This window comes from Juglans microcarpa x Juglans regia, chromosome 5D, assembly GCF_004785595.1.
Source record: "Juglans microcarpa x Juglans regia isolate MS1-56 chromosome 5D, Jm3101_v1.0, whole genome shotgun sequence".
Taxonomy (NCBI): Eukaryota; Viridiplantae; Streptophyta; class Magnoliopsida; order Fagales; family Juglandaceae; genus Juglans; species Juglans microcarpa x Juglans regia.
The window spans coordinates 17,298,422-17,370,510 of record NC_054602.1 but is presented as its reverse complement, the minus strand read 5'-3'; the positions used below and the strand labels follow the sequence as shown (position 1 = coordinate 17,370,510).

The 72,089-nt window shown below is 35.7% G+C and overlaps 2 protein-coding genes and 3 long non-coding RNA genes across 6 annotated transcripts; 4 read left to right on the top strand and 1 right to left on the bottom strand.

Annotated features, from left to right (window-relative positions):
• The first annotated feature begins 18,455 nt into the window (after positions 1-18,455).
• Positions 18,456-48,178, top strand: LOC121264666. Of its 2 annotated transcripts, none has more exons than XM_041167950.1 (7): positions 18,456-18,777; positions 21,943-22,148; positions 24,177-24,287; positions 24,363-24,513; positions 45,554-45,825; positions 47,229-47,474; positions 47,516-48,178. In XM_041167950.1, coding segments are annotated over exons 1-7 (1,245 nt in total). In that variant the 5' UTR covers positions 18,456-18,519; the 3' UTR covers positions 47,517-48,178. The 2 variants fall into 2 exon arrangements, with proteins under 2 accessions (XP_041023884.1, XP_041023885.1); XM_041167951.1 differs by having other exon boundaries at positions 18,457-18,777; positions 22,006-22,148; positions 47,229-47,478; positions 47,520-48,178.
• On the bottom strand, positions 28,016-32,037 carry LOC121264669. The gene is made up of 3 exons (XR_005940542.1): positions 32,027-32,037; positions 29,319-29,323; positions 28,016-28,245 (listed from the first exon to the last, which is right to left on the bottom strand). It is a non-coding gene; the product is annotated as an uncharacterized LOC121264669 (long non-coding RNA).
• LOC121264667 lies at positions 37,424-39,702 on the top strand. Its single transcript, XR_005940540.1, has 2 exons — positions 37,424-38,167; positions 38,281-39,702. It is a non-coding gene; the product is annotated as an uncharacterized LOC121264667 (long non-coding RNA).
• On the top strand, positions 39,998-40,449 carry LOC121264668. The gene is made up of 2 exons (XR_005940541.1): positions 39,998-40,257; positions 40,303-40,449. It is a non-coding gene; the product is annotated as an uncharacterized LOC121264668 (long non-coding RNA).
• Positions 48,179-49,253: 1,075 nt separating the features above from the next.
• Positions 49,254-57,801, top strand: LOC121265749 (probable phospholipid-transporting ATPase 4). The gene is made up of 11 exons (XM_041169422.1): positions 49,254-50,880; positions 51,272-52,728; positions 52,840-52,950; positions 53,167-53,443; positions 53,631-53,719; positions 53,877-53,961; positions 54,468-54,677; positions 55,166-55,291; positions 56,608-56,706; positions 56,786-56,977; positions 57,097-57,801. The coding sequence occupies exons 1-11, from the start codon at positions 50,467-50,469 to the stop codon at positions 57,799-57,801; spliced, it is 3,765 nt and encodes a 1,254-aa protein (XP_041025356.1). The 5' UTR covers positions 49,254-50,466.
• Positions 57,802-72,089: the final 14,288 nt, after the last annotated feature.

Sequence of the window (72,089 nt, the reverse complement as noted above, 5' to 3'; positions counted from 1 at the left end):
GATTTGGCTAAACCTTTCTTTGAGGATAAGAATCAAAGATGAAGAAATGCGAGATGACTCGTTACTCCCAGCTAGGATGTCCTTATAATGATCTTATACCCTACCAATCAATAGGTAGGTGAAATGTTGATTGATGTTGAACCAACCCACTTCATCAAGTACTTGAAAGCTTTAAACTTGTACCCTTTTCTTTTTTCCTAAGAACTTTAAATTAAAATTGTACCTACTAGGAGAGTCCTTATAATTATATATTGTAATGGAAATTTGGTATATTTTGTCTGGTATCAATCTGTGAGGTGCAATTTTCACGGTTTTATGCTTAACTTGATTAACTTTCTATTGCAAAATGAAAATCCTTCATTCCAGTTCTATTATATTTCATTGAGCTTTCTATTACAAAAATGAAAGGCTACAAAATTGAATATATATAATTGTAAATGCTGATTTCGGTGAAGTTATGGTTTTGAGTTCTTTTCTGTTCCTAGGCCGGTTTGGCTTTCAAATCGAACACCAACTTTCTATCCTCTGGTTTTAAAAACCCCCATGTCCTTTCACTCGGCATTTTAATTGCTTGAATGTCATTTTAATTGCTTTTGCATTATAGTTTTTTTTTTCTGCTATAAAAACCCACCTACTGAATGTCAATTGGGTGTCTTCATAGTTTGTACTAATTTTCAGCATGAGAAACAGGAAAAAACAGCCAACTACTCAGATATTATCTAGCTCAAATCCCCCATTCGAGATATGTATGTTATACGATTTAATATATCAATAACATTGGTATTGTTGAGTCGATATTTATTTACAAAATATATTAATAACTTTATCTAATAACATGTTAGGCCATATCATGGACTAGTCCAAACATCCCAAATTACATGCCTGGTTACTTTGGACTAGTGCCTACATGGTCACTGAATTTTCTACTATATCCGATTGGCAACCAATATCCAATCAATATACAGGTGGTGATAATTGATCAAGATTTATTCTTAATAAGTTGGCTTCTTTGCACCTATAAAAAAAATAAGTTGGCTTCTTTGTAGGAGTTTAATTGCAGACTTTTTGTATTTATTGCAAAATACTGATTACCCATTTCAACATATTATGGAACCTCCGACTCCTATCAGCAATACAAGTTCTGCCACAAGCAAAATAGTTGGTTTAGAGGATAATAGATCTGATGGTGGGGAAACTGAAGTGCCATGTGGATCTCCTAGAGTTGATGATGGGAACCAAGGTGGGTCTAGTCTTAAAGATACTTTGCAACTTTCAGATAGGCCAATTACAAGATCAAGAGCCAAGAAAATCAATGAGGCAAAGTAAATATTGATGCAATCCACTTGGGACAAGTTTAGCAACAGCCCAACATTCAAGATGGGCTTGAAGGATGAAGATCAAGTTTTGATTCATTTGATAAGCTATAGAAGAGGGCAACAACATGACTTAAAGGCTTTGGGCACTTGAAGGCTTTCAACTTGTTTGATTCATTTAAATGACTTATTTTATTAGTTTAGAATAACTGAATTTATTATGGGAATGACTTAAGGGGGGTCTATTCAAAGGCATGTTGGAAAATTTATTATTTTTGTTGAACTAGGGTTTTAAGAAGTACTATAGCGAACTAGGGTTTTAAAAGTACTGTAGCCGAGTTACTGTAGCGTCGTACTGTAGCCGAGGCACTATTCACTCAGGGTTATTTTTGAAAGTTGGGGCTTTATTTTGGCTAGGGTTTTAATTAGGTTTTTGGTTTAAATACTCTTCGTTGCCTCATTTTAAAAAGTTTTATGAAATTTGATGAATTTATTCATTGTGAGTTGAGTTTATCTCCTCTTGTTCTTGATTGAACTTTTGAACTTATCAAGGGTAAATCACAACCTTTGTGGCGTTCCTCCTTTGTAATCTGGATTCTTGAGATGAGTTTTTCAACGGGTCTAGATTTTAATATAATCTAGGTTCTTGAAACGAGTTCTCATCGGGTTTAGATTCTTCATCTATTGACTTGATTTTGACTTTCTTGGGGAGTTTTCAAATTGATTGTGGATTCAAGGGATTTCATTCACGCGAGTTCATATCATTTGGTATTCAGAGCAAGGTTTCCAATCAGGTCCGATTCTATCTTTTAATTTCTTACATCCTTTAATTTAATTCTAGGACTACATTGTTCTAGGGTTGCAAAAAAAAAATGCAGAAACAAAATGTAGGCTGCCGAAATTCTTATGGTTTTTTGGTTTGGCTGAAATTTGCATCTCTTAGGGTTTCAAAATTCTTAGGTTTCTTACGTCTCTAAGTTTGTCCATTGCTTCGAGTGCCGTTCCATTGATTCTCTTCTATTTCATTGTCAATTCTTGTGTGCTTGAATTCAATTGCTTCATTTTTACAATTGAGTATTGCTGTTTGTGATTAAATTAGAGAAAAGAAAAGAAAAGAAAGAAAAAGAAAGGAAAAGAAAAGAAAATTCAAAAAAAAAAAAAAAAAAAAGAGGAGGAGAAGAAGATAAGAAAATGTAGCATATTCAAAAGTTGCTACATAGTTACAACAAAGAGAAAGAAATACTTTTATTGATTGAATTTTATCATTAAATGGGCTGAATACATCTCTAGTTGATATCTTGTCTTATAATTACTATTTCCCTCGTATAAATTCCTTGAGTCTCGTGTCATTTTATTCCTTCCTTGTTTCTTGTTCTTGTTTCTTGGATCTATATTACTGGATGGAATAATACAAGATTGTATTATCTTGATTTTAGTTCAACTAGTTCTTAAAGAACTTAAGCGGAAAAAACTATTGAGGTAAAATGCAAGAGATTGTGAGACTATTATCGGAAAAAAAGCCAATTAAGAGTGAAACACAAATAGAGTGCCATTATTCGAGTGTAAACACGTAAGGGAGTGTGTGAGGTTTTTCACTAACATTCTTTTGTGTAGTACTTTACAATGTCTCACCGGAGTAGCTCTTCACCAAAGGGGATGGTAGATAACTCATCTTTTGTGTTGCAATCCATGCAACAACAGTTTGAGTGGTTGAACTTGGTGCTGGGTGAAGTGAGAGATATGATAGATTATCAAGATGTGATAATTAGAAATCTATAGAGCAAGAGAGATAGGAGGCGAAGTGAGTCTAGTGTTGAAAATGGGTATGACAAAGAAGAGTATGATGATTCTCTTGTTACTAGGCGTGCACTCAATACACAAATTAAGATGGATGATATATAACAGTAGAGCGAGAACATTTTTCATACTAGATGCCACATCAACAATAAGGTATGTAGTATGATCATTGATATGAGGAGTTGTATTAATTTGATTAGCACTACTTTAGTTGAGAAATTGAATTTACCTACCTTGAAACACCCTAGACCATACAAGTTGCAGTGGTTGAGTGATTGTGGGGAAGTTAGGGTAAATAAGCAAGTGCTAGTTTCCTTTTCAATTGGGAAATACCAGGATATGATCCTTTGTGATGCAGTGCCTATGTATGCTGGCCATATTTTGTTGGAGAAACCGTGGTAGTATGATAGGAAGGTGATCCATGCTGGGTTAAGGAACATGTACAATTTTGAAAATAATAGAAAAACAATCAAACTTACTCCTTTAACTCCAACACAAGTCCATGGAGACTAATTGAAACTCAAAAGTGAGGTTGCTCAAAAAAGAAAGAGTGACAATGAGAGTGATAAAAAAAGAAAGAGTGAGAGTGTGAGTGATCAAAAAAGAAAAAGTGAAAATGAGATTGATCGAAAAAGAAAGAGTGAAAGTGAGAGTGATCAAAATAGAAAAAGTGAAAAAGAGATTGAACTAAAAAGTAAGAGTGAATGTGAGATTGAGAAAAAAAGAAATAGTGAGGCTGAAAAGGAGAGAGAGAAAAAAAATGAGAGAGAAAAAAATGAGGGTGATGCTGAAACCTTAAGAAAAAGAGAGAATGAGTTGAAAAACAATTGTGAGGCCGAGAGTTAAAAAAAAAGAGAGTAAAAGAAAAAAAAAGAGTAGAAAGGAAAAAGAGAGTGAAAGGAAAAAAGAGAATGAGACCGAAACATCAAGAGAGAGTGCAAAAGAAAATAGAGAGGTGGCTGAGATTCAAGAAAAAAGAGTGGAGCCACGAGAGGAAAAAGAAAGAAAGATTGCAGAGAGAAACAGAAAGACAAAAGTGAGTTTTTATGCTAAGGCAAGCTTTTATACTAACGAATTTAATGACTCTTTGCCAAGTGTTGTTGTTTCTTTGTTACGGGGATTTGAGGTCATGATTCCTAGTGGTGTGTTTAGTGGATTGTCACCTATTAGAGAGATAGAGCACTATATTGATTTTGTGCCTAGTGCGATAATTCCTACCCGACCTTTCATTGAAGAACATGAGTCCTTAACGCACTTGAAGGGATAAGGTAACTTGAATAGAGTGCATGCCAAGTGGGTGCAATTTATTGAGACATTTCCTCATGTATTCAAATACACACAAGATATGGAAAATTTTGTGGTTGATGCTTTAGCAAGAAGGTATGTCCTTGTCTTCATTTTAGATGCAAAATTGTTGAGACTTGATTATGATAAGGAATTGCATGCTAATGATGATGACTTTGCTAGTGAGAATGGAACATGTGAGAAAGTATCGTTTGGTAAGTTTTATAAACTAGATTGGTACTTATTTAGAGAGAATAAATTTTGTGTGCCTACTAGTTTTATGTGTAAGTTGCTTGTGTGTGATAGACATGATGGTTTGTTGGGTAACCTTGGTGTAAGGAAGACTTTTGTTGTGTTGATTGAACGTTTGTGAGAATATCATTTATCATTCAAGGACGTGTTGTATGAATGTTTGTGGAACTATCATTTGTTATTCATTGATGTATTGCATGAACGTTTGTGGGAGTATCATTTACTATTCATTGAAGTGTTGCATGAACGTTTGTGAAAGTATCATTTGTCATTGATTAACGTGTTGCATGAACATTTGTGAGAGTATTACTTGCCATTCATTGAGTTTGCATATAATTAGAGTGGTAATTTTGATGTAAGAAAAGCTTTAGGTGTGTTTCATGAACGTTTGTGTAAGTATCATTTGCCATACATTGACTTGTTGCATGAACATTTGTGGGAGTATCATTTGTGTTTCATTGAGTTTGCATATAATTGGAGTGATCATTTCGGTGTGAGGAAAGTTTTAAATATGTTTCATGAACATTTGTGGGAGTATTGTTTGTCATTCATTGAGTTTATATATAATTGGAGTGTCCATGCTACTACTCAATTTTCACCTTTTGAAATTGTTTATAGACTTAATTCATTTACTCCTTTATATTTAACACCTTTACTTGTTGATGACAGTAGTAGTTTGGATGGACTTTTCCAAATTCTTAAACAATTTAATGATAATGCATGTTTAATGGATCTTCCAGGTAAGTATCCTGTTTCTGCTATTTTCAATGTTATTAACCATTTTCCCTTTGATCCAGGTGGAGATTCGAGGTCGAAGCTTTTTTAGGAGAGGGGGAATGATGGGAACCAAGGTGAGTCTAGTCTTAAAGATACTTTGCAATTTTCAGATGGGCCAATTACAAGGTCAAGAACCAAGAAGATCAATGAAGCAAAGTAAAGATTGATGCAATTCACTTGGGATAAGTTTAGCAACAACCCAACATTCAAGATGGGCTTAAAGGATGAAGATCAAGTTTTGATTCATTTGATAAGTTATAGAAGAGGGCAACAACATGACTTAAAGGCTTTGGGCACTTGAAGGCTTTCAACTTGTTTGATTCATTTAAAGGACTTATTTTGTTAGTTTAGAATAATTGAGTTTATTATGGGAATGACTTAAGGGGGTCTATTCAAGGGCATGTTGAGAAATTTATTATTTTTGTTGAACTAGAGTTTTAAGAAGTACTATAGCGAACTAGGGTTTCAAAAGTACTGTAGCCGAGTTACTGTAGCGCCGTACTGTAGCTGCGGCACTATTCACTCAGGGTTATTTTTGAAAGTTGGGGTTTTATTTTGACTAGGATTTTAATTAGGTTTTGGTTTAAATACTATTTGTTGCCTCATTTTAAGAAGTTTTATGAAAGTTAATGAATTTATTCATTGTGAGTTGAGTTTATCTCCTCTTGTTCTTATTGAACTTTTGAACTTATCAAAGGTAAATCACAACCTTTGTAGCGTTCCTCCTTTGTAATCTGAGTTCTTGATACGGGTTCTTCAACGGGTTTAGATTTTAATATAATCTTGGTTCTTGAAACGAGTTCTCATCGAGTCTAGATTCTCCATCCATTGACTTGATTTTGACTTTCTTGGGAAGTTTTCAAATTGATTGTGGGTTTAAGGGATTTCATTCCCGCGGGTTCATATCAGATGAAGAATGTCCTGAGGATAGACTAAATCCTACGAAACCTGATGATGGCAATGCTGAGAAATCTCAGAATGTCCAAGTAGATGATGATGATACGATTGAGGAGCCAAAGTTAGGAATGAAGTTTAATTCCCTTAAAGATTTATTAAGTTATTATAAGGAATATAGTAAGAAATACGGGTTTTGGGTGATGACAAAATGGAATGAGAGGGGAGAAGATGAGTCTGTTAGATATGTCACTTTTGCTTGTGCCCAAGGTGGGAATGTCCAGAATAGGAAGTTGAATGTTGACAACTTACGTCCGACAAGAAAGACGGAATGTAAGGCAAAAATTAATGCCTTAAGTTAAGATGGAGTGCTTTGGTTGACGACAATACATAATATCCATAACCACGGCCTTAATCCAATAAAATCCCGCTTCTTCCGATGTATTAGAGAAGTTAGTGATGCCGTAAAAAGGATCCTAGATACAAATGACTTAGCGCAGGTGATGCTGGAGCGCTACGAGAGTACTTTTTACGGATGCAATACAAAAATCCTAGATTCTTTTATATGATGGATATAGATGAAGACGGGAGGTTAAAAAACGTCTTTTGGGCAGACTCCCGTAGTAGAGCAGCGTACCAATATTTCGGTGATGTGGTCACATTCGACACCAATACCTAATGAATCGATATGGGATGCCCTTTGTACCATTTGTTGGTGTAACCCACCATGGGTAGTCAATTCTGTTGGGAGCAGACTTGATTTCTAGTGAGGATACCGAGACCTTTGTGTGGTTATTCGAGACATGGTTGCAATGAATGGATGATATCGCTCCGAAAGCTATTATCACTGATCAAAATAGAGCGATGAAAAATGCAAGTACAATTGTTTTCCCAAAAATCCGACATAGATTTTGTCTTTGGCATATACTGAAGAAAGTTCCTGATAAGCTTGACTCATATGGTTCCTACAAAACTAGGATGAAAAAGGCATTAATGAAATGTGCATATGACACCCAACGTGTTGATGAGTTTGAGAAATGTTGGGATCAGTTGCTTACCACTTACAACTTGCATGAGAATGCGTGGTTGCAAAGCCTATACGTTGAGCATGAACATTGGGTACCGGCATTTTTGAATGAGTGTTTTTGGGCTTGAATGAGTACAACGCAACGAAGCGAGAGCATGAATGCATTTTTTAACGATTATGTTCATTCCAGGACAAACTTGAAGGAGTTTGTAGACCAATTTGATAAAACATTGAAAAAAAAAAGATTGAGAATGAAAATCTCGCAGACTTCCAGTCATTTAATGTCACAATCCCCTGCATATCTAGATCTTTAATTGAAAAGAGGTTCAAAGAGTTATACATGAATGCTAAATTCAAGGAAGTTCAGCAACAAGTCAACAACATTATTGACTTGAATCCAAAATTATATAAAAGTGATGGTGCAGTAAAGACATATATGGTAGAGGATGGAGTTTGTTTGGAAGAGTTCACTAAACTGGTTACACATTTTATGGACTTCAGTGAGGAAGATGCAGTTGCAAAGTGCTATTGTAGATTATTTGAGATGAGAGGGATATTGTATCGGCGCATTTTGGCCGTATTCAAGTGTAACGATATTAAATTTTTGCCAGAAATGTACATTTTGAATCGATAGAAGAAGGATATTAAAATGCGATACACATTAATCCACAGTAGCTATAATGTAGGGGAATAATGGGCAGATTCTAATAGATATTCAAGTCTTTTAAATATCTCTTATCAAATGATTACTCATGCAATGAGTTTGAGAGCGCATACTGAGGATGCGAGAACTAAGTTATATGCAATGATTGATTTATATCATGCCAATAAAAAACCTCCAATGATGACTCAAATTAGTTCCAATGTTGATAATACGGCAAAGGACACTACGGTCAGTGGTTCTGGGTAAGTACGCAGTCCACGTGTTGTGCAAGGCAAAAGCAGAACTCCATCTCTGAGGAGAGTATCTAGGATGGAGATAGACATGCAAAAAACTAAAACAAAGACAAAGAAAGCACCAGCAAAGGGGAAGTATAAAGAGGTGCAGATATTTTAATATCCGCTTTTTATTTATATTTTATTAACGAAGAAATGATTTAATGTATTTTTGTTTGTTAAATAATTATTAGTGGGATGGAGGAGATACGCAAGTCATGGATAGAAGAGATACACCTGTTGTGGAAGTATGCAGGAATTTATTTGGCCCTTTTAAGATGGATCTCTCCAATGTTGGACACATGCAGTTATATTAATAAGTTTATATTTATTACTAATTTTCATTATTTGGTTATATATTTGCGTTTGATTTCTAACAGGCTGTTCTAGAAAGAGAAAGCGAGCCTATAGACATTACTGGAACGTAGCCCTGAGAAATAGAGATGCAGAGTCAAGAAAGCATAAGTGGTTCATAACTTTTTTTTCGAGTTTAATACTAATATCTATTACCTGAATAATATATTTGTTGTTTATTATTTACAGATACAATTTGGGTTAGTTGGATCATAACCGTTGCAATGATAGGTTCTCAGTTAAACCTTTTTGTGCATTGAATGTATTGTGCAGGTTCTTTTGTTTATTGAATGTATTTGAGGGAGGGACTTTATTGTGAAGTTGGATTGCATAAATTTGTTGTGGATGAGACATATTTTGTGTATTTGTGAGATTTTGTTGTGAAGTTGGAATGGGAACAATTTGTTGTGGATTGAATATATTTTGTGTATTTGAGTGACTTCGTTAAAATGATTGAGTTGGATAAATTTGTTGTAAATTGAATATACTTTGTGTATTTGAGGAACTTTGTTGTGAAGTTGGATTGGAAAAATTTGTGACAGGAATGAATATATTTTGTGATTTGAGGGACTGAATGGTTGTGAATTTGATTGGATAAATATTTGTGACAGGATTGGATTGAAAAAATTTATTGTGGATTGAAAACATTTTTGTGTATTTGAGGGACTTTGTTCCGGATTGGTATTTGTTGTGGATTGAATACATCTTTATGTATTTGAGGGACTTTGTTGTGGATTGAATTGGTTATATTTGTTGTGGATTGAAGAGGTGCATACAACATAAGCATAAGGTATCCAATAATTACCCCCTTTAAAACATGCTTCAAACACAAGTTGCCTCTAGGGCTTGTGTTGTTTATATGTGTTTTTTTACTTCTTGGTATTAAGGATTGGAAGAATAGAGAGAGAGAGAGCAATTGCTGAAGCCAAATTACTTAACAAATGTACAAGTCCAATAGCTAAACATAGAACTACTAACAACATTCACAAATTACTTATATAACACTAGGTAAAATACATATACAAATGTAAAACATCAATAAATCCGAAGTAGAGTGTCTAAACGCCTTATTTTAGCTTCTTGTGCATTAAGTACCAACTCCTTTTGCATAACCTCATTGCTTTTATTGGATAGTACCATCTACACCCTCTTGAAACGATCTTACGTAGCTCTTTTCGAGAAGCTCGAGTATCTTCTCGACCTTTTTCTCTTTCTTTAACAGTTCATTCATTCTTTTTTGAACTTGTAGCTTAGTCACTTCATTACCATCCAACCATTTGAAAAACTTACAGTATGGTAAGTCCTACTCATTTCATGCATATATTAAAAATGTATGAACTGTACATCATATTAAATGATTATATGTAAAAAATGTTTTAGGCAACAAATAATGTAGTTACTTAGGTATTGTACTTTGAACACCCTAAGAAGAGTCGTCTAGGATTTTTTACAGTAGTTGACCATTTCAATGTGGTTTCAAACTCGCAGAAGCACAATGGTTTCCTAAAATACGTTTGGGAAAAGATGAAGAAGATATTGATAAAGATGATGATGACATTCTAAGATGAACCCCCATAAAACAATTGAATAACAGTTGAATAATGATATGATAAAATTGAATAGCAGCAAGTTTTAATTAAGTACTTTAACTGCCCCTGCCCTAACAGGAAAATATCATGCAACATGCAAGGTGTCTACTGAAAAAGTTGAAACATATTTTAAATAAAGTAGTACGTATATTTTCCAAAGATTTAATCTAATAGTAATGATGATAAAGTGATACATTTGAAAGAGTAATTCTTATTGCAAGGCGGGACTGCTTTGCAGGCATAAATGAAACGCTCTCGTTTCATTTATTGATGAAACAGAGCATTTCACAAGATATAGCAGAACCAAGGAAGTCATGAGAAACAAAAAAAACACAGACCAAGCTCAAGAATAATGAGGAATTGTGTGTTTTAAGGGAGAGTTGGTTGCGTCTATGGATATAATTAATGGCGATTTTGCAATTCAAAACTATTTAATACGACACTAATTTATGTGAATCTCCTGAAGTGGTAAAGGTTCTTTTTCAATCTCCTTTCAAAAAGGCCAATAAAACAAAAGATAGAGCTATAAGGAAAATAACAACAAATGGGGACAAGACTGATATCCCCTCAAGTTTGTATCCCTGCAATTCAATAATTTAAGAAATAGCAACAAGTGTGGACAATTATAATATGGTTGATAACTAGAAGAATATCCATTTTATTATATTTGTACAACTTTTCTCTGTCTTTTGGTTAAAAAATGAAAGAAATTTGGAAAAAAAATACATACCCAATTTTAGTCCAATCTACAATTTCAGATGCAAAAGGTACAAATTATATTTTTTAATCGAGTCTACCAAACACAATCAACTCTCAGCAATATTTAAATAAGGAATAGAATTCATGTGTAACTATGTACATCATCAGAAGATTAGATAAAGTAAACAGATAAAGAAATCACTGATGGCTATGGATAAAGAGTTATAAAACAACGATGAGACTATTTTACAATGGAATATCCCAAAAAGTATAGGCATTATACAAATGGCATGACCAGAAGACACTTTTATCTTGTAGCCTATTGTTCATTGGAATATCAGTGAGCTCTCCATGTTTCTTAGAAAGAACAAAACATCCATTAATGGTTGAACTTTTATATTCAATATCTTGTCATGATCACCACCACTTCTACCATTGTAAATCATTTAGCTCAAGCTCAGTTGGGTTGATCAAGCTCTCAAAAACCCCAATTTAATGGCCAAAATGATCATGAATAAGGCCGAAGATAGAAATCTGCGTGAAGAAAATAAAAAAAGAAATGTTGGGTATGGTACTGTTGTTCATTCATCCCAGTGGAGGATTTTAACAACTTTGGTGGGGGCGGTAGTAATGGTGGTGTGAATTAATGGAAGTACTAGGTAAAAATTTGTCGTAGTCTTTAAATATTTGGCAAATGCATTACAAGTTATATGCACGTTATATACATATCTATATATATACATACATACAAATGCAAGGTACAAAGGTGAATAAAAAAGCAAAAAATTCAAATTGCAAAATATATAAATAAATCGAATCAAAATCAAACAAAATCTCCAAATCAAGTAATCAACACTTAAAATCATAAATACAAATTTGATTCATAAAACTAAAAACAACAATCTAAGTCTCACAAATCAATTTTTCTACGGATAGTCAACTATGCACAATTGTGGTGCAACTTGCATGCCACATCAGCCCCTTTTTTTAAAACAAATATTGAAAAGAGAAAACAGGAAAAGACGAAAAAAAAAAAAAGGCAGGCATAGCTTCTCTTCGTCTTCATGGAGCTTCTCTTCATGCTGAGCTTCTCTTCGTGCCTAACTTCTCTTTCTGTGAAACCGAGCTTCTCTTTGTAGGTTGGCAAAAATCGATTTGTTTACTGTGGGTTCTCTTCATGGGTTCTTCCACAGATCAACAAAGAGTTTTTGTATTTGGGTTTATTAAAAAAAAAAATTAGGATTTGCAAATCCCTCTTTTCATTGTGGGTTCTCTTCGTGGGCTCTTCCACATTTCTACATTTGAAATGTTTTTGAAGGATTTGCATTTTTCTTGTGAACAATCTAGTTGTTCACTTCCTTTATCTTGGTTGTCGGCACTGTTGTAAAAAGTTTATTTTGCACTTCTTTATGTGTTTTCTTTATTATGTTCATTAATTTTGGTAGGTTCTTAGGAATGAAAAGAGAAAATATATAATTTTTTTCAATGAGCAAAAAATTGAGTTAGATCTGCAGGAGAATCATCATCAAAATTCAATAATAGAGGCCAAAGCTTTGTATCTCACATGGCAAGTGCTTGAATTAGTAAGCATAGAACCATTTAGATGTTATCAAGAAATGGTAGGATTAACATCTAAATAGTTGGATTAGATCTCATGTGGGCTTTCTTTGGCTTGGCGATAGGATAAGAACTTGCATGAGTGTGGTCAGGAATTGGCCTTTTTCATAAAATTAAATTGAAAATAAGTAGTTAGGTGTATAGGATGGACTTGTGATCAGGGTTCACAACCTTTGCTTTCGAGGATTATTGCTTGGCCCTACCACTAGAATTGTATTCGAGAGCAAGGCGTTGAGGGAGCAAGGTAAATTTGAATTAAATGAAGAAGAATGGAGGAGGACGGAAACACAGGGGGTGGATGGAAACATGAAGGGGCACAATTGGGAGTGAGAAAGAGAAGATTCTAAAAGAAAAAAACAAAGGGGAGAAGAGGATTCAGAGAAGGTGAAAACGAAGGGAGGATGGAGAAGAAGAAACAAAGTCGATATTTGAAAAAGTGAAAATGAATGAAACGAACCGTTTTATTTTTCTACATGGACACGGGTTGCGCGCGCTTCTCCAGTTCGACGGCAACAAGTATTTTTCCTCACCAATTATTTGAAAAACCTATCATCCTTATTTTTTAATTTAAAATATGTAAGAAATACATGATGTGTGATTACTTAGGTTGTGTTTGGGTGTTGAGATGGTTTCAGAAGATTTGAATTGATATATGAATAGTAGTATTTTTTGAATCTCGTTGAGATGTATATAAATGTATGATGTAGACTGAGATCTGTATTTGAATGTACGAAATAGGTTGAGATATATTTAACTTTTTATTGAAAATTGAAAAATTAATGAATCATCCATCAATAATTAGTTTGAGATATGTTAAAATGAGTTTGACACCCTAATATAGCCTTATAATAGCCTACAAGGATGGATAGACCACACACCCTCAATTAGCTTTTTTACGGGTGGTCTGACCACTCTGTGGCCATAGGGGTGGCACAATCAGTTTTGAGAATTGCTTGTAAAAACTTGCGGTCATTGGCGATGGCTCGGGCCACCCCATGATAACCATCAATATGACTTAGGCCTTGTGACTACAAGGGTGGTTGCACCATTGCAAAAACTCTTTATAGCGGTGTAACGACCACCCCATGCCATTGTTTCATGAAAAAATACCAATTGAAGTGGAGGGTTTCTTCAAACAACAAGTAGTTGGGTCAACTATTCAATCAAATGATATTGAGCATGTTTCCCATCTTGTTAGGGACTAAATTGACTGGGTCAAACCCTTTGAAAGTCTATCACTAAAGGAAGAGATAAAACCAAGAGATAAAGCAGGAAAGAGATAAGGCAAAGAAGTTGGCTCAAATTCCTAAAAGGAAAAAGTATCACAAGTAAAGTTGGACTCTATCATTCCAAGGAAATAACCTCTATATAAGAAGCAGCTCCCCCACAAATCTGGGAGGCTCTCTCTATGCACTCTCCGCCAATTCTATAGACACAAGCTCCCACCACAACTTCTCTACACTTAGACTAAATTTCTCTATTGTATTGAGCGATATGTGAGAATATGAGACATTATAAAATCATCACCTGTTATAGTAAATTTTGCCCCCAAACAATCCCTAAACGTAAGCTTTTATGCTGAACCACGAAAATCTATGTGTCTCTCTTTTATTTATTTTTATTTGCTTATTTATTATTTATTTCATGGATGAACGCGAAGAGTAATCTGTTGTGCAATTTTTGGCATCAACACATCTCTTCTTGAAAAACAAGTGGGCTATTTCTTTGCAAAATTATGCTCAATTTCATATGTGGCAATTCTGCCAAGATCTCTTCTTTAGTTGGGGAAGAATCTGCACGAATCGGATTTTTTAAGGGTGGCCTAAGCCACCATGTTGCCAACCACAAGGTAGGTTTGACAACCAATGCGAGTTTTTTTTTTCATGAAATAGCTATTTTCAATACTTTAACTTAGTTAATCTATGAAATTGAGATAAATTGCACTCTAGAATCAAGAAAATTATAAACAAGTTCATAATGAATTGTAATCATGTCCAAACACATACTGTTCTTGGATTTTTGAAACTACAAATTGCATACATTACCAAAAATAAGGTAATGTGAATTTCATCCGCTTCAAGGTTACAAAATTACTTGTTTTCATGATAGCATTGGTTGACATTTATTTTGATTCCATCTAAAATGATGCATAATTTAAAAAAGAAAAAATCACCGACATTCGAAAGTGCGATCCTATAGGTATCAATTAAGAGTAGTGCCACATATAGTCGTAAAATATGCAAACATCCTGTAATTGTTTTAAAAAATACTGGGGTTCACTATTAAAATATTAATTTTTTTTTTCATGTGGATCCTATATTTAATTATTTTTTAAAGTAATTGTGCAACTCTTGCGCACTACACAACTGCAAATATAATTTCTCATTAATTAATTTGTGCATTTCGTTTGTAATGTATACATGAGATTTTATTATTGCCCTGTGCCTAAATACCTATTGCTTGACTATTAAAGAACTATAAGCAGCTTCATGTTTGTTTAACTCATGCAGCTATTCTAGATTGTAAAAGGGTCTTCCTACCAATACCGATAAAAGTTACTGATAGCTGGATTGATAAGAGTAAATTTTTTTTCACATATTTTTTAAACATCTTCAAATATATATATATATATTTTTTTAAAAAATCAATTCACTAATAAACACTTTCTTAACCATTAATTTTTTTCCTTTTAAAAAACTAAGTACCGGTCGATTTGGGTCCAATTTATTGGTCCTCCAACATTTTCGTTGTAAAAGTGTTGGAGGCAAGGGTAAAAGTGTAAAAGCGTTCGAGTAAGTAGCAAGTCAAACTCTGTCCGTTTAACTTTTACTCAAGTACTAGTTGAGTTCAAATTTAACACCAAGTTACAAAATAGTCGTAAAAAAATTGTAAGCTAATATTTTTTAGGGTTTGTAAGTCTTGCATATTCTTTTTTAAAAAAATAATTTTTCATGTCAATATCATATTCATCCACATTTTTCAAAGAAAATGTGTATGACTTATACATTCTAAGATTGTAAATATTAGTTATACAAAATAAATTATTTATCTTATAACTTTATCTACAAATGATATGTTTTTGTACATATCTATTTGGCAATAAAAGAGGCAATAACCTCATGAGTCATGAATAGTGGATTTTATTTGTGTTCAAACTATCCTATTTGCATAATTACATTTTTATCCTCATTTACACAATTATGTTTTTATAATCTAATTCATCATTAAAAATACAATTAAGTCTTCTATTATTCTAATATTAATTAAAATATAATAATAATTGTAAAGAGATTTTCTCCCATTGACCCACATAGTAAGCCCGCGAGGAGTTACTAGAAAATAAGGCAGAAAAGCCCAATCCTGCAAGATCAAGCCCATATGACCTTGTTTTGAAAGGAGTCGGTGGGGCCTTGAAGGGTTTACGGCCCGTGAGCAAAGCATTCCCATGGAGTAACCCCTGCGTGAGAGAGTAGACGGTATGGAAGAGATGAGACTCGCTATCCTGACACTTCCTCGATGGTACCATGCTCTCGAGTACCTGCTCAGGCAGACGAGCAGGAAATAAGGAGAGCCTTTGATAGCAAACGTGGACGAGCTACTAAGGACGTTTGCAGGGTAAAACAAGTAAGGGAACTATGTTGCATTAATGACGTCACTCTCTGGGCTGCACGCTACATTACTGATGTCGTCCCAGAAGTCACGTCGTATTAAAAGATCTTGACTAAAGTAAACAGCTGAAAGAACATAGACCCCACAGGGGCAGACACAAATTGTCTCGACCTGCATCCTAGTATAAAAATCGATTCTCATGCATGAAGAACTCTCACTGAACTCTCTAAGCTTATATGCAAACTCTTAAGGTGAAATACTAATTTTGGTATTGGAGACTCCCTAGCTTATACCAAGGCCCCTATTCCTCTGAGTTTTCTTTGTGTGTGTAGGTGAAAACCTAAAAATCCGACTTACTGGATCCCAATCCAAAAGTATACAAAACACAATGTTAACAACAACAACAATAATAATGATGATGAAGATAATAATGAACTTACAAATAATCTAAATTGAAGATTTTGGTTCATTGAACTTTTGTAGAGCAAATTAACAATGTAGGGCTTTTTTATATTTCTTTTTAGATTTAAAATTAAGCATCTTTTGTATATAATATTATTTGAAAAAAATAACAATTATCTTCATATTATTTTTCATTGTAATTCATAAAAATAAATCATAGTCATTAGATTAATAATATTTTCATTTTACAAAATGCAAATATTACTTTTAGGTTTTTATTTATGTATCAATTTATAATTGGTCTTTAATTTATCATATTTACTATTTTATTTTTTGTGGTAACACATTTCATATTAATCTATTTGTAATGCATTTTTTAAAGAATTAATAATACTTTTTATCATTTAAAAAATTATTTTGATAAGAACATGCTTTTATTTTCTAATCTCAATATTGCCATTCCAAGTTTCAAAAGATTAATAATATTATGTTTAAGTTAAAAAATTGTCTTTAAATCTAAAGAATAATATTTTATTATTATAGGATATCGTTTAAAATAATAATAGTTATCTTTATATTATTTCTCATAATAATTAATCATAATGAATAACACTTTTTAAACTAATATTATTTTCATTTGAAAAGAATATTATACTTTGAAATTTAAAATGAATAGTCTATTTTTACATTTGATCCTTCTAACAACATTTATATCCAGTAGTTTTTCTAAAACAATTAAAGATAATATTATTTTATTTTCTTCATTTACAAGAACAATATTATTATTATTATTATTATTGTTATTATTATTATTATTATTATTATATACATGTCTAATTGGTTTTGTAACAAGTGGAACAATGCATGTATTATTATAATTCTAATATAATGAATTCTAAACATTTGATTTGTTATGTGTTCAATAATTTTAGATTTTTTATTTCTTTAAATTTTCTAAGTATAATTATAATCATTTTAAAATTTGCTGGATAGATTTATGATTATCTTTACATTTATCATACTTGTTGTTCTAATCTATATACATCTTAAAATTCATATTTACCACATAAAAAATACAGTAGCATTTTCGACAAAAAATGCGTTCCTTGCACGTAAGCTCTTACCTAGTCTCTTCATATTATAAAAAATGCTAGAGTCATCGAATGTTGGGTCCGATATTTTTTTGTGATTAAAGAAGTGTTTTTTAGTGATGTTGTGATTTTTTTAAAAAATGTTTAAGAATATAAAAAAATGAATAAAAAAATACAAAAAAATATTTTTGTTCTTATCGGGACTGGTCTTATACTATTGCTCTTATATTATATAGGAATGCTATTCAGTCTCCTACGTCACACAACACACCTATTTTAATTTTTTTTATTTTTATTTCTACTAAATTAATTTTATTCTTATATTCATTATCCATATACCATATACTTGCTAAGAAAAAAATAAAAAAAGATAAAAAAATAAAGTAAATGTATCGTGTAAGAATGATGAATAAAATTATTCATATATTTATATATATTAATGATAATATATTCAAACAATATCTATAAGGAAAATACTATTTCCACATAAAATTGTTACCGAAATCTTCTAACGAATTGTATTTTATTTTTTTAATTTTTTTTAACTTAATGATTAATGAAGTATTTTTAAATGAATTTGTGATTTTTTTATATTTTTTTAAAAGTATTTAAAAAAAATGATTGAAAAAAAGCAAAAAAATAAGAAAAAAAAAACATTTGCCTTTCTGTAGAAGATTTCGATAGCAATGGCAGTTTCCTATCTATAATATTGAATTATGAGATTTCTTCTTATTCAAAAAATAGAATTATTAAAATAATAAATTACGAAATTATTTGAATTATATAATAACGGAATTTAGGGAGTCAACTTTCTTTACTTACCCGTATCGTTACTCTTGCCTCTTCTATGAGCCAGTCCTTCGGAAAAAAAAGTAAAAATGTCTTCCTCGTACCAGTCATCACGGTCATCTGCAACTCATAGAAGAGCGGCTACGCCACCAATTGCAAACAACACGGCCTCTTCCGGATCCATCCAGCAATATGTTGACCCGGCTCCGACCCCACGGCCCATATTCCAGTTTCTCGGGTTCGGCTTCATCCTATTCCTCGTCTTTCTTCAGTTCCTCCCCGCTACTCATTTCCGACACCCCTCTGATCCTCTGAGAAGCTGGACCCCTTTTGATGATTCTACCGCCGTAAGTCACCTTTTTCTGTTTTGAATTTGTAATAACTTACGTTTCTCATCATGAATATGTTTCCATTCCTCTTTCTCATTATTGAGAAATAATAGTTCAGATGTGAGTGTGTAAGTGCTATGTAATTATTTTGAAAAGTGAATAAATATGAAATTTATATTAAAAAAATTAATTTTTAACACTACAGCTCACTTTTTTTTAAGGGGGTTTATGGTGTTTGCCCACTCTACGATTATAGGTATGATTATGAATATTTTTTTCATTTCTTTCGTTCCAAAATTGCATTAGAGCCACGTGAAAAAAAAAATCGTTCTTTTACTCTGTTACAAAAGGAAGAAGAAGACTCTAGAAGAAATGAGAACCTTTTCTGAATTATTTTCCGTAAGTCATACAAAGCCCCAAAACTCTGCTTTTATACTAGTTTCAGATTTTGGGGTAAATCACAAAGGTTCTTTACAAGAAAAAACTACAAGCTAACTATCTGCCACCTCATTTGCTTACGTGTACAAATGTTAAGTAAAATGAAATACATTCTGTAATATACTCAAAGCCAAACAAGGTAAGTAGATTGACAAGCAGCGTAACTTTTTTCTTGGGGGTTGCTTAGCAGCACGACTTGGTTATTTTAGCTTAGCGGGTAGTTGAATGTAATGCTGGTGGTTTTGAAGGTAATTGGAGCAGTTAATGTGGAATGAGGCTTTAGTGGGCAGTCCTATATTGTCCGCTTGTTGATCGTTAATCTTGGTCAAGACTTGTGAAGTGAAAAAAGGGAATATGCCTTGTTTTTATTAGTAGTAAAATAAATAAATATCATTCTATGTGCAAGAAAAGTGAGGAGTCTATGGATCACCGATTATTGCATTGTGATGTGACTATGAGTTTGTGGAATGATATCTTTGCTAGAGCGGGGCTCCATTGGGTGATGCCACGAAGAGTTGTTGAATTTTTGGCCTCCGGGGTAGCTCTCAAATTGTAGTGATGTGGAAGATGATACCAATATGGCTATGGCGATGCATATGAATGGAGAGGAATGGTCGCAGCTTTGAGAATCGTGAATGGATGATGGACGAGCTTAGAACTTTTTTTCTTCAAACTTTATTCCATTGGTCGATTGTAATAGACTTTAATGGCCTAAATGTACATGATTTTCTTGTATCATTAGACACCCATGCATAGGTGTTGCTCTTGTATATGTCCCATGTACTTGGCTTCGCCTTTTTTAATAAAATTCGTATTTACCGATAAATAAAATAAATATAGGCCCTAGGAAATGAAAAGCACACAAGAAACACAAGAACTCCCCCTTTGATTCTGAGAAACATAAAAGAAACAAGACTTGCCTTTTCACCAAGCATGGGATGAAAGAGGTTAGAATTTGGTCATTTTCTTCTTTTCTACTTTTGTCGACATATTAATGTTAGCAAGTATCTCTAGTCGCTCTCTTGGGATGTAAGGTATCTTCTCTACCCCGAAGTATCTTGGCTTACCTTTGGGTGCTCTCTTTAAATCAGAGCAGATTTGGAACGTAGTGATTGAGAAAGTGGAACGCAAACTGGTATCTTGGAAGAGGTTGTATTTGTCTAAAGGTGGTAGGCTCACCTTGATTAAAAGTACTCTTTCCAACTTACCCACCTATTTTTTGTCCTTGCTCCGCTACCAACATAGGTTGCCAACTGTATTGAGAAACTACAACGTGACTTTTCGTGGAGTGGTTTGGGGGACAAGTTCAAGTTCCATTTGGTTAATTGGTCAATGGTTTGTACTCCAATTTCTCGGGGTGGACTGGGATTCATAACTTGATGAGTTCAACCAAGCTCTAATGGGAAAATGGTTGTGGCGGTATCAACATGAAAGCGGGGCTTGTGGAAGGCTGTTATAGATGCACATGTTGGGGAGGTATGGGGTGGGTCTATGGAAATACATTAGGAAGGGTTGTGAGTTCTTCCGTAGACATACACATATTGTAGTGGGTGACGACTCTTGTATCAGAATTTGGTATGATAACTAGTGTGGTAAACGAAGTCTCCAAGACACTTTCCCTACCATATTTGGGCTTGCACAAGTGAAGGATGCAGTGATAGCGGACCACTTGATTTGTTCTAGTGGCTCCCCTCAATGGAATGTTGATTTCATTAGGGCAGCTCAAGACTGAGAGTTGGAGGTGATCACAAAGTTCTATGCAGCACTGTATTCCGTACGTATGATCGAGGGTACCATGGATAGGATGATTTGGAGGCCTTCCATGAAAGCTTAATTCACTATTAGATCACTCCACAAAGTTTTAACGAGTCCAGGCATGCACACATTTCCATGGAAAAGCATTTGACAGACAAAAGCTCCTTCCAAAGCTGCATTTTCCGTTTGGACAACAACATTGGGCAAGATTCTCACCATAGATAACTTAAGGAAACGTTGGATAATGGTGTTGGATTGGTGTTGCATGTATAAGAAAGATGGTGAATCAGTAGACAATCTGTTTCTACACTGCAAGGTGGCGAGGACTTTGTGAGATTATTTGTTTACAGGACTTGGCATATCGTTGGTCATGCCTTTTAGATTAGTGGATTTTCTAGCTAGCTGGAGAGGTCTCTGAGGTAATTTACAAGTCACAGCAATCTGAGAAATGATCCCTATTTGCATTTGTTGGTGTATATGGCAGGAACAAAATGATAGAAGCTTCGAAAACCGCGAGAAGACAATGGAGGAGCTGAAAGTCTTTTTCTTTAAAACATTGTTCTCATGCGTAGGGGCCATTGTTTGTAATGGACTAAATGTCCATGACTTTTTACTATTAGTTGTAAACTCTAGTTAGGTATTTCTCATGTATACTCCTTGTGTATTTGGGCTTTGCCTACTTTTATGAATAAAATACCTTGATTACCGATAAAAAAAAATGTTAGCAAGTGCTCAAAATTCAGTTTCTATGAGAATAGCTGTTGCTGATTGCTAAGATGAATGATCATATTTTTACACCTTGGTGAAGCTTTGCATGATGCATTTGAGTAAACTTCATTACCGATGGTTTGAATGAATCAATATGTCATATTTCTGATCTCTCATGTTTGATGTCAGTTGACATTAAAACATTTATATATTCTTTTTTTTTAAAGTAAGAAATCTTAATTAGAAGGTTAATATATTCTTGGCTATCGCAATATTTTCCTGGGAATTTTGTTTCTATTTTTCCTGTTTAGTCAAGCCGAATACTCTCGTCTTAAATTATTACAGTTTGGGGCTACAAGTGATGGGAATTCCAGTTCTGCTGCAAAGAACAACAGGGAGGATGGAATGGTACATGTTGTGTCATGGATGGACTGTCTCGATCTTCGCTTGCTTGCTGTTCTTGCTAACTCAACTCTATTAAGCTCGAGGTTGGTTTCGCCTGATGAAATCTAGTTGTTACAGCTTTTAGTTCTTATTATATATTGATTCGAAAGATCTGATAATAGGCGTGGGCATGATTTATAGTAAGTGTAAAGACCCAGTCTGAGATTCAAGCTTAGCCTGTCTTCTATAGGTATGAAAAGAGAGGGAAGAAGAATCAAAACTTTTACCCTTTTTATTCTTACCTAGAGAAGATGGGCTGGGCCTTTACATTAAGAATAGTAATTTTCTTCCATTATGACCTAAAACATATGATCTCTTGTGGAGGATGATCCCCTCTTGCATATTGTGGAGTAGTTGGCGCGAAAGAAATGATCGTAATTTTGAAGAATGTGAAAAGTAGGTGCCGGAGCGCTAGTTTGGATAACCAAGTATTTTGAGGTATTCTTAGATATTTCCTTCCCAAATATTACTCAAACATAGAACACTTTTCAATTTCAAATCTTCAACCTTTTCATCTAATCATTACAACTATCCCAAACTTCCAAACAAAACACAAAAAACAATACAACTTTTTCAAATTTCAAAACAAAAAATAATATTAAAAAATAATATTCAAACAATTTTTAACTTTATAATATTTTTATTCAACTTTTTCTCTCTCCCTTCCCAAAACCCAATAAAACATCTTAACTCAAATCATTTCACTACTATTCACAGATATTCTGAGATATTCTAAGTGCCCAAACGAGCCCTAATCATCTTTCCTTAGCATCCTCTTTCATTGGATGGGGTCCAAAACAGTGAAGTTTTTTTTGTTTCTTTTTTTCAATATCTGGTGGCACTTTTCCCATTTCCTAGTTATGTAGATATTTGGTATACTTCCTGTGTATTGGGGTAACACCCTTTTATCGTTTTAATAAAATCTTTACATTAAAAACATGCAGTTCATTTTTTATGCTAGCATAGAAACAATAATTTGTGGTCCTACATTTAATACTTCTCCCCGTCATGACAAAGTTCTCTTGGCAATGGCCATAATTAACAAGAAAAGATTTTGTAAAATGAAAGAAGACCAATTCCTGACTTGTTAATATGAATGAGACAGCTCCTCAAATTATTGGTGAATCTATGAATGATATGTATGAATTGCACAGAAAAAAATTCAAATATAAGTCATTCCAGAGAAACATTCCCATCTTGATCAATAATTCTACAATATCTAAGTCAACTAAACTGAACAACAATATAATGCACAGCTTGATAAATTCATTCTATGAATGTTATGTATGAATTGCATTGAAAAAAATCAAATAAAAGTCATTCCGGATGAACATTCCCATCTTGATTAATAATTCTACAATATCTAAGTCAACTAAACTGAACAACAGTATAATGCGCAGCTTGATAAATCAATTCTGATTGCTCTTGGTTACAAATGATTCTGTTTTTTGCTTCCATAAAATTTTTCTCACATCCCCAAATTGTCTTGTTTCTTCAAAGTCTTCTAATATGCTTTCAAGTCAGTAATTATTAATAGGACAGGGGTGGCTTGGGTCATGCCCAGAAGAGTTAGGGATATTCTGGGGTGTTGGACAGGAATTAGGGGGAATGCACAAAGAGCTGCTGTGTGGAGAATGATCCCTCACTGCATTATGTGGTGCTTGTGGCTAGAAAGAAATAGGATGTGCTTTGAAGACATGGAGCGTTCTTTGGATGAGCTAAAGCGATTCTTCTACAATACTTTACTTCTTGGGCTTTGGCCATTATTTGTAATACTTTTCATGACCTGCTTGTATCTCTCACTAGTACCTAGATGTAATTAGGCATGCTCCTTGTATACTTCCGCTGTACTTTGACAATGTCTTTATTTCAATAAAATTTTACTTTTACCTATAAAAAAAAAAGTTATTTCCAGAATTTTTTATTGTGGCTTTTGTAATGATCTAGGTGGACTGGCTAATTTATTTGAAATTGCATGACACAAATGATGTTACAATAGATTATGCTTTTCCAATTTAATTTTTTTGGTCATTTACCTCCTGATTGATTCCTCTTGCTCTTTCATTGTCCAGATATCCACATCTGGTTTTCTTTCATTTCTTTATCCCTAAAGGGAATGAAGACAAAGTTTCCTTTTTCAAATTAAAAGTTCTATTTCCACATTCAAACCTCGAAATTCATGGGTAAGTTGTTGCTTATTATAAAAGTTTGTTGTTAAGTCCATTATTTTTTCTTGTGCATTAACATTTTTACAATAGGCAGGAGGAAGTGAAAGAAATAATTGCAGCTGCCATTTCTGGAACACAATTTGCTGGATCCAGCTTTGTGGAAGTAGCACCTTTTATCATTCCAAGTGTGCACCAGTCCTTAACCAAGTTCATTTATATCTCACCAAACATACTAATGAAGGTTTGTTTTCTCCCTAGATGCTAAATTTATTTCTGAGATTTGTTTTTTTTTTTTTTTCCTGTTGGATGTTATCATTTCAGAAAATTAAGCTTTTATAAATGAAATTGTAAGTTTTGGAAAATGAAGAAATATATGAAAGAAATTAATTACACGTATATCTGTATGTGCGTTTATATATTTTATCCCTGGGCTTTTAGGCATCTGAACTAACCTGTCTCAATAAGATATGAAGGAGCTGAGTGGATTACTACTGGTGATTTACAAAAGTGAAGGAATTTTAATAAATGGCAAATGGGGGCACTCTTATGCAAATCTAAATTGTAAAGCCCATGAGATAGGTAAGATAATCAAAGATACCGATAATGCAGAACAACGTCTTTCAATGACCACAGTGCTGCAGAATTTTCTGCAGTGGCCAAGTCTCACCTTTACACGACATGTATGACAGATTCTACCATATATAAAATGCATCAAACTTGAATTTTATCATCTGCATATAATGTGATTATGCCAATGCTTGAGTTCTTGGACAACATTTTACGAATTCTCAAACAAGTGGCCCTGCTTTTTAGTCTTATTCTAATCAACCTGTTGACATGTATATGCTATAAGGACAAGATATATCGTTTTAGACCTAAAGGGAGTCATTACCTAGAAAACTTTCAGCTGTGTGCTACAGGGAAAATCAAGAGGCAGAATCTGTCCACTTGAGTTTCTTTGATTAAGATAAATTCTTTGCACTTTCTAGCCTTAGGGTTCAATTTTTTGAATATTAGAAACAATGAAGAACAAGTTAGACTAAAGAAATATTTGGAATTTCAAATAGATGCTCACAGAAACTTACTTTGAATTCAGCTTAAAGGCTGCCAAAGAATTGCAGCCTCTAGGATCCTTCAGGACTTGAAAGATAGTGCGGTTGGAGTGTGAAAGGAGGGTTATCATGCTGATATAGTTGCTAGAAGAAAAGCAGTGATTTTCGCTCGGAATTGGAGAAGAAAATTTACTTTTACTTACCAAACAATGAAGGAAACAAGAGGAAAAGGGAGTTGTAGAATAGGGTTTTGAAATTAGGAATCCCGTCTAATCACCTGCATTGAAGGGGCTATCAGTGACTGTTTTCTGAAATTTTCTCGAAGAAAAGTGTTGAATACTCGAGGGTTTTCTCAGCTATGGGCTGTGGAATACCTGGAGGAGCCTTCCAATATTTTCTTGCTTGAACTCTTGATGAAGAAATTGAGGGAAAACAGACTGAGAGTGATGGCCGGCAGAGGAGAGAAGAATGTTTGCTTTTATAGCAAGACTTAAGGTTTATACAGGAGAAGACTCACATGAAAACCGACCCCCAATTGACACCAGGGCTGTGCCAGAGTAGGGTTCCTAGAAGCTTCCTATTCTAACTTTTAACTAACCGGGTAAAAGACATGATGCGCTTGTGCGGTCCTTGCGTTCCTCATTATTTGTGCTCCTAGAGTCCTAGAATTCTGGCACAATATCGGTTGTATTTAAGGCAGTGTTTTTATTACCATACATATCCTAATAGAAGTCAATTTCTTTTATGAGAGAAATATACTTTCCATACATAACAAATTAGCATTTAACACAATCAATCTACACTTTAAAAAAGCAAATAGCCGCTGGATTTCTAAAACATACAAAATTACACCAATAAAAAAAGAACTCTAATTTCTAAAACATAAAAAAACTTCAGGAACTTGGGTATGACAGTCTCCTCATAGTCTATCCCATGAGTTTGGGTAAAGCCGTTTGCAGTAAATCTAGCCATATATCTTTCCCCCATTTCATCAGCCTCTGCTACACTGTGGGCACCCATTTACATCCTACCGCGTTTTTTCATTCAGATAATTAAACAAGGTCCATGTGTTATTCTTGTGAAGAGCTTTCATCTCTTCCCTCCACTTTGGATCCCCAAGAGCCTCTTGTAAACATCAAGGAAGAGACACGGACGACAACTTGGAGATAAATGCGTGATAGGATGGTGAAGGATTTTGGTGAGAACCTAAATTAGAAAGAGGATGTTGAGTAGAAGTCCGGACTCCTTTACTTGTGCAATAGGAAGATCTTTGTCATCAACAATTAGTAATGAGTCTAGACTTGAGTAGCACTAGGATTACCTAAATCAGGATAGGATGGTGAAGGATTTTGGTGAGAAACTAAATTAGAAAGAGGATGTTGAATAGAAGATCGGACTCCTTTACTTGTGCAATAGGAAGATCTTTGCCATCAACAACTGGTAATAATGAGTCTAGACTTGAGTAGCACTAGGATTACCCAAATCAGGAGACGATGCGTGGCAGGGTGTAGAGGGAATAGTTGTATCCTTCTAATTTATGGACTAAATTGTTTCACTTGTGGCAGAAAAAGTTTGGGCTGGTGCATTGTTAGAGCGAACCACTTCAAATGAGGTGTTAAGGTCTCGTTTGAATAGTGAGATGAGATGAGATGATCTATGAATAGTAGTAAAATGATTTGTGAATAGTAGTTAAATGGTTTGAATTAAGATGTTTATGGGGTTTTGGGAAAGGAGAGAGAAAAGTTGAATGAAAATATTATAAAATTAAAATATTGTTAGAATATATATAATGTTTTAATATAATTTTTGTTTTGGGTGAAAAAATTAAATTATTTTTTGTGTTTTATTTAGAAGTTTGGAAAAGTTGTAATGATTAGGTAATGACTAGATGAAAAAGTTTTTTTTTGATAGGTAATAAAAAATTTTGTATTCATAGAATAGGCAAAGCCCAGGTACACAGGAAATATACATGAAAAATGCCTAGTTAGAGGTTACAAAAGAAAGAAGAAAATCATGAACACTAAGTCCATTACAAACTATAGCTCCCGCCCAAAAGAACAATGACTTAAAAAAGAAAACTTTAAGCTCCTCCAATGTTCTCTCTTGATCATCGAAACATCGAGCATTTCTCTCCATCCAAATACACCAACACAAGCATATTGGGACCAATCTCCAAATTGCCGCTACCTGAGAATCACCGTATAGACCTCTCCAGCTTGCGAGGAAATCCACCAATCTGCAAGGCATAACCCAGGACAATCCGACTCTTGAGAAAAAATATCCCATATAACCTTGGCCACCTTGCAATGTAAAAGCAGATGATCAACTGACTCCCCATGCTTCTTACACATACAACACCAATCTAGGACAATAACCTGTTGTTTCCTCAAATTATCAGTAGTGAGAATCTTGTCCAAAGATGTTGTCCAGGCAAAGAAAGTTGCTTTTGAGGGAGCTTTCGTCTTCCATATACTCTTCCACGGGAACATAGACAATCCGGAGTTCGTAAGCTTTTGATAAAAAGAACTGACGGAGAAAATATCTTTCTTTGAATGATTCCAAAGCAACTGGTCTCTGGTGCCCCCTGGAATACTTGCAGAATATAATGTCGGAAAGAATTCCGTAATAGACTCCACCTCCTAATCATGAACTGCCCTAATGAAGTCAATATTCCATAGAGGGGGTTTGGTGGAATGAGACAGATTCTTTTCAGCTAGAATTTGTTGTAGTTTGAGATCTCCGGGCATGGTAAGTTTCGGAATATGTCACAGATATCCATCTTACCGACCGTACTCTATTGCACAATCATCTAGGTGCATTAGGTGAACTCAGATTCAACTGTATTCGTTGCTTTTCTTGTGCTTTCACATTGTCACCTGAAAACTTGTCAACATATCTTTGGGAGCCTATTTCAACTTTACCTGGTAAAAGTTTGCCGCAACTTTGCCGCTACCCCTCCCCCACCCTAGCCGGCATGTGGCATTTCACCACCGCAATAGACTTGATCGACGGGCCCCGGAGCTGCCGCTGAGGGCCGACCGGTGTCGGTCCTCCCTCTGGCGATCGGATTTCGCAGCTTCTGTCTCGGTTTTCGTCGTCTGTGTAGTCCTTCTGTGCCATCTGTTGCTATTGTTTGTCCCTGTCTCTGCCTCTATCTCCTGCGTCCGTCTCTGTCTCCGTCTCTCGGTCGTTTGCCTCTGTCGCTGAAACCAGATTTGTCTCTGTCTCCCTACATAAATGCCGCCACCCTCCCCACTCTAGAACGGCGTGTGACCCCTCACCACTGGCACAGATAAGGTCGACGGGCCCCGGCGACTCCGCCGGGGGCCATCCGGCGTTAAGCCCCTCTTCGGCAAATGGGTTTTTTTCGCAAAAACCGACCTGGATGAAACTCTGTTCTTTTACTTTAAGAAGATGAAGTTGGAGTAGTAGGGAGCAGTGGACACAGAGGGATTTGACGATGATGATGCGCGATGTGGACTCGTCTCAGTTGGAAGGCGAGAGGTGGTTGAAAGTGGAATAAAAAACTTTTTTTACGAAAGAGAGAAAAAATAATTTTCGTATTTCTGAACGTAGCAAAAGGATAGCTAAGTTTATGTGTCTAGGGGGGATGACAACTTCGTGGGTGGCTAAGGGGATTGAGGATTGTTTAGAACTTATTTGTCATGAAGGTTTCTTCAGAGAGTTAAAGATGGGTAATGGAGTTTTTATCATTCAACATCATGCTAATGCAAGGGGCAGCTTTCTACAACTCTCAGAATTCTGGAATGGGAGGAGGAAATGATTGTTGGTAATTCCGGAGGGTGCTAATGGCATTGGATTGAAAGGCTTTCTGCAGTCCATTCGAAGTGTTACTAGGGAGTTTGGAAAAACAGTGGGAAGGCCGTCCTCAGTCAAAGATGCTTCGTACGCTGCAGTGTTGAGGTCATTGGCGGGTAGTCCGGTCGAGAATAGCTTAGCGGCAGAAGGAAAGAGTAAGGCACTTGTAGGAGACAAAGGCTGTCAGGTAACATTGGGAGAGGTGGATGGGGTCTTGTGGGATGTCAAAGCTCAATTGAAGGGAGTTATGGAGTATGCTGATGATTAAAGTGGATAAAGGGCTGGACTTAGTCGTGGGTTTTGGCGGTGGGCCGAGCATGGATGAGGGAGGGCGAGGGGTAGATCCTTCGGGTTTGAAGGCCACAAGTGTGTTAGCAAAGGGCGTTTCAACGCTGTCATAGATTGGGTTGTTGGACTTGGCATCTTTATCCATGCCAGTGTCAATATGCCTCCTGAGGGAGCTGTAGGACCTCAATTATCATATGCAAACGGGGTTTGGTACTTTTGTCTAGGGTTCATCCTTAGTTGAAGACGGGGGGACCCTCTAGGGTCTCGAATATTTTGGAAGAAACAGTCAAACCTCCTTTGGAAGATGCAAACGGGGTTACAAAAGGTAGTGCTTCCCCTTCCTGTGTTACGGAGGGTACAATAGGGCTAGACAAAGCGACACAACAATGATCGTTGGGGGGTGGTGCAGAGTCAAGCAATGTTGGTGGAGGGGAGGAACCTGTAATGGTGGCAGAAATAATGGACACTAGCGGTTTGTCGTTGGTGTCTCATGTGGGGGAATGTTTGGAATCGGGAGTGCAGTTGGGTATGGTGGCTGGAGATAATGTCGTTCCCTTGGTTTCTATCCCTCCGAAATATAGCGGGTTCATCATCAGATTGGGTTCTGAATAAAGTTAATGGACTTCAACAAATCCTGGGGCTTTCATATGGAGAACAGGGAGAATATGAAGATCAATTTAAAGCTCTACTCACTGTGATTGAGGCGAGTCACGCGCTTGAAACCAAATCACATTTTAAGAAAAGCAGGGAGTTAAAGCGTCTTCTATGTTCAATCAACTACAATGCTAAGGGAGGTAACTCAAGTCGAGGGAAGAATAAAGGGAGGGCATTGTGAAGACGATCTCGTTGTGGGATGTTCGGATAGAGGATTAGTTTTATGGAAACAAGGGGTTGGGGTTGGGGAGGTGTGTCCAATTCGGGCTTAGTGTATTTTGGGTAGGTTTCATGGGATTTTTGGGTCATTAGGTGTTTTCTTGTATACGTCCAGTGTACTTGGTCACTCCTATTGATTTATATATATAATATTTTTACTTATAAAAAAAAAAAAAAAATTCCATAGAGGGGTGCCGTTTGAAACGACCAGGAGATCAGCAACCGATGCCTCCTTTACCCTAGCAAGTGCAAAGATGGCAGGGAAGGTATCTCTTAAACAAAGGTTACCACACCACATATCAAACCAAAAAGGGACATGCGAACCATCGCCTACAATAAAATGTTCATGTCCATGGAAGGACCCCCAAAGGCTCCTAATATTTTTCCACACACCCACTCCATGAGTGCCACGTACCTCATTCGAGCACCATCCTCCCCAAGCTTCCCCAAACTGTGAGTCAAGAACAGACTTCCATAAGGCCTCCCTTTCATTTTGGTATCTCCACAACCACTTAGCCAACAGAGCTTGATTGAATTTCATCAAGTGGCAAATCCCTAACCCTCCCCCAGAAATTGGGGTACAAATTGTTGACCAATTAACCAGGTGGAATTTGAACTCATCTCCCAATTCACCCCATAAGAAATCCCTTTGTAGCTTCTCAATGCAGTTAGCCACCTTAGTGGGAAGTGGGAACAAAGATAGAAAATAAGTGGGTAAGTTTGAAAGAGTGCTTTTAATCAAAGTCAACCTACCGCCCTTTGACAAGTAAAGCCTCTTCCAAGCCGCCAATTTGTGCTCCACCCTTTCAACTACATAATTCCAGATCCTTACAGATTTAAAGGAAGCACCCAACGGTAAGTTAAGGTACTTCATAGGAAGCGAATATATCTTGCATCCCAAGGTAGTAGCTAAAATCTCCACATCGGGGACAACCCCCACTGGCACTATTTCCTACTTTGCAAGGTTGATACTCAAACTTGACACAATAGCAAAACAAAGGAGTACTGCCCTCAAGGCTTGGACTTGTCCAAGGTGTGCACCACAAAAGATAAGTGTGTCATCAACAAATAACAAGTGAGAAATGTTGAGATCGCCATTCCCCACTAAGAAACCATGCAGTAACCCACCGCCCACCAGACCCTCAATCATGTTGCTGAGAGCTTCTATGACAAATAAGAAAAGAAGAAGAGAAAGCAGATCTCGTTGTCTTAGGCCACAAGAGGATTTGAAGAAATCCACCGGTGATCCATTTACCAAGATAGAGAAACGAGCTGAGATATAAAATTCTACCAATTTCTGCCATTTCCCCCCAAAATCACATCTTCCAAGTAAGTAAAGAAGGAAACTCTAGTTGACATGATCATATACTTTCTCCATGTCTTACTTGCAAAGTAGCCCGGGTTCTCTAGACTTCAATCTACCATCCAAGACTTCATTTGCAATAAGTACCGAGTCAAGAATTTGTCTACCTTTGACAAAAGCATTTTGTGGCTTCGAGATTAGTTTTTCCACCACTGAGCTTAATCTATTTGCTAACACTTTGGAAAGAATCTTGTACATCCCATTCACAAGACTAATGGGGCGATAGTCTTTCACATCCCGAGACCCCACATTTTTAGGAATGAGGGCTAAAAAGGTAGGATTGAGACTCTTTTCAAATCTAACATTAGAATGAAATTCAAGAAAGACTTGCATAATATCTTCCTTGACCACCTCCCAACAAGCTTGAAAGAAACCCAAAGTAAACCCATCCGGACCAGGAGCCGTATCACTTGCCATACCTCTAATAACATTGCCCAATTCCTCTTCTATAAATGGCCTTTCTAACCACCCTGCACTCTGTTGGTTTAGATGAAAAAATTGAAAAATTGAAAATTTGAAATTGAAAAGTATTTGTGTTTGTGGTGTTTGGATGTTGAGATAGGATGGGATGTGTAGATACATATGGTAAAGATCTTACTCATTTTTTTCTCTCCATACACATGCACACTTTTTTCTCCTCGTTGCTTCCTATACCGCTTTTCACCATTGGCAATGTTAGGTTAATATTTTCTGAAGTTTAGATGATTATGATGGGCCGTTCTATAGAAGTGGGGATTGAATCCAAATGCTTTATTTTGTCAAAATTTGGTACTGATGGTTTGTGAGTTACTGAGAGAAGCTGGAAAACAGAGCAAATGGTGACGTTGGGTCACTCTTCAATCCAGTGGCTGGGGAAGGTATTAGAGGTGAGTCTAAGCAGGGGGAAAAAGGAGGTATATTCAGTAACGCGAGACGGTTACTGTAGTTTGATTGCTCAACGATGTGCAAATAGGAGAGGGAGGTATCTTGAAATTTCAGAGTACAACCAGGGGGGAAGGAGGAATGTTTTATGTATTCCTGAAGGAGAAAATGGATGGGGATGGAGGAAGATGAGGGAGGTGTTGATGGAGCAAGGGAAGGAGGTCACTAAAGTGGGTGGTTTGTCTGGTGGAGGTTTTCAGAATCACGGTCAAGGGGCACTGAGACACCATGCTTGGTCGTATAAGGAGGCCCTGTCTGCGTCGATGTTGAAAGCACACATGCGTGATGGTGGCACAAGAGTCTCTGACAGAAGGCAAGGGCAACGGCGTTGGGAGGGCAAGACAAATGGAGTGTTGAACCATTTCCATGGCAGGGGCACTGTGGTGTGTCAGGAGACGTGGGATGTCAGGAAGAGGTTGTTGGAAATGCAGGGGCAGCTACGTACACTGCAGAGAGACATGGCTGCAATAGTGGAATTTGTTGGTTCATTTAAGGCTAAGGAAGACACCGGGGATTTAAAAGGGAAGACACAAGTTATGGGCCATGGGCCATGGGCCTACCAATGCCCAAAATGAGGCCCATCAGAAATTAAAGGGAAAAGGATGGGTTGTGTGGCAACAGAGGGCTGGGCCATCTCAGCCCAATAGTCAAAATGTAACCCTGGTTGGTGATGGATCGTCTAGGCCCAACACGCAAAACTTGAATGGGGCTGGGCCGTCTCAGCCTAGGGCCCATAGTGGCAGTAAGCCGAAAGGGGAAGCCCAACCCGCATCGTCTGTCGAGAGCCCTAGCCCATGCCTTCCACCCGAGTTGCACAGTCTCGGGTTTGTGTCGGACAGTCAGCCGATGGCGAATGGTACGCCGACGGTAGCACAGACGACGCCGACGGTAGTAGAGGAGGCCGCCGATGAGGTGTCGTTGGCGTTCTATGCGAATCAGGCTCTGGTGGGGTTCGATATGCGTTTTTCTCAGCCTAAAGAGGTGCAGAACTCGCCGACGAAGGGTGGTGGGATGTTCCTGGCTCTGTCGGACTTGTTTGTGAAACATTTTGAGAATTTTGAGGTGGTTGAGGAAGAGGAGGACTTGGATGATCTGAGGCACTCTGTGGAGGATGAAATGTTCATCCTTGAGGCTTGCGGGTTGGAGGAGATTTCGGTGGGGAGGTTTTCAGAACTTGAATAACAAGATGGGGGATCCTATCCCATTGAATTACTATTTCCCTGATCAAGCCTCAGATTGGGTAATACATAAAGCAAAAGAAATTCAACATGTGGTGGGGATTGAATGTGATGGGTATGAGGAGCAGTTCATAGCTTTGTTAACTGCTATGGAAGCTGAACATTGCCAAAAAAAGAAGGGGGACTCAAAGAAAAGTCGGGAACTAAAAAGATTGATGTGGTCGATGAACTCGGAGGGTAGCTCTAGTAGGAATAAGGCAAAAGGGAAGGGGCTGACTTTTTTCCAATGAAACCAAAGATTGTATCTTGGAATGTCCGGGGTCTAAACGAATTAGAAAAGCGCATTCAGATTCGGTATTTAATTCGTGAGTGGAAAGCGGACATTGTTTATTTACAAGAGACGAAGCTGAAGATGATCAGTAGGAAGACTGTGCGGAGTTTATGGAGCAGTATTTATGTTGATTGGGTTTACTTGGCCTCTTCAGGGGCATCAGGAGGAATTGTGGTGATGTGGGATAGGCGGGTGGTGGAGAAAGTAGAGGAATACATAGGGAGATATACGATAACATGTTCTTTTAAATGTGTATCAGATGGTTTTTTGTGGGCATTTGCAGGTGTGTATGGACCGAATCAAGATGTAGACATAAGATTGATGTGGGATGAGCTTGTAGGGGTAAATAGTTGGTGGAAGCTTCCTTGGTGTATTGGGGGGGACTTCAATGTGGTTTGTTTCCAAAGTGAATGTTTTGGAAACAGAAGATTGACACCAGCAAGTTTGGAGTTCTCAGAATATATTTTTGACTTGAATTTGATTGACCTTCCACTTGCAGGGGGTTTAGCCACATGGTCGAATAATCAGACGTGGTCTCGCTTGGATCGTTTCTTAATTTTATCTGAATTGGAAAGTCATTTCCCAGACGTCTGGCAAACGCGTTTGGTACGCCTAGCCTCGGATCATTGGCCTATTATGCTTGATTGTGGAGGTATTCGTAGCGGTAGAAGGTATTTCAAGTTTGAGAATATGTGGTTGAAGTCTGAAGGCTTTGTGGAAAGGGTCAAACATTGGTGGATTTCATATCATTTTGAGGGTACCCCCAGTTTCATTTTTGCAAATAAACTGAAAGCATTAAAAAGAGACTTAAAGGAATGGAATTAGCAGTCTTTCGGCAATGTAGAGGAAAACAAAATTACTAAGTGGAGGGAAATACATGATTTAGAAAGAATACAAGAAGGGAGACCACTTACTGAGGAGGAGCAAGCATAGAAAACTTTGTTGGTTGCAGATCTTGAGAGGATAATCCGACAAGAAGAAATGTCATGGCGCCAGAAATCAAGAGCTCTTTGGTTAAAGGAAGGGGACCGAAGTATGAAGTTTTTCCATAAAATTGCAAACTCTCATAGAAGAAATAATACCATTGAGGTGCTGAAAATTGAAGGGGTTGAGTGCAGAGAAGAAGAGGTAATACAAAATCACGTGGTCGATTTCTTTGGAAAGCTCCTCACTCAGCAGGTGGGGTGGAGGCCTACTTTGAATGTATTGGTTTTTGACACTATTGAGCCGGGGGATGCTGCTAGTATGGAGAGGGCTTTCGAAGAGGAAGATGTTTATGATGTAGTAAGGAAAATGGCAAAAGATAAGGCTTCCGTCCCTGATGGTTTCTCTATGGGTTTTTTCCAAGAATGTTGGGAGGTGATTAAAGAACTTCTGAAGGTGTTTCAGGAGCTTTTCTCATTTGGAAAATTTGAGAAAAGCCTCAATACCACTTTTCTTGCTTTAATTCCAAAAAATGTAGGGGCCATTGAGATTACAGATTTTCGACCTATTAGCCTAGTGAATGGTACATACAAGATTATTGCAAAAGTGCTTGCTAATCGTTTAAGCGGGATCTTGGGGAAGATTGTTACTAAGCCTCAAAATGCATTTATGAAGGGTAGACAGATTCTTAATGCGGCCTTAATTGCTAATGAATGTCTAGACAGTAGATTGAAGGCTGGTAGCTCAGGGCTTATGTGTAAGTTAGATATGGAAAAGACGTATGATCATGTTAACTGGGATTTTCTTCTACATCTATTGGGTAGGTGCGGTTTTGGAGAAAGGTGGAGGTCTTGGATCAGCTGGTGTATATCCACGTTAAGATTCTTTGTGTTAATCAACGGCAGCCCAGAGGGTTTCTTTCCGAGTTCTCGTGGCTTGAGACAAGGGGATCCGTTATCTCCTTTACTTTTTGTTATTGTTATGGAGGCACTAAGCAGGATGATCTCGGCTTTAGTGACTAATGGTCTTATTAGTGGTTTCCAGGTTGGATCGCCTAGTAGGGGTATCACTACTATTTCACATTTATTGTTTGCAGATGATACGCTTATTATGTGCGAAGCAGATCAAGATCAATTGAAGGCTGTGAAGGCACTGCTGCTTTGTTTTGAAGCAGTGTCTGGTTTAAAAGTGAATTATGATAAATCCAAGTTGGTGCCTATTGGAGAAGTTCAGAATATAAGGGAGTTGGCTGACACACTAGGTTGTAAGATAGCGTCTCTCCCTATGAGTTATTTGGGATTACCACTGGGTATAGCCTCGAGGGCACGCTCTATCTGGGATAAGGTGATTGAAAAAGTAGAGAGGAGACTGGCAGATTGGAAGATGATGTATTTGTCAAAGGGGGCCGGATTATGCTAATTAAAAGTACACTTTCTAATCTACCCACATACTTCTTGTCCTTATTCCCTATACCGGCAAGTGTGGCGGGTCGACTTGAGAAGTTACAAAGAGATTTTCTGTGGGGGGCTTAGGAGAAGAGTTTAAATTCCATCTACTCAAGTGGGAGACGGTGTGCTGTCCTATCTCTAATGGCGGTTTGGGTATCAGAAATTTGAGGTTGTTCAATCATGCATTACTTGGCAAATGGTTGTGGCGATATATCAAGGAACCAAAAGCCTTATGGAAGAATGTGATCGAGAACAAATATGGTGATTTAGGGGAGGGATGGTGTACGAGAGAAGTTAGAGGGGCCTCTGGAATGGGGCTATGGAAACACATTAGAAGATGGTGGCAGGTATTCTATCAACACACTAGACTGCAATTGGGTACAGGTTCCAAGATCAGATTTTGGAAGGATGTATGGTGTACTGGTAGTGCTCTACAAGATTTGTTTCCTACACTATTTTTGATTGCAAATGCTCAAGATGCCATGGTGGCGGAGGTTATGGAAGTCGCAGGAAGGAACATTCACTAGAATATCAACTTCAACCGAGCGGCACAGGATTGGGAGATGGAGAGTTTTGTAGATTTTTATAGTCTCTTGTATTCTTGTCGTCCAAATTTCCAGCATGATGATGATCTGTGGTGGAGTCCAGCAAGGAAGGGAGTGTTCACTGTTTGTTCCTTTTACAAGGTACTTACACAAGTTCCTGAGATATAATTTCCATGGAAAAAGCTTTGGCGCAATAAGGCTCCTCCCAAAGCTTCTTTCTTTGTGTGGACAGCGTCGTTAGGTAAGATTCTCACTACGGATAATTTGAGAGAGGATAATTATTGCAGACTGGTGTTGCATGTGTAAAAAAGGGGGTGAGTCGGTGAATCATTTACTCTTACATTATGAGGTAGCCAGGACTATATGGGATGAGATGTTTAACAGATTGGACATAGCGTGGGTCATATAAACCTAGCTTGAAACAAATAAGTTTTAACCGACTCCAACACAAAGATTTAGTAAACACATCTGCGAGTTGATCGGTAGACTTCACAAAAGGTGTAGCAATGTCATCACTTAGTATCTTATCTCGAATGAAGTGACAATCAATCTCTATATGTTTAGTCCTCTCATGGAACACAGGATTAGAGGCAATATGCATTGGGGCTTGATTATCACAAAATAATTGAAGAGGGGTAGGAGTTGGAAACCCAATCTCTTGAAGGAAGTGTTGCAACCATGCCAGCTCACTAGTAGTGTGAACCATTGCCCTATATTCAGCTTCTGCACTAGACCGAGCTACTACTGCTTGTTTCTTACTCTTCCATGTAGCCAAGTTACCTCCTACAAAGGTACAATATCCAGTAGTAGATCTTCTATCTGAAGGGGATCCTGCCCAATCAGCATCTGAAAAGGCTTCAACCCTAAGATGTCCATTTGGTCGATACATTAATTCAAGGCCAGGTGCTCACTTAAGATAACGAAGAATATGAATTACAGTATCCTAATGTGAGACCCTAGGTGTTTGTAAAAATTGACTAAGTACACTCACTGCATAAGAGATGTTTGGTCTAGTGATAGTGAGATAATTTAATTTCCCAACAAGTCTTTGATACCTACCTAGATTTCCAAACATGCCTTCACCAACTGTTTCCATTTTCGAATCCTGAGTTACCTAGTACTTTATACTCTCCACCTATTGCTCTTTGCAAAGGTACTCGATCTTGTGTTACTCAACATCCGATTAGTCAATTTGTCTCATATCATGCCTTATCTCCTTCATTCTCATGTTTTACCTCTCAACTTTCAAAACATTCTGTTCCTAAGACAGTTCAGGATGCTTTATCTGATCCGGGATGGAGGACAGCTATGAAAGATGAAATGGATGCCCTTCACCATAATGAGACATGCGATCTTGTTCCACTACCACCTGGTAAGCATCCTGTTGGCTGTAAATGGGTATATACAATCAAATTTCATCCTGATGGTTCTGTGGAACGTCTGCAAGCCTGCCTGGTTGCTAAGTGTTACACTCAAACATATGGCATTGATTACGAGGAGACTTTCTCCCCGATTGCCAAAATCTCCTCTATTCGAGTGTTGATCTCTCTTGTTGCTAATTTAGACTGGCCCTTATTTCAGTTGGATGTTAAGAATGCATTTCTGCATGACGACTTGCATGAAGAAATTTATATGGAGCAACCGCCTGGGTTTGTTGCTAAGGGAGAGTGTTAGAGTAGGTAATGGTAGAGGATCACACTCAACACTTGAAGCTGCGTCAGAGAAATAGGGTATGGACTCAAAAAAGGTAACATCAACACTCGTGAAGTAACGTCTAAGAACAGGACTATAACAACGATATCCTTTTTGAGTCCGAGAATAACCAACAAAAAAACACTTGGTAGAACGTGGATCAAGCTTATCAAAACCTAGGCCAAAGTTATGAACATAGTAAACATACCCAAAAATTTTTGGAGGAAGGGTAAATGGTGGAGATGAAGGAAACAAGATGGAGAAAGGAGAGGAACCATCGAGAACTGATGAAGGCATACGGTTAATAAGGTGACAAGCAGTAAGAACACCATCACTCCAAAACCGTTTAGGAACATGCATGTGCAGTAAAAGTGCTCGGGTTACATCTAATAAATAACGATTTTTACGTTCAGCCACCCTATTCTATTGGGGTGTATAAGAACATGAAGTTTGATGAACAATTCCTTTGCTACTTAAGAATACTACGGCACTAGATAGATATTCTCTAGCATTACCAGAACGCAAAATCTGAACCCTTTTGTGAAATTGAGTTTTAATTTCTTTCCAAAACACTTTGAATATAGAAAGGAGTTCAGATCTTGCCTTCATTAGAAACACCCATGTCACACGAGAGTAGTCATCAATAAATGTGACAAAATATTGAAATGTGTTTGATTCAATGTTGATTGGTCCCCATATATCAGAGTGAACCAATTCAAAAGGACTCAAGGCTCGTTTATCAACTCGAGGTATAAACGACACACGATGATGTTTAGTAATTTGACATGCTTCACAAGGAAAGGGAGACACATTTCCTAGATTCCTGACCTGACACTTTAAAAGGGAAAGAGAAGGATGACCAAGATGACAATGCCATTCATAAGCAGATGATGTGGATGTAAGGGCTCGAGTGGGTGACTGTTTAACATCAAGATAATACAAGCCACCAGCTTCATGCCCCGTACCAATATTGTTTCCCGTCTTGAGATCCTGAAAGACACATGAAGAGGGATAAAAGGTTACTGAACATTGAAGACTTTGAGTAATTTTACTAATGGACAACAAACTAAAGGGACAACTAGGAGCATATAGAATAGATGATAAGGATATAGAGTCAGTGAGCTCAGTGGATCCAATGCCTGTAACTTTAGCAAGAGAACCATTAGCGAAAGTGACACTTTTTGGAAATGTCACAGTATCAAGACAAAGGACGGACTAGTCAAATGTTTATTAGCTCCTGAATCAATGATCCACGGATTTTGAATGGATGAGACAAGACATGAAGATGCATACCTGAGTGGGTAAGAGTAGCTGTGGAGGATGAAGCTCGTGTGTGACCCAAAAACCGCTCATACTCATCTTTCGATGTACTAATCATACCTAAGTTGGAGTTAGTTGACTGTGATGTAGTATCTTGGCAAATGGCCAGATTAGCAGACCCAGATGGTCTACCATGTAGATCCCAACAATAGTCCACCGAATGGTTAGTGCGACCACAACGGGTGCACTTATGAGGCTCTCAACCTCGAGTGCGATTACCTTTGGCATCACGTCCCCCACATACACCTCTACCACCTTGGCCTCCATGCCCACTAGGAGCAACATAAGAGGTAACCGCATCATATAACTGTGACTTAAATTTAGTTGTCATATCTGAGAAACTCCACACAATATCACAACTGAACTTGGGGATTGAAACTCCGCACAATATCTGAGAAAAATCACAATTCAACTTAAAAAATTAGAGAAATACTTATAAAAAAAAAAAGAATTCCAGAAACGCAATCTGGAAATGTAGATACTTAGCCCAAGTACCCAAAAAACAACTTGAATACCACAATTTCGGTCTTGTATAGGCTTGAACCGGCGGTTTCGGGCCTGTATCGGCCTGTTTCGGGACGTATCGGCTGTGTTTCGGGTCTGAACCGATACCGGTTTAAAAACTGAGTTGAAACAAGAATAAGCTATCCTAAACGAGGATAAGAATACCGTATCGGTGTTAACAAACAGTTGTTATTCCGGATAGGAATACACTTACTTTAGGTTTTGGCTATTCAAACTCAAGGATTGGATAGCTTATCCCTGCAACCAAACACTCCGGGCTTCAACTTTTTGCCGGCGACGAAGGCCCTTTCTGGTGTGGACGACGATGCCGGTACCCACAAACAAGGCCGACGAGTCCACCCCTGGTGCCCAGTACTGGAGAAGACGTCGGAGAGTGGCCGGAAACCACTTCAAACACTTTCGCCGACGACAAATGGAACCATCGTATTGATTCCGGCGGCGACGACGATGCCGGTAACTACAGACAAGGCCGACGAGTCCACCCCTCATGCCCAGTACCAGAGAAGACGTCGGAGAGTGGCCGGAAACTACCGTACACTACTAAGATCAATCCAACGTACATACGCTTTGATACCATGTAGTTACATATGGTAAAGATCTTACTCACTTCATTGATGGACAAAAATATATATACACTACATACAATTGACACTTATACCCTCACACACTTATACTAATCACAAGCATGTCTTTTACTTATTAAAAAAAAAAAAATTACAAACATGTCTTCTAACAGGATGAAATGAGAGTATCTTGCTATCCAAACCAGGACTAAATTGAGTGCGGATCAAACCATGAGACATTTCAAAGCACAAAAAAACATCAATTTTATTCCTAAACAAATAAATGTAGTCCGAGAACAAGGAGGGTGGCAGAGGAGGTGTTCTTAGTTGCTAGGATTTTGTTTTCTTGAAGTCTTGGGATTCCTAGAGTGTTTACGAGCCTCGACCAGGGTGTAGTTTCATGGACTAGACATGATTTCCTAGCTAAATTATAACTCCTAGGACACTTGGGAATATCAGCCAGTAGCTTCTAGGGCTCCAAGTATCTCCTGTTAATTGCTTGGGCTGCAGCCCAGGTCCAACATTAGGCCAAGAATTCAGCCCACCCATGAAAACAGTAAATAAATCATAAGGAAACCATGGGCCTGTGGGCCCAAAGCACAAATTTTAATCCAAACCCTAGAACGCTAGGGCTCGGGTCTTACAAACAACCAAGACATAATAGTGGTGTTTTCTGCTTGTCGTTTTCGTTTGTTCAATCATTGAATGTAGGTTATTGACTCTTCCCATTTAGCTATATCATTTTACCGCTACTTTTAATAAATTAGATAGCTGACTGAGACCAAACAAAGTAGTTGAGTCCATCTAATTTTACTATTGTGTTTGGAATTTTCATTGAGTGTGGTGAACTGACCCTCTACCCCCACTTTCTTTTATTTTTCGTGTTCCAATAATATATTACTTCTGGAAATCACTTATCCAACCAAATAGTTCAATCCAAATGAGATCTGTCAGCTAACAAGATTTCAAATAGAAAAAGCTACCGTATCGCCCATAAAGCAAAGGAAACAACACCAACAGAGATTCTAGATAGAATGGTATATCATATGGAATAATCCAAGATAAAACAATACTGGTTGTTTAATTTTGGTACCTCACTAAAAGACCTGTCGTTTACACGGGGATTGTTGCTACTGTCGACTAGGTTAGATGACTTGTTATTTCGGGCTGCACTGAATGACACATTGTTGTTGCATCTGAATGATCTGCCATTTGATAAACATATTAAACTCCATGTCATTTTAGAATCTACAGTATTGCTGTGAGTACTTGTTGGAAAAATTTGCTGCCATTGCCAGAAAACGCCGATATCACCATAGTACAACCCCCAAAACAACTGATGTAACACCCCCTTCCCGTAGGCTAGGAGTGCCACGTATTTTCCATAAAAATAATCCGGTAATAGATCCCATAATTTCATAATTAAAAAAAAAAAAAACTGAACTTTTATTATGCGGAAAAATGTCTAATAAAACTGTCTTCCAAAACATTAAATGAAATAAACTGAAATAAATTCATGTCATAAAAACATGTTTATTTTAGAAAGTCTGAACTAAAAAAAAATAAATGCTCCTTCTACTCCTGGCCTGCCTGCTCGTAATCATCATCTTCACCTGGGTGGTTAAAAACATGAAAACAAACTAAAATGAGTCGATGACTCAGTAAGAAATTTATCACAACGTAAACGTAATAAACATAAGATTTTCATAATAACTTTCATGCTGAGCTTAAAAAATTCATGACTGTTCATGCTGATGCTTATCCTATGTATGACTGTCTTAACTGAATTAACAAACTGATCTGACTGATTTAACTGATTTATCTGACTGGCTAACACACTTAACCCTGTGTGCAAGGTTGTGCACCAGCCCCACATCCCGCTACAGCAAGGGGAACTGCTGATAGTATTCTAGCATACTATGGTGGACCACGACTGAGTTCATGGCTTGCACACCACCCTAAACTGAACTGAACTGCATTGGTACCATGCATCTGAATGGCCATCTTATTAACTGATCTGATATTATCTTACACTTGAATTTAAGATGGCTTACGTGTCTTATACACATGAGATGCATGACATACTATATACATAATCATAAATTCTGAATTTAAACATGATGCGGAATGACATGGTCGTATGCTATGCTAGATGACATGCTTGCATATGACATGAGCGGTTCATAAATAGTGGCTATCACTGAACTGGCTTGGATAATACATACATATAAGCTAACTGTGATGATCCTAATTTATGATCAAATTTACTTACCTCGCTGCGTGTCTTCTTGAATAATACTTCGTAACTTGAGACCCATATTCAATAAATAACTATCACTAAATTGTTTGGAAATAAATAAATACTAATATCTTACTTAACTAAATTCGAAATTCTAAAATATAGTCAAACCAATATTTGTTTAACACTAAAATCAATAATTCATAGTATTTATATTACTTAAAATACTAATTTATAATTTAGTAGAAATACTCGAGCTATTTTAAAATAATTCACAAAAACTTAAATTCTTAAACTAAGTTTCATTTCTCAACATAATTATTAAATCTTATAAGAAACTTAACCAATTCCACTAAATTCTTAACATAGAAATTTTATTAAAATCTTACTAAATTGACAAAGGAAATTTAACTCAAACATTAGACTTAACATTATACTTTAAAACATATTTCTAATTCTTTAAACATTTTTTTATTAAAAAAAATGAACCTTTAATTAACTACATTTATTTAATAACTCAACTAGTAATATTAAACTCAATAAATTTCACTAAAATAATTATTGAAATAAAATAAGATCAAATTCAATTAAACATTATTATAATCTGCAAAAAGTCAAAACTCTGGCCCATAAATATAATACTGCAACAAGAGCCCAATCAAAAGAACAGGCTCAACACACGCACGCACAAGGGCTTAGGGCCCAACGGCCCAATAAGACCCACGGATTCTTGAAAGAATCCGAAAACCTGGCTAACAAACAAAGGAAAACAGAGAGTTGAGAGCGAGGGAGAGGGTCTGCGATGGAGGAGCTCACCGAGGGAGAGGGGCTAACTCGACGGCAGTTCTGGTGGCTGGGAGTGGTCGGCGGCGCGACTGGGGGTTCCTACGATGGTGCGGCACCGAGTGAGAGAAAGAGAGAGAGAGTTTAGAGAGAGAGAGAGACTGAGCCGAGAACTACCGAAAACAAAAACAAGGCTGCGGCGGTCGAGATCTTACCGGAAGGGAGTGGGTGTGCTGGGGCTGAGCTGGTCGGCAGTTTCTGGTTCCACGGGTGGTGCTCTGATGTCCTATGGTGGTCGGCGGCGGTTGGAAGAATCTAAGGCTTAAACGGCAGTATTTTGGTACTCTGGGTGTTTCAGTAGCAGATGCTTTGGAGTGGCTCATGAGATACTCCTCTCGTACGAGGTAAGCGATATTTATAATGGTAGGTGATAGAGAATTAGAGAAACCCTAGAAGAGCATAGACGTGCATGAGTAGAGGAATACACGGCACTAGAGTTGGTGTTCCACTAGGACGCTAGCAAAACAAACAAAATCACCGAGAGAAACATACGGGTTGGGTGGTTTGAAGTTCTCAACAGAGGCTAACAAAGTGATGAGGTTCGGTGACTAGAAGAAAAAAATTTTAAACTTTAAATTTCAAAACAAAACCGTAGTAACAAAATCTGATACACTTTAGAAATCCTTATTAAAACAAAACTCTAACAAATCATAAATCGCAACTATAATAGAAAATATAAAGATAAAGTACATATAAATTCTGATAAAACTATAATCATAAAAATATAAATTCTAAAAATATAAGTTTTGTAGAAAAATTACTTATATACCCTAAAACCAAAACTGGTATGTCACAACTGATGATTCCAAAAAACTTCAAAAGAACACAAACCAAGCTACAAAAAGGGACAGAGAAGAAAGAGCATTAATTGGGTCCACCGTTTGTTAACATGCATTGCATATGCAAAGCAGATCTGCCAGCAACAAACATGTGACACGTGGTCTGTTTTAAGCTTATTAGAACCATTCCAAGACTTGAGTGTGCATCTCCTTAAGCCAATGAAAGCATATGTACAACTGATGTCAGCATCCATGCAAAACACGGTGCTCCATATAGTGGTTCTATGTATAATTCTTTACCCCTGACATATTAAGCATTCAAAATCTTGGAATGTGTCATAAACATGAAATGTTATTAAAATTCTATTTTTTATACTTTCTAGCCATATTATGACTACATGGTGCAAAACATTAGACATTGACATTTGTGATCTTGCTCTTTCCTGTATATGGACGCTCAATCTCGTTTAAATTGGGGAGGGGAGGGGGGGGGGGGGGGGGGGGGGTGGTGGGGTTGTTGGGGGAGAAAATCACATAGACAGATTGCAATGAATCAACATATTTTACTTGTATTGCAGGGAAAAGTTGAAGACCTAATTGGAACTGCCTTGAGCAATTATGCCATTGGAGCTGCTGAGGACTGCTCTAGAAAATTAGATATGTTTGTTGATTCCAATGTGTTGGATGCTATTCAGAGATCAGCTTCAAATCCTTGGGTTTCTGAGACACCTTATGCGAAAAATGCATGTATGCCAGACTTGAGTGTGCTTTTGATTGATTCAACAAAATTGGACGGAGATTTTGTGGATGCTTTTCTGTGGTGGAGTAAAGTTCTCAATTTGAATGAAAGGTTTCAAATTCTCCTCTTGTCATTTCAAATTGATTTTGTTTTCTTCTATTCTTTTATATTGGCTAAACTAGAGCATCACCTGCTATACTTTGGATCTAACTTTGATATACTTCACAGTTTCAAATTAAGCCTCTCTGGAAAGTAAACGATCAGACTGTTGGGAGTTGGGACCATTGTCCAGTTAGGAGATTTGATGGATTTTGGTCATGAGTCTAGTTAAGTCATTTGAATTTCTTTTCATGTATATATGCCCACTGCCCGATTGAATACATTAAAGAAAGAGAAAGTTCTAAAAAAAAATCAAAAATAAAAAATGGAGAAAAGGAGCTCTGGTTTGGAATTTCGCCACCACACCATTGCTGGAGTCATCGCTGCTGCTGTCAGAGTCATTAGGGTCTTATATAACCCTGTCTTGTTTGTTTATAATTTAGAACCATGCCTAGGTGCCAAAGAATCTTGCTTGGTGGATCTAGATTTAACAATGCTGTTGCAGCATTTGATATGGTTTGGACTTGGAGTATGAATTGGTAAGTTGTGGATTCTGCTTGGTGAAAACTGAATTCATTGTTTGGTGAAAGTTGTGGTGGGTGAGCATGAGGGCCCACTTTGGAGGCTTTGGTGGTGGCATAGTTCAGAAATTTTTGGTCTAAAGTAGATGGTGTACTTTCAACTATCACTTGAGTCCCAACAGTCTGATTGTTTACTTAATAAAGTGTCAACCTTCAATTGCTTCATTGAAAATACAACAGGTTTGGACCAAAAATAAATGGGTCATGCTGTAATTAACCATGTTCGTCTTACTTTTCTGCGTCTGTCTCTCTCAACAGTTGCCAGGGCTCCAGAGAAATCTTTGTAAACTTCAGGGTACTCTTGGCAGTTTAGTGTGAGTTTATTCCACCAGTGAGAGTATTTAATATGGAAAGTTTCCTCTGCTCTGTAAGGGTTGGGGACAATTTTTGACATACGAAATCATGCCCATCATCTGGTTGGTGATGATCAGCAAAGTGTCAATATCATGGATTAAGACATCTCAGGAAAATTCTGTTCCCTGCATCCATACGAGTGTCCTGTGTCAATTTTGTTTTTCCCTTAACGCATGTCCAATATAAAAAATTTATGGAAAAGCAGGAAGGAGTCTCAAGAAGCTATTTATGGAGTACTTATAAAAAAAAAGAAGAAGCTATTTATGGAGTGTGAAATACAAAGGAGCACCAACTTTAGGGAGTTCCTTCAAACTCAGACTATTAATAACATAAATAAATCTCCATGGGCTTAGTCCAAAACAGATTTATTCTCTTTTTTTTCTCCAATTTGCGATATTGTGTTTCTTGATGTTCCTTTGGCTTCCCAACAGAAGTGGAGTTTCTTGGTCTCATTTGTTGTTGTATAATTTGTGTTGGTAGGAGCAGTGGAAAAAATTCGGCCATTGTCTTAGCACTCTACAATAAATATCTCAAGCTTTCTAATTCTTGGTCGGTCACACTTGCAACATCTTCAGAAACGATCAACAATACTAGGGTTATCCAGTATGACATACCCAACAGTGTTTGTTCTCAATTTGGAAGTGGTGCTACCCCACAGATTTCGGGTAATGGAAATATCTGGAAGCATTACCTTTCCCCAATGTCAGATCAAATCTTGGGAAGCTAGGATTTCACCTTCCTCCAAACAGCATGACTGTACAGGGGGTGGATTTTGGCTTCGAAAGAAAGAATACTGCAGTACATAATGCCATAAATCTCACCAAAGGTGAAAATATTACAACTGGCGGACATTTGTGAAATTCCTATTTCATTTTGTTTTATGTTCAGGTGTTGATTTGTACTTTTCATACACTACTGTATATTTGTGGGTAATTCATTCATTCATTCAGGAGTGGTGAAGGATGTGCTCTAAATAATAGCCAAAAAGTGTATAAAATATGTATGGTAGCGAAAACTGCATGGAAAACTACTCAATAGTCTTTTATGGATGGATTATTTCAGCCTAGAGAGAAAGTTGACTTTTCTTGTCAGCAGAAAGCATAGATTTGCATTGAAAAGGCTACTAAAGTCGTGCACCATCAATTGATTTTGTTAACAGTATTGGATATGAAATTTAAAGGATTATTCGAACAGAAAATTAACAAGGTTGGACAGCTTGGAAATTGTTGACATAATTTTGTATGGAACTTGCTGCTATAATTTTGTGTAAGAAACAAAAACAGATGTCCAAGGAACAAGCGGTATCTATGTATGTATGTATGTTTGGTGGATTCCCAGGTTACAGAGTCTTGGAGTTTAACTTTGCTGGTGGACAGCATAATATGTACAATGAGTTCCCTTGTATGCAGCTTTGTACCAAGATTATTTCATTCTTGGTCCAGTAATTTCTGTTTTTCTTCATTCACTGGTTACATTTCCTGCAATAGCAGTGTCTTAGGTTGAATCAATTTGCCATTTTCTTCTCAATAGATGTTGATTTAGTTGTTATCATCTTCATGTTATCTTTGATTCCATTTGTGTCGCTCGTAAACTCTGATTTTGGGATAGGTTGATGCCGGCATCTGATTAATCCATCATGATTGTCACATTTGGTGAAGCATGTTATAGTTTTATAGTCATTACTTGTCTTAAGTTTACTACAGCTTGTACTGTTACATCTTCTAGTTCCACTGAAAACTTGGGATTTCACCAAGAATTTTAGAGGATCTTGATCCATGCTTGTTAGACCGCCATGTCCTGAACCTAGGGATGCAGTGTTCTTGATTAAAGAGCGCCACGAAGTTCTGCCCGCCGTGAAGAAAGAATCAGAGTGATGATGCATTTTGGTTTGTTGGTATTGCATTCCCAAGGCCTCAGTTATGGTTTGTTGATGAAAATAACGCTTGAGCAAAGTGGACAAGAGTTTTAAAATAGTAGCCGTTGCTTGCGAGGTACTCTTCTTAATTAATTGTCACGTACTCCATCATCTGCGAGTTCTTTAAACCCGGAGTATTCGTTTCCGTTACAATAAGTACTGGTTTATCCGGCTGTTGAGCTCTTTGATTTTTATTTTGATTTGAATTATGCTATTTACAAGTCGGTATGTAAACACATCGTTTACTGTAGCACCCATTTCAGTTTTAAAAGAAGTCAATACAAATAATTTTTTTATGGTAACTAAGCACAAGGGGTTGGCCCAAATGGTGAATGTCTTGGTCATGTGGTATCGGTTTAACACTTCATGGGCGCAAACAATCATTTGGGGCCACACCCTCTGGTGAAAAGTCAGCTATTTAACCAGTTCTATTGGAAAACTTCTGAGGGTGTGGTGCACGGGACCGGAGTTTATCTTGAAGGGTTAGGTCTGAACGGCCCTACCTTGGAGAGGTCCTCCGACATTAAAAAAGAAATAATTTTGTATGGTAGCTGATGTGGAATGCTTCTTCAACTTCAATGGTGTGTTGTGTGTCAATAAAGAAGCCTGCAAGTCAGATTTTGTTTTTTTCTCATTATTTTTCTCCTTTATTATTCTGTTTTCCTTCTCCGCAATACTAAGAGGGCGGTGATCACCTTGTAGCGTGATGGTCTTTGCTCCCTCTCACAAGATCCTTATTTTATTCATCACCTGGGGCTGCCGGCCTTTCCATCTTAGACAAATTACTTATTTTCCCTCAACTCTTAAGGGATCATATTCAGCAGCTTTGGGTTCCATACACAATACTTTATTCAAAACCCAAGTAAGAGGAAGATTATAATAATCGAAAGATGGTTCCAAATGAGTGATGATTCGATCGTGAGAGTAATATTTTAATCCGAAGCATTAATGGGTTTGTTGACTTGCATTACTAAAGTCAATTATTCAAGTTAATTTTAGAATGGAGATGCAATCTGGGATGATCCAAGTGAGCGATAGTTGAGTTTATCATGCAGAGCCTTGGAATGTAGCCATCTGATCTACAAAATGCTTTTAGAGCTGCAAGATGAATATGGATCATATCTTGAAGGCATATAATGATCGTTCTCATGAGGATTGTTGCTACCACTACGAATGCTACTGTTTGCAAGATTTGATTGGTGATCTCGAGGTTGTGTAAACAGAATTAACTGGCAAACTTAATATACAGCTAACCGTATGATGTGGAATTTTTTATTCATATTGTGGGAGTGGTAAGATTGATTTGGCCATATTCAAGGCATATTTTAACTACAGGTAATCTTTCGCCATAAGGGTTTTTCGATAAGACATGGGTACCGTCCTCTTATAGCGGTGGCTTTGATGTGGCTCAGAAGGGACATGTTGTTTATGCTTGAAGTACGGCTGTGGAATGCAGCGAATGCTCACTAGATCCAAGAAATAAGTCCAAAGTTCGGCATTGGGAGTTTCTTTTTCTTAAGATATTGATGATAATGAAAGGTCGAGAAATTCAAGAATCACATAAAACAAAGAAAAGATGGGTGCAGAAAAGACATGATTACCATATGAGTGTTGTTAATTACTTACTTTGGTGGTGCTTAAAATTTGATTTTTCCATGGCTAGTTTTAGCACCAAATCTAAGTTTCTTTAATTCTTGAGGCTTCCAGTACTTCCTGAGGGTCCTGTCCTTGGCATGATATCTGAAAAGTATGATTTCATCTTGTTAGTGAGGGCTTAATTTACAGTTTTGATGCCTAAATAAAATGCCAGAGTCATCAAGGAGAACGACTAAGGGGAAGATAAGATGGAGCAAACTGTACAACTTCACATGCTTGCGACCCTCCACTGCAGATTCTGTAGTTCATCAAGAGCACCTTGGTCAGCCTGGATTTTCTCGTCAGGTTCTCTGCAATGAACCTCAACTACACAAGACCAAACCTCACAAATACCCCAGCAATTATGTATCCACAACTAAGTACAATGTAGTAACTTTTCTTCCCAAATCACTTTTTGAGCAATTCCGCAGAGTTGCCAATCTTTACTTTCTCTTGGCAGCGGTGCTGTCTGTCACTCCTTTGGCTCCTTTTTCTCCTGTAAGCTTGGTTGCTCCCTTAGTCTTTGTAATTGGGATTAGCATGCTTAAAGAGGCTGTGGAAGATTGGCATAGGTTCTTACAGGTAACTACTGCAACCAAAACATGGTGGAAGGATTATATAGAACGCTTGTTAAAAGAAGTGGATGATAACTATCTGTACCTGTAAGCTTTATATCTTTTCAGGTTAAACATGTTCTGTCTATGGCATGTTCTCTCCGATATGTTCAATGGTTTTTTTTTTTCATCTCCTGCCATATCAGTTAGAATATAGATTTTTGAGTCTAGCACAGTGCCATCATATTTTGTTGTTGTTTCCTGACACTACAACAGGCTATGGAAATACTTCTTCACAAATAAATATTTTCAAGCTTCTTCTCTTTGCATGTTTCACTGCTTTCCGATTTAGCTGTTTCATTGGTTTACCATTGATGTTGCAGTATGTAGTAAATCATATTAATAATCACACCTTGCAGGACTTGAATGTGAACTCTCGAACTGTAAAGGCTCGTGTAGGAAACGGCAGATTTGCTGAGAAAACATGGAGAGAACTTTCTGTAGGAGAAGTCATCAAAGTTCATAAGAATGAATATTTTCCAAGTGATCTCCTCTTTCTATCTTCCAGCTACGAGGATGGAATTTGTTATGTAGAGACCATGAACCTTGATGGAGAAACAAATCTGAAAGTTAAAAGATGCTTAGAAGCAACATTCGGCATGAATGAAGATGAAGAACTCAGCAAATTCAAAGGCACTGTCCGTTGTGAGGACCCAAATCCAAATCTTTACACCTTCGTGGGCAATTTGGAGTTTGAAAATGAATCATATGCCTTGTGCCCTGCTCAGGTGCTTCTAAGAGATTCAAAACTTCGTAACACTGATTACATTTATGGAGTAGTTATTTTTAGCGGGCCTGATACAAAAGCAGTACAAAACTCCACAAGGTCGCCATCTAAACGTAGCCGGATAGAAAAAAAGATGGATCATGTGATTTATCTTCTTTTTTCATTTCTTTTTTTGATATCATTAGTCACCGCAATTTCTTCTGCATTCTTTCTGAAATACGAGATGGTTGAATGGTTGTACCTTCGATTGCAACATGATGACGATCCGTTCTTCAATCCCTTAAGGCCTGAGGTTTCTGGTTTTCTGCACTTTACGAGGGCCCTAATTTTGTATGGCTACTTGATCCCCATTTCTTTATATGTTTCCATTGAAGTGGTGAAAGTTTTACAAACCATGTTAATCAACAAAGATATTGAAATGTATGATGAATTAACATGCAAGTCTGTTCGAGCCCGAACTTCAAATTTAAATGAAGAACTGGGTCAGGTAGAAATTATTCTTTCGGATAAAACAGGGACTTTGACTCGTAATGAGATGGAATTTAGAAAATGCTCAATTGCAGGAACCTCATATGGGGGTGATATAAAGGAAGTTGATCTTGCTGCATCTAGAAGAATGAATAGTTGTGCTGAGACCTATCGATGCAGTATGGACGAATCCAACACTAGTCACAGCTTTGAGTTGTCTGAATTCTCTGAGGCTGACATCATGGTCACTGAAAAGGCAATTCTAGGTGGCCGAGAAGATGGGGAGAATCAGAGCAATGAAAACCCAGAAATCTCTACTGTGGGGAAGGAATCTGTTATCAAGGGTTTCAACTTCACGGATGATAGGCTCATGAACAATCAATGGATATACAGATCCAACTTATTTGATATCATAATGTTCTTCAGAGTCATGGCTCTATGCCACACAGGCATACCTGTTGAAGCCAATCAGACTGATAAGCTGAAGTATGAGGCTGAGTCACCAGAAGAAGTGGCTTTTTTGGTAGCTTCACAAGAATTTGCATTCCAATTTTTCCGAAGAACCCAATCTGTAATGGTTCTCAAGGAGCTGGATCCTTCCTCTGGAAAGGTGGTGGAGAGGTAAATCATTCAGTAGCTGTGTTTCTCTCTATTTCTTGTTTACACTTTAGTAGTTCCTTTCCATTGCATTCATGTAAATGCTTAAAAGACAACATCTAAGATTATTTTCAGGGAATACAAGATTTTACATTTGTTGGAGTTCAGTAGTTCACGGAAGAGAATGTCAGTCATAGTGAGGAATAAAGATGGTCAGATCTTTCTCTTTTGCAAAGGTGCCGACAGGTGGGTTAGCTACTCACTATATTCCATTAGTTGATTCCAGGAAGCTATGTAAAACATCCATGTCAAAATAACAAAAATTTTAAAACTGATTCTAAAACTTCAAAATGAGGAGTCTTTCCTTTGAGTGTGTGTATGTGTGTTTGTGTCTGGCAGTAATTTAAAACTTGAACTCTTTCAAATTTCTACCTCATTGATCCTGTTGGTTTTGGTTTTCAGCATTATCTTCGACAGGCTTGCAGAAAATGGTAAATCATACCAAGAAGCAACAGCTTTGCACCTTTCAAATTATGCAGAAGATGGTTTCCGCACTCTAGCATTTGCATATAGGATTATAGAGACTGCAGAATACGAACATTGGAACTCAATATTTTCAGAGGCTAAGACCACAATAGGTCCTGAAAGAGATGAATTATTAGATAAAGCATCTGAAATGATTGAAAAAGATCTGATTTTATTGGGGGCTGCTGCTGTTGAAGACAAGTTACAGAAAGGGGTCAGTCCACTCTCTCTCTCTCTCTCTCTCTCTCTCTCTCATTATGCTGTTATTCTAACAGGGAAGCTTTTGTATATAAGTTGGACCTTTGTGCAATTATGATGCCCATTTATGGCTTCAGGCTCTGTTTTCTTCTTTTTCATATATTTTCATTATCCATACATTTCCCTGAACTTACATACGCCAGGTTCCAGAGTGCATAGATAAACTTGCCCAAGCAGGGCTAAAAATATGGCTGCTCACAGGTGACAAGAAGGAAACTGCAGTAAATATTGGGTGAGACTTGTTCTTATTTCAATACTTACAGTGATCTAAGGAATCATATGGTAGGTTGCAGCTAACAGTTATTGATTTTCTTCTTCTTCTTCTTCTTCTTCTTCTTCTTCTTCTTCTCCTTGTTTGTCTTCTTCTTTTCCCCCATCCAAATTGGCAGATTTTCTTGTAGCTTACTTCAGCAGGATATGAAGCAGTTCCATATATGTTTGAGCAAAGAAGCTGAGACTAAGAGCCAAGTGAAGGTGAGAAATCACCTCATCTATGATGTCAAAAGATTCCATGTATTTTTGTAGCATCTTAAAGTAGAGGAGAATGGAGAAAATGATAAGTAAAATTGTAATTTTTGCAGTAATCATTCCATCACTAAAGAATTCTGGGAGATTATTTCCTTTCATCTATACCAGGCAAACAGCCAGAACTTTAATAAATCTGGATTGCAATGCATATAATTTGTTATTGGGTTTGACACTTTTTGGATAAGTGAAAAGTGACTGTATAAAGAGAAGATCAAAAAGTACAAGAGCCTATCAGAACTATACAATTGGTTTAACACATGCAGAATGTTAGCTTAGAGGTTTTTATTTGATTTCCTTGAATAAATATCATATTTAGATCTACCCACCCTTAAGCCAACCCTAGAGGTGAAATTGACTTCATGGTGAGCTTTCTGTCTAAAATGCAGAGTCATATAATTTGCAGCACCTGAAGGTGAAGTGGAGTTGACATCTTTTCTTTTTCTAGTTTTCAGGCAATGAAAGAAGACCTTTTATATCAAATTGAAAATTCTTACCAAGTGATGTGTGAAGAATGCAATAAAGACTCTCCCTTTGCCATGGTGGTAGATGGAAAAGCTCTTGAAGTCGCTTTGACAGATGGCGTAAAGAACCAGTTCTTACAGTTGGCTGTTAATTGTGCCTTTGTTATATGCTGTCGAGTGTCTCCGAAACAGAAAGCGTTGGTAAGCTTTTTGTGTTTATCTTTACAAGAAGATAATCTAACATAGGTTATGTCCCATTAGAACTGAATTCCACTTCATTTCTAGTGCCTTGTTAGTTTGCTTCTAGAAAATTGTGACACAAGATTGAAACATATGAATGTTTAGCATTTCTCATAAAGACTACATTATGATCCTCAACAATTAATTGTGGTCATAGTGAGTCTGGTTGTGCTACGACTTTTGCATCACCATGTAGTGTGATGCACAAACCAATTCCATATTCAGGCGACATCCACTAGCACCCTGAGGTCAATCTTATATCACAATTACTTCATAAACATTTTAACTATGTATAAGCTCAGCAATCTGGTTTGTGCAAATTGGGTTGGTACACCTTTTTATTTTATTTTCTAAAACCAGAAAATCTTATCAATGATCTAATTCCAGTACTATATTCACTAATCAAATTTTCAAAAACTTACTTAGTCTCACAAATGTGGCATTTACAGATTACTCGATTGGTGAAAGAGTATACGGGCAAGACAACCCTTGCCATTGGAGATGGGGCAAATGATGTTGGCATGATTCAAGAAGCTGATATCGGTATTGGGATCAGTGGCATGGAAGGAATGCAAGTAAGCCTCATGGTCCTCCTTATATATTACTGATTGCTAGGCATTGGTATTCTTCTTTACAATTTCCCTTAAGCTCGTTAACAGGCAGCATACACCTAGCATGCTTTTTACTGCTTAACGCTAAAAATGATTATCTTAAAACAAGTGAGACAGGCACTTAGTAAAGAAGCTCACTCATGGAACTGCTAGCAGCTGTAAAGTTGTCATCTATTTCTAAATGCATGTTAGTCTAGCGGAATTCTGTAACTGGTTGATTGATAATTGAGTTGTAATATTATCAGCAGTACCACTCTCTAATCCCTCATCCTCTTTTGTTTTCACAACCCATCTCATCTAATCATTACAACTTTCCCAAATTTTCGTACAAAATAAAATAAACAATTCAACTTTTTCAAATCCCAAAACAAAAATAATATTAAAAAAATATATTATAACAATATTTTATTCAACTTTCAACTTTATCTCAACTCATCTCATCTCATCTCATCTGTTTGGTTGTACCTTACACATCAAACATATGATACAGCCCATTAAAACTCATGGCCTGTCCCTTTTGAATCTATTATTCGTTACTTCGAGTGCAAACAGGTTATAATGTCTTAGGCAGTGTGCCATGATACAGACAAATGCACCCCGTGCATGTTCTTAAGTTTTATAGAGAATAGAATAATCCATTATGATTAGAACTTGAAACAAAGAAATTCTTAAAGGAATGGTGTGAAAATTGTTGTTGCATTCTACAAGAGAAAGGAAAAAAAGGTCACTTCTATCTCGCAGGAGGCCTTTACACCTAGCTTTCTAACAAGATTTCAAGTCAGAAAGAAAAATGTACACATGATAACAACAACAACAACAACAACAACAACAACAAAAAGAAATCACTGAGTTCAATGATCTGCACATTATTCTTTGGGGGGAAGGGGAGAGAGAGAGAGAGAGAGAGAGAGAGAATCATTTGCAGTCTAACGTTAATCCCGATTGAGGGGGACCATGAGATTTTACAAGGTTGACGATATAAACTCAGGATTTCTTTCTTTGGTTACTCTTTACATCCTTGGGCATCTAATAGGATCATAATGCCTTACATTAAGGGACCGACGATCTGAGCCATGAATGATGGCACCAAAATGGGCTCCTTTCTTTTTTTTTTTTTTTTAGTATTTTGCATGTCATTCCCAGTAGTGAAATTCCAAGCCTGAAATATGAAAAATGTACTTGTGTCCAAAAATATCAGCTTGAATTATACGAAAGAGAGAACAGATTCCGATATGCACTATGATTTATGAATGTTGCTAAAAATTCTGATTTAACATCAGGCAGTAATGGCAAGTGACTTCTCATTGCCTCAATTCCGATTTTTAGAGAGGTTACTTATAGTTCATGGGCACTGGTGTTACAAGAGAATTTCCAAAATGGTAAGTCCTTAATTATCTCATGATCTTTGTACTGTAGTTCTGATCTCTAATTGTGAACTTGTTTACTTTCTTGGTGTAGATTCTCTACTTTGTATACAAGAACATTGTACTTGGCCTCACTCTATTCTATTATGAATGTTACACAAGTTTCTGTGGGGAGGTCCTATATGATGACTGGTACTTGGTGCTGTTCAATGTGATTTTGACATCATTGCCAGTGATATCATTAGGAGTCCTAGAGCAGGATGTTTCCTCTGAAATATGCCTCCAGGTAGGAAGAAACACATAAATAGCAACACATGTGATTCCCCTATCTATTCCTCTCTTGCTTTCCAAACACTAACATTAATATAAGGGTTTTGACATATATATTCTTTTGAAATGGAACAGTTCCCTTCCCTTTATAAACAGGGTCCAAAGAACATATACTTTGCTTGGAAGCGCATCATTGGTTGGATATTGAATGGTGTGGTAGCTTCTCTAATCATTTTTCTTGCCAATATATACATACTCTCCTCTGCCGCATTCCGACAGCAGGGAGAAGTTGCAGATGTTGCACACCTTGGTGGCATTACATTCACATGCATAATCTGGACTGTAAATTGCCAAATTGCTCTAGTTATCAGCCACTTTACTTTGATCCAACATCTTTTTATATGGGGTAGCATATTGTCCTGGTACATCTTCCTGCTTGTGTATGGTGCTCTTCCTCCTGCCTACTCAAAGAAAGGATTTCATCTCTTCATGGAAGCTATTGGCAGTGCACCAGTGTATTGGATGATTACATTGATTGTCACAGTAGTTTCTCTTCTACCATACTTCATGCACATTGTCATCCAACGTTTATTCTATCCCCTGGATGATCATATCCTTCAAGAAATGAAGTATTGCAAGAAAGAAAGTATCAACAATCAAGTATGGCAAAGGGAGCAATCCAACTCAAGGAAGAGCACCCTGATAGGGCTTTCTGCCAGAGTTGATGCAAGGATTCAATATTTGAAAGAACACTTGCACCAGAGGACAAAATCAATATATAGATCAGTAACAAGCAGCCCAATATACAAGTCATTGACAAGCAGCCCATTATTTCAATGAGTCTGCAAGCTTTCTGGAATCTTTTATACGAATTCTTAATTAATTTTAAAGCCTATTTTCTTCAATTACATTATTTTTTTTCCCCTGGGTTTTATCATTTTGATTCATTTGCTTTTTATTTCCAGTAAGTTCGGTTTGGAGCTTATTCTTGAGTTGGAATATTGTAATAAATCATCTGAGGTTGAATGAATTTCATACATATAGAAGAGTTTCCTATCTCTATACTTGTGTTTCTTCTTAAATATTCTAAAGGATGTAATACTTCCTTGAGGACCTCTCATAATGTTCTATATGAATTTCATTTGAAGTTCCTGGTGTAGATGTAAAAGTTTGGTCAGGACTAGGTGACTAAGTTGATAAGTTTGTATATGATTAGGTGACTAAAATGATAGAGTTTATCCTATTATTAAGTTGGTAATTTTGAATGAATGTAAATTATTTATTAATTTTATCTATAACAATATTATGTTTATCTAGGAGGTATTAGAGGCTGTTTAGATAAGTCATAAGTGGAAAAATCGAGTCCCAAGGAATCTGCACTTATCCAGAGAAGAGGTTGATTTGAAATCTGTTACTGCAATCAAACGTTATAGTGAAATGTCAGCATTTCGTCAGGAGACAACTTCGCGGCCATCAGCAGAGTTCTACTGCATATCAAATTCCTACTAGACTCATTTCGTCAGCAGAATCCTACTACAAATCAAATTCCTATTAGATTTGTTCCATCAGCAGAATCCTACTGCAATTAGAATTGATTTTCAGTTGTTTATTTAAGGGTGGTTAAGATCTGTAGAGATTTAGATCTGCATATTTTTTAGAGCACTTTCCAGTGCATATTTTGGTGAGAAAATTTCTTAGAGAATTTTCATATTGTTTCTCTCAAAGAGTGTGATCGTGCTTTATATTGGAGATTTGATTGGTCGTGTTTCAGTCACTAGAGTTCCAGGAGAAAAGCTAATGTTTGAAGATCGTTAGAGGTTCTGACTGCTACGGCGGTAGAAGACAAATGGATCATTTGTTTGGTCAAGTAAGAGTGTTGATTGACAAAGGTTTTGTAATTGAATTTTACTTGTAATTGATTTTCAAATAATAAAATTGACTTTCTGGATTTGGCTGCCCAGTAGGATTTTACCTTTAAAGAGTTATTTAAAGGGTTTCCCTTCGATACCAATCTTAGTGTTATGCAATTTATTTATTTTAGATGATTGTTTAATTATTAAATTAATTGCATGCTTAAATAATAACTAATTTGTTGAGTAAATTGGTAGATATTTTCACTGGATTACAGGGGTATTTGAGTAATTTCAATTGGCATCAGAGCATGGTTCACTCATTCGAGTGTAATCCGTTCCCTTATTGACCATGTCGTTATATGTCCCACCACACTTTGATGGGAAAAACTATGCTTATTGGAAAGTTCGTATGTGGGCTTTCCTCAAGTTTTTGGATAAACGTGTGTGGTGTATAGTTGAGCGAGGGTGAACTAAACCCGAGACAACTATTGATGCTTGGACAAAAGATGAGATAAGATAAGATCACCAACTCTAATTGGAATAACAAAGGACTTAATGTTATTTTCATGGATGTATCCCCAGAAGAATTTAAGAGAATCTCCATGTCTGAGATTGCTAAAGAAGCATGGGACATTTTGGAGGTTACACACGAATGAACAAAAATTGTGAAAAACTCAAAATTACAATTGCTTACTTCAAAATTTGAAGAAATTAAAATGCTGGAAGATGAAAGTTTTAATGATTTTTATGCTAAACTTAACGATATTGTTAATTACAGGTTTAATCTCAGTGAGAAGGTGGAAGATTCAAAAGTCGTGGGAAAGATTTTGAGGTTACTGTCATTGAGGAAAGTATGATTTGAATGCAATAAGGGTTGAAGAGCTGGTCGGTTCCTTACAAACGTGTGAATTCTCACTTCTTCAAACAATAAAAGGTAAGTCTATTACTTTAAAAATAGTAAAAGAGGATCAAGATGATTTTTCCAATAAAGAAAATTTTAACAATGAGGATATAGACCTCATTGCAAAGAAATTCAGAAAATTCTTGTTTAACAAGAAAGCTAGTGGAAAACAAAAGCGAGTAAAGAACTTTTTGCGAAGAAAAATTATTCTGAAAATTGGAATAAAGAAAAATTTGATAATAATAATAAAGTAAAGTGCTATGAATGTTCTGATTATGGCCACATAAGAATTGAATGTTCAAATTTCAAGAAAAGTAAAAGAAAAAAATTGAATGTCACATTTAGTGATAGTTCAGATTCTGAAAGTTCAAGCTCATCATCTGATGATAAAAAATCTTTTATGGTTTTTTCTTCTATTGTGAATGATTTTCCTGAGATTGCACTAACAAAATCTGAAAGTGGTTGTAATTACAGTGATTCGGATGTATCATTTGTTGATGCTGACCAACAACTAAGTTTATAGGAAGCATACAATGATGTGTGTGAAGAAGTGGTTAAATTAAAGAAACTCAACAAGAAGCTGTACAATAAATTTACTACTGTGGAGAATGAGAAAAACAATCTTTCTGAGGCATTAAAAATTTCTGGTGTTGAAGTATCAACATTAAAATATTAAAAGACTACACACTTGAAAAAAAATTGGAAAAGTTTTAGGAGTACAAGCAAAAAACAGCAACACAGAAATTAGAAAAGAAGTTGAGTTTTCAAAGATCTAGTTGTGATCGCACTGGTTTGGGTTATACAACTTCCCAACGTATGAAATTTAAAGGCTCATTATCTGCTGTCACTTCATCAAAAGGTATCATATTTGTTAAAGGAAGCCAAGATAAGGAAGCTCCAAAGAAGGCTGTGTCTAAAACTCATGTTTCAAAAGCCTCACACGACAGTTCAATGACAAAGAAGCCCAACCAAGGTAAGTCCAAAGGTAAGTTTATTCCTACTTGTCATCATTGTGGTATTATTGGTCATATAAGACAATATTGCTTTAACTTGAATAAAACGAAGAAAAATGATGGTGAAAGAAAGCTAGAAAAGAAGGGAAACACTCTAAAAAATTAAGTTAATGAGATGAGTTAACAAATTACATTCATAACTCTAAAACTTGATGAACTAGCAGAATTTTACTTTCACAATAAAGCAAATATCATACAAAGTGGTGTTGATGAAAATAATAGGCCAAAATTTAAAGCAAAGTGGGTGGTCAAAGAAGATGTCATGTCGCATTAATTGATAGGATCACTTACATGCTCTTACATTCCTATTTTATTAATCTAGGACATGCGTTTTATTTTTCTGTTTTTATTTTATGTTTCTATTTTTAGTTTTTATATAAGAAAAATAATAGAAAAAATTTTCTGATTTGTTTCTATTTTTTTGGGGAAGTGCATGCTTGATATGTCAAAGTTTTGAGCACGTGTTCTCACAAAACAAATTTTTGAACTCATGCATCTCTCTACTTTGTGCAGTCCACTTTGTGCATATTAACCCTATGAGTCATCTTGACAAAGTTTATTTACAAAGCACTGTGAGGAATTTATATGTATGCACATTATAATTAAGTTCCATATTTATTATTGAGATGCTTACCATAGAGGGAGTTCATGCCTTGAATTGACTAATACTAGTTGAACCTAGTACAATAATAGGGAGATCTTTCCTTGCCAAACACAAATAGTTGATTTATATAGAAAAAGTCGGTGTTATATCATTGCAGAAAAAGACAAACACCATATACAGATCTATCCCTCAAAATCCTTATAGAAAGAATCGTGACTCAAATCATTGTGAAAAAAGATGATGAGCAACAAAAAATGGACATAAAAAAAAAGGTTGTGCAAACTAGTATTTGGAGGAGATACTCATGTATTTAGACCCTAGCATAAAGTTTGACTTTTGAGGTGAGTGACAATCTCTTGGGAGCATCTATAAGAAGAAAATACTGATAAATAATATTATAAAAAATACATTGAAGAAAAAAAAATAGTTAATTTTTTATATAAGTTTACTCACTCACACACTTACATGAACTTTGACATTGATGATCTTATGAGGTATGAACATCCATGGTGATTGTTGCAAATAAGAGGGTGTACTCTATTGATTTTTTTTTTTTTTTTGAGTGATACTATGTTTGAACTAAGATACATCTGTGCATGTTATTTGCCTCATAATTTATACATAATTATAAAAAATGAATTATTTTTATGTTTAATATTTATTATTATTATTTTTTTTCTTTTATGAAAAATGAGTAAAGTAATAAAAATATAAAATATTATTGGAGGTTAGGTGGATATTGGGTAGTGATATAAATCTAGGTGATATTAGTTTGACTAAGTCTCAGTAAGACACTGGTGTATATCCATGTTGAGTCCCAGAGAGACCCTCTAGCGCATGCCTCGCACAACCCTTAGTCACTTAAGTGATTTAAAGTGATTTCGATCACTACAAACGCTCTCAGTGCCTCGATAATACTCATCCAAACACACTCGCATAAGCGTGCCCTAGCACTTCTTTTTGCATCCTCATCTCATACGATTTACTTTAGAGAAATACTCTATTCTAAGTTTCTTGCCTAAAAGAGTCTTCATCACGGTAAGATTTTGAATTTATTCAAATCATACATTCTATCTCTCAAGTTCTAGGTTCGGTATATATACATACATATATATATATATATGGGACTGTGTTGATGATTTGTGCTATGAGTTGTTTGGTTCAGTTTCTGCTTGAACTTTTGATCACTTTGGATTACATTAATCTTGTATAAAAGACTCAATTTTGGTGGGTTCCTACATTCTACCTTTCAGTTTTAAACTAGTGCCCACCAAGTGTTTGTTTTTATGTCTTAAGCAAACTACTTCATTCATTTTATAATGATTTTACTTACATTCATGCTCATACATCAAGTACATTTAATCCATGAAAAGTTGAGATACATCGGAGTTGTTCATCATGTCTTTCTTAGTGTCTTCATCTCGACTCACATAAGTAGTATTTATTATCTTATGAGTCTTATTAGATTAGTCACAAAAAAAAGAGAATTTAAATGTGTTGTTGAGAGGGAGTTGAACGAGCTTAAGGAGAGTTGAATGAGTAAGTGTATTGCTAAAAAAAAAAAGGGGAAGCGATTGAGGGGGAGCAGTAGAATATTAAGGGGGAGAACTATATACTTGAGGGGAGTAGCAAAATATTGAGAGAGAGAACTAAGTACTGAACATGGTTATTGTTGATGACTAGAACACTATTTTAATAGGTTTAGATTACATATAACCTTTGATTTTGTTGAGACTAATTTCAAAAAGTGTTCTATGTCATTTCTTCTCATTACTATATTAAGATTTTCTTCACGAGATCTTAGTCTACTGGTTGTGTTTGTTTTAGGTACATTTTACATTCATCAAGTTGGTTTTGTCACCAATTCGCCAAAGGAGAAGTTTTTAGATGCAAGACATTCCTCAAGTTGACTTTGTCACCAATCCGCCAAACGGGGAGATTGTAGATATAAAAGTTTGGCTAGGACTAGGTGACTAAATTGATAAATTTGTATAGGATTAGGTGATTAAAATGATAGAGTTTATCTTATCATTAAGTTGTTAATTTTGGACGAATGTAAATTATTTATTGACTTTATCTATAACAATATTAAGTTTATCTAGGAGGTATTAGAGTTTTTTTAGATAAGTCATAAGTGGAAAAATCGAGTCACAAAGAATCCGCACTTATCTAGAGAAGAGGTTGATTTGAAATCTGTTACTGTAGTGAAGAGTTATCGTGAAATATTAACATTCCATCAGGAGACGACTTCGCGACCGTCAGCAGAGTTTTACTACAGATCAAATTCCTACCAGACTCATTCCATCAGTAGAATCCTACTACAGATCAAACGCCTATAAGATTTGTTCCGTCAGTAGAATCCTATTGCAATAGGAATTGATTTTCAGATTTTTATTTAAGAGATCTTATTGATTAGGATCTGTAGAGATTTAGATCTGCATATGTTCTAGAGCACTTTGCAGTGCATATTTTGGTGAGAAAATTTCTTAGAGAATTTTCATATTATTTCTCTCAAAGAGTGTGATCGTGCTCCATGTTGGAGATTTGATTGGTCTTGTTTCAGCCACTAGAGTTCCGGGAGAAAAGCTAATGTTTGAAGATTGTCAGAGGATCTGACTGCTACAGCGGTAGAAGACAAATGAGTCATTTGTCTGGTCAAGTAAGAGTGTCGATTGACAAAGGTTTTATAATTGAACTTTACTTGTAATTGATTTTCAAATAATAAAATTGATTTTTCTGAGTTTGGCTGCCACATAGGGTTTTACCTTTAAATAGTTCTTTAAATAGTTTTTATTCGATACTAATCTTAGTGTTATTCAATTTATTTATTTTACATTATTGTTTAATTATTAAATTAATTGCATGCTTGAATATTAACCAATTTGTTGAGTGAATTGGTAGATATTTTCGCTGCGTTATAGGGGGTACTTGGATAATTTCATTGGATTTTTTCAGGAACATGATTTTATTTTGTTTGATTTTCTTGCCAACCAACCAAAGTATTGAGGAAAAAAAAAAAGGAGAGAAATTGAAATGGATTATTTTTGGTTGCAGTGGTTTTTTAGTATTCGAATCATGCTAAGACAAATGCTTCTCGTTGTTGAAAAATAGCATTTATTATATGATGTTTTGTTCTATATATATATATATATATATCTTTTATTTTATTGATCCATATTACTTAAAAATGTTAATACCAAAAAATTAATTTGTGAAGTAGAAACTTATTACCAATTTACCATGCCACACCATCTCACCAATTGCATTATTATTAATAAAAAATAAATAACATTAATAGTTCATTAAACCTTATTAAAAATCGACTCAATTAGTATAAGCTCGTATGTATAAGTTTAAGCGTAACTTATTATTTATTATCTTTATAACCTTATTTATAGCATTACAATAATTAGAACATTACCGTAATTGAAAGGATACGAAGAAATCATATTTCTAATACGACACGTGTTGTTTTTTTTTTTTCTCAGGAAAAGAACTTGCATTAAAGTAGAGATAAATCCAAAGAGTTTATACGGTTATAACAGACATTACACAATCGATGCGGGCGCATGACATTGCGCAATGGACATGCAGCACCTAACAGAATTATTCAAAGCATCCATCTGATTAAAGTTCCTCAATACCTGTTGGAGTTTCACAGTGGAAATTAGGATCCACCAGATGTATTTTATTAGCTGTCTTATAGCTTTATATTTTTATGTTTTATAGTTCTCTCATAAATATAAAGTTACATATATAGATATAATTAAATAATTTATTTATTTATCAGAACATAAAATAAAATTTGATAATAAACTTGAGGTTGACATAATGCATTTGAATAAAAATTAAAACAACCAAAACTGGGTAAGTCACTGCTCATGCAAACTTGTAAGCATGCGCGCGCAATGGATCCAATCCGAGGAATTCTCCAGATGATGTTACAGTTAATATTGTTATAAGACAGTACTTCTCTCTCTCTCTCTCTCTCTGCCGCAAAAACGGCTGTGTAATTTCTTTTGTGGTCTCTGAATCATTCAAACCCAAATTAATAATTTCAAGTACACTACAAAGTTTATGATGATTACTGGTTTGCAAATATAGAGAATATATTATCGGAAGCCTCAAGATGACTGTTGAAGATGGCCACGCCCCACTCCATTTGTCAGATTTCATTTATTACAAGATACAATTCATTTGTAAGAAAAATAACCGATTATTTATTATCATAACCATTTTCATTAGAAATAACAGACAACTAGATTAACTGATTTTGGTTCTTGATTTTAACTGCTGCTAGAAAAGGCAACTTGTGCATGCAATTGGGGTCATTTTTCTCTTTTTTGGGGGGTGATCATGGGATTTCTAGGAAGGAAAACAAAAGAGGGATAATTCCAGGGGAGTAGATGAAGCCAAGAACATGGAACAAAAGTCTTTAATTTCATGATTTGTTAAGTCATTTCTTCAAATTTTTTCTTTCTTCCCCACCTGACAATTTGAGCATGATTTGCTTTTTGGCCATGCCTTGTTTGTTTGTTCCAAGGAGCGCATGGCATTAAAGTATATTTGGGCCCCTCATGTTCAATCCATTACATCTGCAAGAAGAGGCATGTCCCCTCCTCATCTTTCCTTGTAGAACTAGTACTCCATCATGTACATCTCTACTTATTGGGTTTACTTACAAGTTCAAAAAGAAAAAAAGAAAAAACACTCGTGGCCTTGAGTACTTGAGATGTCCCGTTTCTGCAACTCCATTTGCTTCCCACGTACACCAACACCAATAGATCATTCCACGTTTTATAAGAAACTCTCGACCACATTAATATGTTTGTATTTCGACATTTTTCGTTAAGTGTTAATGAGTCTCGTGCGCGCGTATACCGTTATAAGTAATATCGATTATCTCTATATACCAACTTATAAGTAATAAAACTATTTTTCAAAACAATAAAATAGGGAAGAGGATTGGACGTACCACTCCTATGGGAGTTTTAGGTTTCGTTTAGAGACATAAACACTCTCAATCTATCTCATATCATCTCATCAATATAATTTTTTTAAATTTTTACATAAAATATAACAAATAATTTAATTTTTTTAAATTTTAAAATAATAATAATATTCTAATAATATTTTATTCAATCCATCTAAAATTATCTTGTTTCATTATTCAAACCAGCCATTAAAGAACGAGTCTACTAAGAAATAGAGATATCTGCAAAGTCAAATTCATCATGCCATGATGAACATGGCTACCATGCTTTGCTTCTTAGCCTTGAAAGGAACATCAGCACAAAATATATTAAAGTGAGGTTCAAAAAAGAGGCCGAGTGATGCAGAATAATGATTAAAGACTTGTAAATTTGTCCCCCTCAACATATAAGATTGTACTCTTTTTCTTCAATCCCATGTTCCCGTAGCCGTATTCCTCGTATGGAACGTGCACCACGCAATCCACCTTGCCGTTGAGTGTTGAATATTAAGTCTATACTGATCATATGCCTACAAGCTGCTTCTCATCGGTACAAGTCAGAACATAAATATAAACCAGATAGATACACACATACGTAACCTTTTCCCATGTTATTATATATATAAGAATTATATGCATCAGTCGCTATTTACTTTCACACTTCATATTTATAATTTATATATTTTTTTTTTTATAAAATATAGATATGTTTTTCATAGGATATAAAGTGTGGGATAGTAAATAGTGACTAATGAAAATAATTTTTCTTATATATAAGCCTGTTTAGGAAGAGAAAAATTTATTTATAAGTCATATTTTTTATACACACAGCACACTGCTGATGTGAAAGCTTTCTACATTAGGTATGTTGAAAAATAATTAATGTTTTGGTTTTTTTTTTTAAATTATAATGAGTTACACTATGAATAATGTTAATTGACACTGACTTATGTATAGCAAAACTAATTTTTGAATGATAATATTATAATTTATCCTAAATTTCTTTCAATCTCTAGTCATATAATTTGTTCATTTGATACATTTTAAGCATGACCTACTATTTAAGTAAGAAAAAATTTATTTTTAAGCCGGTATGTAGAGCACACCTAATAAAATATTAATATAATATAATTTGATTTAAAAAATAAATCTTAAAACTTAATTTTACTAATTAAGTAATGTACTGGATGATATGGCGCTGCTCGACACACTAACTTGAGATCAAATAGAATAACTCTTTAAGTAATTGACATAAAATCGAGTTATAATATATATATATATATATATATATATATATATATATATGCTATTTATGACCAGGGTGTAAACATATAACGTGGAATCCATTAGTACAATTATAAATAAAGTAAAGCGTCAATACATTTTTATAATATTTGACGTAGACATGATTTTCACATCAGACGTGGTATGTTGGTTGCGTAATAAACTGGCTAATTTGTAAAAGGGTGGCTCTACAGCCACAGGTGGGCTCCCGCTGATTTATTTATTTATTATTTATTTACATGTATTTTTTAATATTTTTAAATATATATATATTTAGAAAATTCATAGCATTATTAAAAAATACTTACTTAATTATTAAATAAAAAAAACCCAGCAGTAGCTCTCAGTGGGATCAACTACGAGTAATACTATACACTATATTCTCATCTTATTTTGATCATACTAAGTAATATGTGACACATTAATCACCATTAGATGATAAAAAAAGAATATAATAAATGATCATTTAATGATAATAAATATGTCACATCATACTTAATGAGATGAAAATAAAATAGTAGTATGATATATAGAATTTTCTAATTAGAATATCAAATTAAGAATAAAAAAATAAAGATAAAGAAAAAGCATTAATAATTCTTACAATTAATCTATGGTGGGAAACAGGAAATAATAAAAAAGAAAAATAAAAAAAGTGAGGAGTCGACAACATTGTGTAAAAAAGTATATAGGTGATGCATGTAGAAGACATGGAGAATCTTATCGTATCATAATCTTGCTAAAGACTATAACATGGTGTCGGTTAATTAATAATGCACATATAAATAAATAAACTTTAATTTGTAATCACTTTAAATTAGTGGATAATATTAATGGCCGGAGATTGGACCAAAAAGATTTTGCTTAAGAATCAAGGCAACGTACTCATCATCACTGATCATCATGTCACGTACGTCGTACCTCAATATCACTACTAGTCCTGATCTCGATCGATCATTAATGATGTTATCTTCCAATAAAAATTATGCTAAACATGCTGCATGTCTCAACCAGATCAAATTAATCAATACCCTCCATCTAATCAGAATCTCAACTTTTTTAATTTTTTATTTCTTTATTAATTAATTAATTAATTATATCGATCGTTGATCAAGGCCAGCCTTGTACTCAATATGCATGCCTTTAGATTATTAGATTAATTAATACGACTATATAATATTTAAGACTCGAGAGCTTTCAGGGTCATTGTCATAATTTTGCCAAACAAAAGCAAAATTTAAAACTAATAATAATAATAATTTGAAAAAAAATTAAAGGGTCAATGTCGTCAAAATTAATAATAATTTGTTATAATTTGTTCATGTCAAGCTCCAGGCAAGATCCTTCACACAAATGTAATCAAAAGAAAATCTTGGTGAATGGTGACATTACTGCATGCATTGGTATATCTATATATCTATCTATATATATATATATACATATATAATTAATTAGCTATATATATAATTAAATATATTTTTCCCAAATTGATTTTATATATTATTTTCTTACTTTTTATTCTATTCAGTTTTACCCCCAAATAAAAAGGGAATTTACTATTATTTATTAATAACAAGTAATTAGATCTTTTTCCAGATGAGAAATTGTAAAAAATATAGCAACACATATATGGTCCAATATTGGTCCAATTGTATTTGGATGTTAAAATGAGCTGAGTTGAAATGATAAAATATTGTTAGAATATTATTTGATCCAATATTGGTCTAACTGTGTTTGAATTTTAAAATGAGTTGAGTTGAAATGATAAAATATTATTAGAATATTATTTTTTAATATTATTATTATTTTAGAATTTGAAAAAGTTGAATTGTTTATTATATTTTGTGTAGAAATTTAAAAAAATTGTAATGATGAATTGAGATGAGTTTATGAACCAAACGAAGCCTAATGATCGATAAATCCCTTTATACTGATTCTTACAAAAAATTAGCTAGTATTTCAGACTCTTTCTGATTTACAATTTAAAAAAAGATTTTTTTAAACTAAGTTTTTTATTTCTACTGATAAGTTGTATGAATGGAATATTAATTGATGGATTATTTGAACAAAAAAATCCTCAATATTAAAATGAATTCGCTATATATTATATATATATATATATATATATATATATATAGATATTGCGTTTTGTCTCATTTGATTATTATTTCCCTCACATGAATGGCCTTTTCCTCGGTAAATTTGTAAACATTACTCGAGTACGTAATAGATATTCTTCCAGCTTCCAACTCGCGCGCCCCCAGTTTTTGGGTTTTAAACTGCGATAGAAAGACGTACAACTTAGAAAAGAAAGCCCTAGTTAAGACGTTATTAATGATATTCAAGTAATATATCATGTAAAGAGGAAGTGTAAAGACGTTATTGCATTTTATCCTTATCCCTCCAGGTTTTGTTATATACCGCTATAAAGTGTGTAGTTCTCACATATTTTTCTTTTTAAAAATAAAATTATTATTAAAAAAATAATTTTTCACGTGAATTTTATCTAATTTTTAAAAAAAAAATACACAAAAACTATTCGACTATAAATATCATTTATCTATGGTTAGAATAACTTTTTTGCCATTAAAAATAATTGTTGGAAATTAGACATGGTATTCAATTCAGAACAGAAAAACAACGTAAAAAATACGTTCGCGTGTTTCATGCATTTCATGAGATAATGGATCTACTTTTCGAGATTTTTTCTTTTGTTGGGAAAAAATATATAGAGAATACAAGTTGACTCGTAGGCGTTTGCTTCCATTTCAGGAAACCACTCACGCAAGACCCACAGAATCCCTGAAAAATAAAAAATAAAAGATATTCTAAAAACAGTAAGACTTTAAACACGCACATAAATATATATATATATATATATATATATATATAATATACACACACATATATATGTGTGTCGTACTGTCAAATGCTACTTCACAGCACTTCTCAATAATAATGTAACTAAATTATAAATAAGTAACATATTTATTATATACAATTTTAAAATATGCAAGTCGATCATGTATACTGATAATTTTGAAAAATAGTAGAACCCACAATTAAAAAGTGAGATTTTTTCTGTGACTTTTAAATTTGCCTAATTTTTTCAAAGAAAATACACATGAGTTTGCAGAATGTAAAAATATACTAATATTTTCCATTATAAATACAAGTTAGCGTGATATATCTATATATATATATATTTATATATGTCTGCGCGCGTGCACCCTAGGATTTGAGCTAGAAAGAAGCTGATCATTTGCCATATCAGAATGCTGTGTAATATTTTTAAATAACTTTGAGTAATGTTACATACAGTCGTTGAGTATGCAAACGACGTGAAATCTTTTAAAAAAAAAGTAAGGCCTACTATTAAAAAATAATTTTTTTCATATGAATCACATATTTATTTATTTTTTATCAAAAAAATTACACGACGATTACACACTTCACGACTGTAAATATTATTTTTGCTTTCAATTAACGAGTCCTACTACTTATACAAAACCCAATAAAAACACCCTCGAAATGATTTTTACTACTGTTTATACTCATCAAAACTATTTCTACCATCCCAAACATCCCTTAGCCACAAAGAAGGAAAAGTAGGGAATATGTTAATCCAGCTATATATATTGGATGGGTTGAAGGGATATCCAAATGTATGTGCTCCTTTCTCCTTGAAAAACTAATGGTTATAATAAACCTATATATATATATATATATGTCATATAAACACAAAAAAAAAAAAAAAAGGAGAGATCGAGAAGAAAATTCTGTTCATATATCATACTATAATTATTAATGGAACGTGTTGATCAGGGGACTAAAAGTGGAAAAAAAATCTTCCAATTGGGGCCCCTTTCCTTTGAATTTCAAGCCCTTTATTTTATGTTATCCCAACTAAACTGGGAATTAATTAATTATTAATGTTGCATGCTTCCTTCTCCTTTCCTTTGCTCTCCAGGTTGACTATCCAACGGCCGGCTGATCCTCTTGTATCACCGTATAACGATCCATTTTGTAGAAAATTATGGCTGTTGCTATATTTGCAATAATATTCTGACTGGAAAACACCTAGCCATGTCTATTAATCCTGTCTATTTTGGCTGGCCTAGCTAAAACTAACCCTTTGGCACCATCTTTATAATTATAACATAATCTCGAACCAAACCATATATACAGCTATATATGCATAAACAGAACTTGTGTTTAATTAATTTGCTATTATCTTCATCATTTAGATATTCTTTACCTATCCGCATATATCTGTTTTCGGGTATATAGATACGAGCCACGACGAAGAAGTTCTCGGAATTTGGAAGGAAACTCCAATCGATCATTCCATTAGCTACTTAAGCTTTTTTCTTTTTAGGTAAGTAAAGCATTGCAAGATCAATAAGATCAATTGAATGGAAGAGATGATGACTGGAGTTTCATGTATGTCACACTTAAATATTGGTCCCCCTATGGCGTGTGACATAAAGAGGAAAAAGGA

Bases quoted from the DNA above. Each gene is read 5' to 3' on its own strand.
- LOC121265749 (XM_041169422.1), top strand. From the start codon at position 50,467: ATGCCAGAGTCATCAAGGAGAACGACTAAGGGGAAGATAAGATGGAGC. The intron at 53,444-53,630 runs GTCAGTCCACTC...TACATACGCCAG, and splicing joins AAGACAAGTTACAGAAAGGG to GTTCCAGAGTGCATAGATAA. The intron at 56,978-57,096 runs GTAGGAAGAAAC...GAAATGGAACAG, and splicing joins CCTCTGAAATATGCCTCCAG to TTCCCTTCCCTTTATAAACA.
- LOC121264666 (XM_041167950.1), top strand. From the start codon at position 18,520: ATGTCTTCCTCGTACCAGTCATCACGGTCATCTGCAACTCATAGAAGA. The intron at 24,288-24,362 runs GTAAGTTGTTGC...TTTTTACAATAG, and splicing joins TCAAACCTCGAAATTCATGG to GCAGGAGGAAGTGAAAGAAA. The intron at 24,514-45,553 runs GTTTGTTTTCTC...CTTGTATTGCAG, and splicing joins CACCAAACATACTAATGAAG to GGAAAAGTTGAAGACCTAAT.